The sequence below is a fragment of the Aristolochia californica genome, unplaced genomic scaffold, assembly GCF_029961685.1.
Source record: "Aristolochia californica isolate CCGP_79_NKW_82.1479 unplaced genomic scaffold, dmAriCali1.0.hap1 SCAF_3, whole genome shotgun sequence".
NCBI lineage: Eukaryota > Viridiplantae > Streptophyta > Magnoliopsida > Piperales > Aristolochiaceae > Aristolochia > Aristolochia californica.
Window position 1 is genome coordinate 8,463,862 of NW_027181992.1, and position 53,466 is coordinate 8,517,327.

General features: G+C 37.9%; 6 protein-coding genes across 10 annotated transcripts; 2 read left to right on the forward strand and 4 right to left on the reverse strand.

The window, feature by feature from the left end:
- Positions 1 to 797: 797 nt before the first annotated feature.
- LOC137959147 (nudix hydrolase 16, mitochondrial-like) lies at positions 798 to 5,625 on the reverse strand. 3 transcript variants are annotated; one of them, XM_068806472.1, is made up of 4 exons: positions 5,268 to 5,625; positions 3,324 to 3,432; positions 2,829 to 2,912; positions 798 to 1,619 (listed from the first exon to the last, which is right to left on the reverse strand). In XM_068806472.1, exons 1-4 carry the CDS (start codon positions 5,336 to 5,338, stop codon positions 1,341 to 1,343), a joined length of 543 nt encoding a protein of 180 aa, XP_068662573.1. In that variant the 5' UTR covers positions 5,339 to 5,625; the 3' UTR covers positions 798 to 1,340. The 3 variants fall into 3 exon arrangements, with proteins under 3 accessions (XP_068662573.1, XP_068662575.1, XP_068662574.1); XM_068806473.1 differs by having other exon boundaries at positions 1,375 to 1,619; positions 2,782 to 2,912; XM_068806474.1 differs by lacking the exon at positions 2,829 to 2,912.
- A 3,743-nt stretch (positions 5,626 to 9,368) lies between these two features.
- Positions 9,369 to 22,736, forward strand: LOC137958670 (villin-2-like). 3 transcript variants are annotated; one of them, XM_068805753.1, is made up of 24 exons: positions 9,369 to 9,537; positions 9,854 to 9,961; positions 11,482 to 11,610; positions 11,747 to 11,846; positions 11,970 to 12,038; positions 12,132 to 12,368; positions 12,453 to 12,630; positions 12,728 to 12,860; positions 13,760 to 13,922; positions 13,998 to 14,148; positions 14,234 to 14,334; positions 14,537 to 14,695; positions 15,067 to 15,135; positions 15,211 to 15,279; positions 15,357 to 15,494; positions 19,743 to 19,871; positions 20,162 to 20,309; positions 20,474 to 20,484; positions 20,595 to 20,735; positions 20,839 to 20,964; positions 21,151 to 21,216; positions 21,525 to 21,774; positions 21,898 to 22,121; positions 22,211 to 22,736. In XM_068805753.1, exons 3-24 carry the CDS (start codon positions 11,555 to 11,557, stop codon positions 22,322 to 22,324), a joined length of 2,832 nt encoding a protein of 943 aa, XP_068661854.1. In that variant the 5' UTR covers positions 9,369 to 9,537; positions 9,854 to 9,961; positions 11,482 to 11,554; the 3' UTR covers positions 22,325 to 22,736. The 3 variants fall into 3 exon arrangements, with proteins under 3 accessions (XP_068661854.1, XP_068661853.1, XP_068661855.1); XM_068805752.1 differs by lacking the exon at positions 9,854 to 9,961; XM_068805754.1 differs by lacking the exons at positions 9,369 to 9,537; positions 9,854 to 9,961 and adding an exon at positions 11,053 to 11,079.
- Positions 22,737 to 27,504: 4,768 nt separating this feature from the next.
- On the reverse strand, positions 27,505 to 28,319 carry LOC137960076 (uncharacterized). Its single transcript, XM_068807549.1, has one exon. The coding sequence runs from the start codon at positions 28,262 to 28,264 to the stop codon at positions 27,638 to 27,640; it is 627 nt and encodes a 208-aa protein (XP_068663650.1). The 5' UTR covers positions 28,265 to 28,319; the 3' UTR covers positions 27,505 to 27,637.
- Positions 28,320 to 29,356: 1,037 nt separating this feature from the next.
- On the forward strand, positions 29,357 to 32,445 carry LOC137959065 (cation/calcium exchanger 4-like). Its single transcript, XM_068806344.1, has 2 exons — positions 29,357 to 29,611; positions 29,709 to 32,445. The coding sequence occupies exon 2, from the start codon at positions 30,021 to 30,023 to the stop codon at positions 31,986 to 31,988; it is 1,968 nt and encodes a 655-aa protein (XP_068662445.1). The 5' UTR covers positions 29,357 to 29,611; positions 29,709 to 30,020; the 3' UTR covers positions 31,989 to 32,445.
- A 2,581-nt stretch (positions 32,446 to 35,026) lies between these two features.
- LOC137959931 (linoleate 13S-lipoxygenase 3-1, chloroplastic-like) lies at positions 35,027 to 39,347 on the reverse strand. The gene is made up of 7 exons (XM_068807356.1): positions 38,886 to 39,347; positions 38,125 to 38,405; positions 37,593 to 37,830; positions 37,122 to 37,445; positions 36,944 to 37,029; positions 36,741 to 36,848; positions 35,027 to 36,604 (listed from the first exon to the last, which is right to left on the reverse strand). Exons 1-7 carry the CDS (start codon positions 39,253 to 39,255, stop codon positions 35,279 to 35,281), a joined length of 2,733 nt encoding a protein of 910 aa, XP_068663457.1. The 5' UTR covers positions 39,256 to 39,347; the 3' UTR covers positions 35,027 to 35,278.
- Positions 39,348 to 48,313: 8,966 nt separating this feature from the next.
- LOC137960595 (subtilisin-like protease SBT1.8) lies at positions 48,314 to 51,502 on the reverse strand. Its single transcript, XM_068808247.1, has 2 exons — positions 49,551 to 51,502; positions 48,314 to 49,264 (listed from the first exon to the last, which is right to left on the reverse strand). Exons 1-2 carry the CDS (start codon positions 51,157 to 51,159, stop codon positions 48,600 to 48,602), a joined length of 2,274 nt encoding a protein of 757 aa, XP_068664348.1. The 5' UTR covers positions 51,160 to 51,502; the 3' UTR covers positions 48,314 to 48,599.
- Between the last annotated feature and the right edge of the window lie 1,964 nt (positions 51,503 to 53,466).

The following is a 53,466-nucleotide window of genomic DNA, read 5'->3' on the forward strand; positions in this document are numbered from 1 at the left end:
AAAACTTATCTTTGTGAACCAATAGAGGTTCAAAATCAAACCTTATTCAATACCTCAACTTTCACCTAAATAATTGATAAAACCTTGATTAACTAGTATCATAATTTCGAGATCTCAAACTTAATACTCTAATACCATGTTAGATTCAAGATCCCATGATAAGGTACTCAACTAAGAAGGTGAGAGAGGAGAGAAAAAAGAGAAGAAGAGAAGGAGATGAGGTAGAAAGAATGGAGAAAGGTGAGAGAGGGACAACTAAGCAGATGAAGAGAGACAAAATTTGAGAGAAAATAGTAAAGCCGAATTTGAGAGAGAAGAGGAGAGTCTTATGATCTATCCCTTTTGAGTCTCTATTTATAGTTAATGAAAGAAGTTTACAATGGTTACATTGTCCTTAGGGCTACAAACTCTCAAAAGGAAAAAACATATGTACACATACATCATCTTCTCTAATTACACCCTTGTGTCATCCTTGAGAAGAAGACTAATTTACATCATTTGTTTTGACATGGAAAATATATTTACCTTAATGCCCCTTTGAGATGTCTGCCAACCACCAATATAAATTAGTGAATGTTTGTGGATGACTTGTATTGTACATAAAAATACTTATTTTGAATACCGATATACAATATACCAAATCAATTATCTATAAAATAGAACTGTATAAAATATCTTGTTCCACACTATTTATATAACGTTTACAGTCCTATACATACATAATTATTTATTTCCTAACTCTTTTTTCTCTCATGAATGACACAAACACATCAGACTTGGTGATCATTTGAAAAAAAAAAAAAAAAACCATTGAGTAATATAAACAAATGGGTTACAGCCTTTTCGATCATAGCCAATGATCTAAGCAACTTCATTTGCCTCAGTTAGCAACCAACAATTTTTTCAAAAAGAAAATGTCTTAAATAGTTCCATGTAAAGTTTGGACTCGCTATACCGATTCTCCTGTGATGGAAGAGCTGAAAAATACGAATTTGCATCTTCTGGAAGTAAGATCGATTGCGGCCCTCCAGACCATTTGTAGCAGGGAGTCCGACATTCTTCATTATCCACTTCTCAGTCATGCCCATTGCCACTTTTGAGCACAAATTGCACTGTCTTTATACAAGGTTGCATCCATATCCCAGCAAATATTTTTTCTTCACGTAGACGCAAAATTGCTAATCAGTCTCAAAGTAAAAACCAAAAAAGGGCAACAAGGGGCAATTTGGACGAGACCCTAGAAGAGCATCCATGCACTGTTAACATTTGGATTTCTGAACAAAAAATTTCCTACCAAAGATGATAAACTGTGTTTGTGAGCTTAGAAGGGATCTCATGTTTCAATCTGCGGAAGAAAACTGGTCCTCCGAACTACCGACCAAGTATTCAGCATACCACTTGGCAAAGCCTTCCTCAAGTGCGTCTTTCATCCATGGATGTCGGCAACGTTCTATTGCTTCAGGAATGTTCAGCCATCTTCTTTGGCGTGTATCCTGCTCTGGCCATGAATGAAGCTCTTCCTTGACGAGCAAAGCAAACATGGCAGCTTTACATAATCCATCTGGGCTGAACTCATCTTGGTGAGTTTTACTCTTGAATTTGTAGTGCCCCAGAAAACCCTGGCCAAAACAGACAAGCTTGAATTTTAACATGACAAAAACAGTAGCTTACGAGTACAAGAATCCAACCTAAGCAATATGCCATAGTAGACAACCATTGGCCTTGGCAGAACATGACAGACGCTATATTAACTGGATTGAGCAATAATAAAGGTTGGTAAATTGTTGCAAGTTCACTTTGTAACAGAATACAACATGCTAAGCTTATTATTAGTGCAGAAAAATACTCTCCTCACATAATATCGAGGACAATCTAATATGACGTCTATCATCACGATAGTTTTCTGACTCGGTCTCGAGAGCTGACTTGCCCAAGTTAGGTATTCCCCCAAGCAGATAAGTCAAGTCCAAGTTAGGTCTCATTGCCCAAGTCCAGTGAAGGATCAGGGCAATGCAGGACTCACGGTGATTCTTGAGGGAATCACCCAACCCCCCCCCCCCCCCCCCCCTAAATTTAATTGTAATACGAGAAATGAGAGAATATGGTATGGAATATCATATCGGAATAAGAAATAGGAGAATAGAGAAGAATAATTTAAAAGAAGATAATAGAGAAGAAAAAAGAAGGGGAAGAAAGAGAAGAAGGGGGGGGGGAGAGAGGGAGCGACCATAAACAGGGAGATTTCAAAAATTCATCATCAAAACTGCATTCCACATCCTGTTACACCTATAAATAACTAAAATTAAAATTTTAAATGAAAATAGATAAGATCACTATCTGATCAAATCTAATAAAATCAGAAAGATAAACTAAAATTAAAATGGAAATTTATAATTCATAGTAGATAAGATCACTATCTGATCAAATCCAGTAAAATCAGGAAAGATAAAATAAAACTAATTTTAACCATAATTGACGGTGGGTCCACTAGGGCCCAATGGGGGCACTGGCGTTCCCACCAGATGGACTACTACTTTAGAAATAGATGTCACTCTAGGTTAATTAAGGGTTCAATTCAAAACTATGAGGCAGAATATTTAGTAGCATTTTCAACAATTTTAAGTGATATAAACATAACATAGTACCATTGTACTAAATAAGAAAGATGGAAATGCATTAACAGCTAACACTAAAAGGTGCAGAAAGCATGTTTTAGAGGCAGCATGGAATCATTAAGGTAATTTGCATCAGCTACCAGACACCATAAAATATCTTAAATACCCCATAGATTTTATGGATATAAAAGTTAAATTGTGTAAATCTTTGACCATTATATCTCCTCGAACTCCGGCTTCTTCTAAAGCTTCTCGCACAGCAGCCTCTCTATCTGTTTCATCATTTTCCCATCCACCCTGAGAAAAGATGTAATTTTTAATGAAGATCTAACAGGGTGAAGGATAGAAAGCAAGCACATTGTGTCCCATCATAACGGTAATGATAGAATGAAATAGGTAAGTGTATTATACGAAAAACTTAAATAAGAAAGACTACAGCAATTGATCTTATATGTCAAAGTAACTATGTATGCGCAAATATATTCCTTTCTACTATCCATTACAGCCACCTCCATTCAGTACTGGATGGCTCAGAATCCCATTACAGAATTCAGTAGCTATAAATCCAAAGCAAACCACATCGATGACAAAAAAAACTTCAGAAAAATCACAGCAGATCAAGTTTTTCACTTTGAACACCATGAAGTAGCAATTTTTTAACATAACGTAACCATCAATGGAGAACGAGAAAAATCTGCTATATAATACCTTTGGAAACAGAAGCCCTGGCCCACTTTGTGAGTTGATCATAAGTACTTCAACAGTCTTCTTGGACTCAGAACCCAAATTATCATCTGTATATCTAAATGGAATGCACCTATTGAAACTCAAAAGTGTCAACACATGTTCATTTAACTTGTCGAGAATAGGGAATTAAATGAGAATCCAAGTATTATCCCCTCAGTAAAATTGCAAGTAAACATGTTCATTCAGCTTTTAAGGTTACCATTGTATCTCCTTTCATTGGTCCCTTGTAAAAATGCAAACAACCATTACATTTGAAAACAAGGAACTGGCTGATGGACTAAGCTCGTAAGATGCATGATCTTGATTGCCCAAGCTTAACAGATAAATTAAAAGATTTCCTAATCATGGCATCAGGGAATATGATTTTTGTCAAATGGACCATACAAGGTAGAATGAAAGATGGAGGAACTAGACTCAATAGTATATGCACACAAGCATTGTAAGAGATACTCAATTATATCCTCCACACTGACTAGGTAAACTTCTGACAGATATACTCCAAGTTTACTTCATGCATGTGCAAGAAATAACAGGCAAGTAGTGTGAGTTGTCAAAGCTTTTGAACTACACTATATGTAATAAAAAAGTCCTCGAGTAAATGATTTTATAGATAGGGTGAAACATTTTGGAAAAGCATTCTGTTTCTAAGTTTTCTTTCCATAAATCCAAGAAAAATGCTTATCCAAATTTTTTTAAATTTTACACCCCAAAAAGTAAAGAACATTAAAAAAACATAAATGGCGACGCAGGTTTACATAAGCTATGTGGGCTGGTTCTAGGTTTCGTGAAAAGAAGAAAGAGAAAAACAGTGTTATCAGGCAACCAATATAATCCCAATCCCTTGTAATAGTTTCTCAATTCAGAGCAAGATCAATGATGTAAAATCTTATAGTTGGAAATGTAAAAAAATGAATAAATTGACTACATAAATATTGCACGATGCAGTGGAATGCTCTCCACCGTAACTAATACCTTTCATCTTGTTGCATCACTGCCTCAATTTGTAATGTGGTCAGAAGTTTTTTCCTTCAGCATATCAACATTATCGGTTCATGTGCCATCTAACCGCAGTGAAACTATGGCAAGTGGATATAATAATAAACTTACCTAATCACATTCCCATCAGCTAAATCTCAATCAAAACCCACCATTATAAAAGCACCTTCCAACTATTATAGAACTCTCATTCCACATCAACCCCCAAACACGGAAATAGAGCTATGCAAGGTATGACTGAACCATCATAAATGAAGGATCCTCAGAAATAGTTAATTTCTTTCTTTTTCTTCCATTTTGAATAGCAAATCATACAAACACTTCTGTTTCCGATAGCAGACCATAAAAACACTTCCAACACTCCAAAATTTCCCATAGACTCTTAATCGCTCCACATTCTATTAACCGAATAATTTTCTGTCACTCATTCATTTTAACATCTAGGCATCTAAAAATGCAAGCACATTCACCCCTCTCTAAGGTTTTCATTTATAGCTCACACTCAATTCTAGATTATACAAGTATAGCTAAGTCATAGGCTGCTCATCCAAGTAACAGTCCCTAGACCTATGAAACCAGCATAAGAAACGAAGAACAGGATACCAGAGTTACCATATAATCAGGACAAGCTTTTACAAGGTACCAAACTGCGTAGAATAACACATGTACAGATAAAACTAAACGCTTTCCAAATTGAACTTCCATATTTCTCTAGTCCAGATTAAAAACCAATATAAAATCTAAATGTCTCAGCATATGAGAGAAGATGACTGACATTAATCTGCCTTGAGATTTTCCTTTTCCTTTTATTTTTTTATTTTGATTGGCACACTTCGAGAATCACGTATGCCTTATTACGTAATGAGAGAGATAGAGAGAGAGAGAGAGAGGGGCTAAAGTAGTACGGACCCAGCAACAAGGCGACATCCAGCTTCGTACCGCTGCTGATGCCGACCCGTTCGGGCCACCAAATCAGTCATGCTCTTCGTTGAGGCTCCGATGTGAAGGTCATTGTATCTTGAGAATGCGGTTTGAAGGTAATGTGAAAACAAAAGTAGCTTCCTCCATAGCCATCATTCGCCGCGTCGGCAGTAGGCTCATTCTGCACTAACACAACTCCATCAGCAATCCAACCGGGCAAAGAGAAAGAAAACGACCGACCTCTTTTCTCTCCGTATTTCCTTCTTCCTCTCTCACGCTGTTATTGTTTTCTTGGTCTGGAAGAGAGACAAGGGAGAGATGGGAGCCTGGGAGTAGATTGATCGATAGAGAGAGAAAGCAGGAGGGGAGCGGAGGAGAGAGAGAGAGCGCAATAACCCTAGCGCCAGCGCGCGAGTCGTTGGATTGTTTCGGTCAAGCCCAGCCCACCAACAAACAGCAACAGATGTCGCGCGTGGAAGAAGTCAGACGGGAGGCCGTTTTGGTTTTTCTTCACCAGCTTTTTCCCCCTTTAAATAAAGGAGATTTGATTAATTAGTTAACATTAAACGGGTCTCCAATGCACACATTAATATTGCCTTTCCAATGCATTCTATTTAGGTGAATAATTATTAAATGCCATTATATTCAAATGCACATTCTATCATTTACTTTTTCTTTCTATTTAAAATTTAATGATAGTATATATTTTATGAAATATCATTTATTTTATATTTAAATTATTATTTTAATTATAATTAGATTCTACTTATTTCCTCAATCATGATGCAAACTAGATTATTCTACTTCATTTTTAATTTTTTTTAACTTGTATCATTATACATATTATTTTTCCTTTATTTTTATTTTTTTACTTTTCTAATTCTTCTTTTGTTTTTATCCTAATTTAATTCATTTTTAAAATTTAAAAATTGTATTGCTATTTTAAATTTAATTATTTAATTAATTTATAATATAGTCATTTATTTATACTATGTAAATTATAATATATTCTAATTTAAGTTTGACTTATTTTTAATTATTTAATTTTTATTAATTTTTATTTATTCTTGTTTTCCTTTAATATTATTATTTTTTATGCTTTAATTAATTTTTTACTTTTTATTTTTGTCTACTCATTTATAATAGTATTTTATTTTTAATATTCTTTAATTAATTTTATACTTTTTATTTCTATTTACTCATTTATATTAGTTATAGCTTACATTAAATTTATTTTTCTTATTTTTTTATTTTTTTATTTCTAAATTGTTAGAAGGCACAAGTAACATTGAGTGGCATTTATTTTTTATTTCTATATTCTTTGTCCTTACTTTTAACCCATTAGAGGAAAGGGCATGTATATAATTCCCTACCTTAGAGGGTTGATCCAATAAAAATCATTTGGTGCGAAACATGCAAAACACTATCTCAAGCATCCAATCATGATCAACGACTATCTCAGTCATCCGATCAACGACTATCTCGGACGGCTGAAATACCAATTTCATATGTTTTACACTAAATGACTTTTTGTATTGGATTAGCCCTCCCCTGCCTCAAATTATTATACATAGAGTAAGGGGGAGGATTAAAGATCATTAAAAACTCTCAAATCCTCGCACCCTATTTTGCTCAGGAGTCTTCTCTCCTCATCCTAGTCCTTCACCTCTCTTGCTCCTTCTCTTGTCCTTTTTTCTTCTTCTCTTTCTTTTCTCATTCTCTTTCTTTTCTCACTGAAGATACCAAATACTATACCCATGAAATTTTGAGTTAGCAACCTCAAGATTGCATGAGTTTATTTCTTTCTTTGCTCGATAGATCAAAGAATGTAGTGGCAAGTTACCAGGTGGTAACAACTTTTGCCTGAAATCAAATGTGTGTTTTGTTTACTAGTTTAGTTGATGTTTCTGGTATCTTATTGAAGCCTAAAGGGAAAGAACGAGGCCCTCTTCTCTAGTTATGCACACTTATGCACACGTTACGCTTGCAACACAAAGCCACTTTGCAAAACCAAAATTTCCAACCTTTATTTCACGGTGGACATCTTCTTTGTGATGTCCACGGATACCTCATCCCATAGATCCACTCCAAACACACAAAAGATAGTGATGATCTCTCTGACAAATGGAAGGCCATCAGCTCGAGTACTAAGTAATTATATCCAACATGCGCCTTCTCAAAATGTAGCCATAATCCAGTGGAACCCTCTTGATAATGGTCCAAAGTCAGAAGATGTCGGCGGTAGTGAGCGAGAGAATGTGTCTTTCCTAGGATTGAGGAAATGTGTCACAATCTCCATGAAGACCCGATGCTCCACACTTAAATCCTTTATTTTAACTTCACAGGGACTACCACATCCCAAGCAATACTTGGATGGTGTGTTGGATATTTTGAGGGCAGTCCTGATGAAGGTTCATGTGCCAGCTCTCCTTTATAAACCTTGTTAATCCCATAGACGTCGTCCCAAGTCAAGCACCGAGCTTACTAGAATTCTTATAGGGAGTTATTTATGTCAATTAATAAATTAGTGGTGGAACTAAAGGCAAACAAGGAGGATAAGACAAGTGACACCAAGCAGGAGGATTCAAACCGAAAAAAATTGGCCCAAAAAAATGACGACAGATATCTAGGGGCAAAAGAGTTAAAAGAAGCATCTAGAAGGTAGAGAACCAAAAGTAGTAAACATCTTCCAACAATAAAAATGAATTACTTTTTTGTGTTAGTATGCTCAATAGAAAATGCAGTGTAAAGAACTTTCTTGAGTTTGGTGTACACAATGAAAATTTATTGAAAAAATGGAGAATGAGATTATTAATAAAATATTTTTATAGATTTAAATTTATTAAGATAGTTTTATTAAAAAAATTAATTAACAAAATAAGATAAATAATTTAATTTTTAAAATTAAAATATTAATTTAATTAATTATAAAAAATAATATACCTAAATAAACATGGTTAATTTAATAATACTTAATTAAATTCTTAATTTTATAATATCTAAATTATCACTCTTAAATTAGTAATTTAATATATTATTAAAAGTCATGAATATAATAAATAAATAATTATGATATTTTATAATAAAATAAGATATATTTTTGTTTAGTCTAAATTAATACAATAATTATAAATAAAAATAAAAATATTAATTTAATTAATTATAAAAAATAGAATACTTAAACAAAAATATTTACTCTAGATACTTGATCAAATTCTTATTTTGATGATATCTTAATTATCACTCTTAAATTAGTCATTTCATATAATATTAAAAATCATAAAAATAAATAAATAAATAAGATATTTTATTAATAAAATAATCTGAGTATTTCTATTAAAATCCAATTGAATTAATTTAGTCTCAGCATGAGTAAAAGTGAATTCACTATGACTCACACATCACCCGTCTTTGCTTTCTGATAAGCCAAACGCCCGCCGAGTTTCGAAGAGTGAAGCCCGATTCGACGCGACGATACCACAAGCCTCGATCCTGGACTACAGGAGGGCCCACTTGAAAGGTTGTGGGCTACATTTTCCACTACTGGTAACATGGGCCACAAAACTGATGGATTGAGTAGTACTGGAGATTTTTTTAATCTTTTGCGGAAATAAAAGCAAGATCTGGCAAACGAGTTTTTCCTTAAAAAGGCACGGGAAGCGTAGATTTCAGACTACACTTTCAGCAGTGGGCCCATTTCCCCGTTGGCAGTCCCCGCCATCCTTATGGCCGGTGCGTCGCTGACCGGATCTTTGCCTTACATTTCTCAAGCTTCCTCCTTCGAACCAAATTATTTCTATTATTAAGAGGAGCTCAAAAGCCTTTGGGAACAATTAAGAAGCACGCGAGAAGCTTCCTCGTCGCCCGATAACCGGAGGTTTAGATGGGGGCTTTTACGCAAACGCACAGTTTTCAAATCATTAAGATAGATTTCTTGTCTCACAATCGTGGCATTCTCTATCCGTTGTTTATTAATGAGCCCTGTAGGGGTCTGATGTGATTCTCATTGTAAGTGCCTCTCCGATTATATTACAATAGGGTCTTTCATTCCTTACCTTTTGTTTTTTTTTTCCTCCTCATTCTCCAAAATAAAAAAAAAGGTTAGTCGAGAAAGTGTCCAGACTGCCAGAGGGAGAAAGAGGGCAATCATCAGTTTCTTTAAGTAATTGTATTCTATATTCCCTTTCTCTCGTTCTTCCAGACTCAATTCCTTTTACTCTGATTCATCAGATCAATTGATTCGATCGATCCACTACAGGTGCGTTCTCTACCTTCATACTTTTCATGTCTGATCTCCATGATCAGGCTTATGATCAGCAGCTTGCTATCTTTCCTTCTAGATAACTGCTCCGAGCTCGAATTCTGCAGTTATTTTCCCTTTCGATTGGTTAGATGGTTTTGCGGACATGAAATTCTGTATTGATTGATCTGAATTATGCACGAGTTTGAGTGGACTGCGGGTTTCTCATATTTGCTCTCAGTTGTTACTGTTCTAGACCTCTCTTTTGTCATTTCAGTACGTTTGTGAGAGAATGATCGCAGCATAGACGGTAATATGCTCTGATTCTTAACAGGAACATTGCTTTATCGAGTCTCTCAGCAGATCAGCCTGCAAGGCTTCCTTGAGCTAGACATAGACAAATGCGTGTGGTGGACTGTTATTTTATAGAAGAAGAGCAGAGGCAATTTTCTCTCGTTTTCATTCTATGAGGGCCTACCATGAATTAGTTCTTATAAACTGATAACAAACACGAAAAGAACTTCAACAAATAGTGACTAAGAAAAACAACCGTGGTCTTGTCAGATTCCAGTATGATATGGACGATCTTTAAACAGATTGGATTGTCCCTTTTTTGCTCGATAAAAATAATGTATTAACCTGATATATTTTTGTTGCATATATAAACCTTTAAAAAATGTGGCAATGAAGAAACTGTATCCAAAAATATTACCCATTTTTCTTTTCTTTTTTCATGTTTTATCCGGGTCATAGTTCTAAAAACCTAGAAAACATCGGTTAAAAGATTGTGCTCTATAAGCAATTGAGATTTATATTTCCTTTTTCAAATATAAATTTGAGTGTCTATTTTGCTTGTTAATTTGCTAACATGAGCTAAGCTTACAGAAGAGATGAGGTTTGAAACTTAGTTGGAGTTTGTGAGGCACAAAATAAGTACAAAATAGCGCACCACCTTTCGGAAGCTTGCAAGAAAATTTCAATCTGCTACTACTGCACCCAACTTTGAAGTTCTTTCCTTTCAAAATGGACATTTTATTATAGTTGGCCATGTTGTCACTATATGGTCTTGGTAATATCAAATGGACATAGGGCTGCTTTTGTTCTTCATTTAGGGAGTGGACAGTGGGGAAGTTCTTCTAAGTTTTGTGATATAGTTTCACTCAACTTGTTAAAACTTAGGTAATATGCATCAATTTTGTTGACATTTCTTCAAGTTAATATTAGCATTCGGTTCGTACTTCCCTCAATGCTCGAGGTGTTCAGGCATCCATGACATTGATTCTGCATGCTAAGGCCTTAGGAGGATGGGTGGCATGAAATATAGTTGGATGTAGCTGATGCATATCTATTAAAATTGGAAGGGAATGCTTTCAGATGCAAAACCTTAGCAATCATGTGACAATTGCTACTAAATTATCCAAACTTCTAAAGTGACATTTATGTCACCAACTAGCATTTTTTCTTGTGTTGCATGCAAAAATTTAGCTTTCTTTTATCTCTTCATCATGTTTGAAGCAGGCTGATTTGAAGCGTTGAATGTGCTGAAGGTGCTCCTTCCATGTATGGAACTTTTTTTGATCCTCAGTGTTTCCATTTTTTTATTGAAAGTGCAATTGTTTACCAAGAATCATGTTGTTCTGCCCTCTTTCAAATTTTTAGAGTGCGTGCAATCTCTAGTAAGGGAAAATTTGTTGGAATGTGTACAAATTTTGCATGTTGATGTTAGAATTTTGTTGTGTGAATAGGATCTCTTTAACTAGTTTATAGGAATAAAAAAAGAAGAAGACAGAAGTGGACTACTTGGCATCAGACTATGGAAACCTTGCATGAGACCACAGACCAACACTTGTGGTCAACTTTAAGTTGATTTGTTAGTCCATTGAAGTGTTTTTGGCTTTATATGCTTTTTTTTCTCTCAAGTTTATACAAGCAAGATTGAGATGTTTGCATTATGTGTACCAGAAACAGGAAATATAAGGGCCTTAGCTTCAGTGTGGATTTTAACCAAGGAGATCTATAAGGAAGGTGCTACTCAATGGCCAGTTCTGGCAAATCTGTGGATCCTGCTTTTCAAGGAGCAGGACAAAGAGTGTATCCCTCTGTATAAGTCATAGTGCTTCAAATGAATAATTATTGAATTTTAGTGATTACTTAACATGTATTTGTGTAATAAAAAAGTCCTTCTCTTGCCATACATGTCATCTTTCTTTTTCTTAACATGTCATAGAGGCCCCGAGATATGGCGTATAGAGAACTTCCAACCAGTTCCCTTGCCCAAGTCTGACTATGGTAAATTCTATTCAGGTGATTCTTACATCATTTTACAGGTGAGTGTTATCTCTTTGTTTATCTTGCTGCAGTGATTTCCATCCTTTGTGTCATTATCTCTGTTTCCATTGTGATTGAGAGTACTTCAAGTCGCTGGCTAATTATTAGTAAAATATTTGCAGACACCTTCTGGCAAAGGTGGTTCGTATCAATATGACATTCACTTCTGGCTAGGCAAGGACACAAGTCAGGTGCTTCTCTATTATTTATTAGTCTGGAAAAAAATGCTTATTGTGCAACAAGCTATGTTATCTTGTCAATTTTAACTTCCGAATTTATAATAGGACGAAGCTGGAACTGCAGCAATCAAGACAGTTGAACTTGATGCAGCCCTTGGAGGCCGTGCAGTTCAGCACAGAGAACTTCAAGGCCATGAATCTGACAAGTTCCTGTCATATTTCAAACCTTGCATAGTGCCACTGGAAGGGGGTGTTGCTTCAGGATTCAAGAAATATGAGAAGGAAAAGTTTGAAACACGACTCTATGTCTGTCGAGGGAAAAGGGTTGTTAAATTGAAGCAGGTAGAACTATCATTCTATTTCTCTCAGCTCATGAAGGGTCAGACAAAGAGTTAATTATTGGAGATTGTATTTCTGGTCATGCAGGTTCCATTTACTCGTTCTTCCCTGAATCATGATGATGTGTTTATCCTTGATACTGAGAACAAGATATATCAGTTTAATGGTGCAAACTCCAACATTCAAGAGAGAGCCAAAGCTTTGGAAGTCATTCAATATCTCAAAGAGTCATACCATGAAGGAAATTGTGATGTCGCAATTGTTGGTGAGGATAGATTTTTACAATTGTGGTGCATATTTTTCACCTTTCAAAATTTCACTGTCCAAAGATATTATGTCATGTAATGGTTCGATTGTGCCAGATGACGGAAAACTCCAGGCAGAGTCAGACTCTGGTGAATTTTGGGTTCTCTTTGGTGGATTTGCCCCGATTGGAAAAAAGAATGTCAGTGAGGATGAGGCTTCTCTAGAATCTACCCCTGGGAAACTCTATAGGTATTTTAGCCATACCATGAGGATTTGTTCTTGAAATCCACTCATCTGAGAGATTTGAGTGCTTGTTTGAGCTTTCTCTTAGTGAGGCCTTCAATTTTCTATAATTCAGAAAAATATGGTCAGCTTTCAATAATAGGGCAAGTTCTAACAGAATGTATAGTTCCATGAACCTTGCAGCCAAGAATGGGGTCACTTTGTAATTTCAGGTTCTAAAGATAGATTTTTATAATAATCAAATATCTCTACTGATTTTGAAAGATCTTCTTCCCTATCATTTTCTCCAAATATTTTAGGAGATTGACGATACTTAACTGATCTTTTCAAGGAATTAGGTGTCTCAGCAACACCTTGTTGGCCTCCCTTTAAGATATTTTGATTTTCTTGATATTTTTTTTTCTCCCTTTCTAATCTATTTCCATCTTTAATCTAATTTTTTCCATGACAAAAAATATATTAATGATATTTTAATAATTTTCAAATCAAGGGTCTACATTTAGGGTATATTGTTACTTTCTGTTTCTTCTGATGACCTTTGTAACTCTGTTAAGGTGAACTTGGAAGAAAGCTTCTGTTTGAAAAAGAAACTTGAAATCTAAGTCCTCTTTGGGAATAATCCTTGCTAATGTCCTCTTTTGGAGTTGAAACTTTTTTTTTTTTTTTTTGAAGTTGAAATTTTATGCCAGCAAAATCAGAAAATTTAAGATGGGGTCCCCTTGTTGTTCATTAAAACTTGAAGTTCTTATTTGGAAAATGGCCCTTTGCTTACATTGTGGGCAGTACCAATTTTTTCCTTGAAATTTGATGCCCATCATGGAGTTCTGTTTGATATTTTATTAAAAAAATATATAGCTACTTGTAATATTCTTAGTGATCTGAGTTGGAGATGTTCTCTACTGCAGTATTATTGATGGTCAGGTGAAGATGGTTGCTGAAGATTCACTCTCTAAAGTCATGCTGGAAAACAACAAATGCTACTTGCTGGATTGTGGAGCTGAGGTTTTTGTTTGGGTTGGTCGTGTAACTCAGGTAGAAGACAGGAAAGCTGCTAGCCAGGCTGCAGAGGTAGAATTTGAATTTCTATTTTATTGATGCTCACAATTCAATATGCTCTAGTCTTATATTTTATAAATAATGTAGGAATTTATTACCAACCAAAACAGACCGAAGTTCACCAGAATAGCACAACTAATACAAGGTTGTGAGACTCATGCATTCAAGTCCAACTTTGAGTCTTGGCCAGTGGGCTCCGGGACTTCTGGTACAGAGGAAGGAAGAGGGAAAGTAGCAGGTAGTAATCAACTACTCTGTTGTATGTAGCAAATTAGAACTTATTGAGAAGCCTTTTAATGACAAGCTGCCCGGGGTTCTATTAGCTCTGCTGAAGCAGCAAGGAGTTGATGTTAAAGGAATGGTAAAAGGTGGTCCTGTCGTTGAGGATGTTCCTCCCTTGCTGGAAATGGGTGGAAAAGTTGAGGTTTGAAGTTTCTTCTCTGATTCTTGAATTTTTTTTTTCATTTCATCTTAACTTATGTTGTGATTATAAAATATTCAAGAACATATATTTCTTTTTCATTTATGATTTTTGGTTTATATTTATATAGTTGATTTGACACTATGTGGATCAGCCTGAGAAACAAGAATAGAAAGATTGATGTGATTTTCTAATTATTTCTCAGGTCTGGTGCATCAATGGCAGTGCCAAGACTCCAATTCCCAAGGAGGAGATTGGTAAATTTTACAGTGGAGATTGTTATATTGTTCTTTACACGTACCATTCTGGTGAAAAGAAAGAAGACTATTTCTTATGCTGCTGGATGGGAAAAGAAAGTACCCAGGTTGGAATTTTTTTGTTCTTAAAGCATTATTTTTACTGGCAAGTTGCTTCCTTTTGCTTCCTGCAAGCTCCCATTGTCATTTAATTTTCACTTACTACCTGTATCCAGGATGTGCTGTCTTTCTTTGAGCACCTTAATCAATATTTTTGTTTTCATTTACTATTGTCCAGGGTGTGCACTGCCTTTCTTTGAGCATCTTAATCAATTTTTTTTTTTTTTTCGCTTACTACTTCTGTCCAGGATGTGCACTGCCTTTCTTTGAGCATCATCTGAAGGCACCTTTTTAGTCTTTTTTTTCCTTCTGGAGCATGAACTCCATATATTGTGTCCAGTCATGAGTGCTTCTAATTCATGGCCATACTACTTTTTAGGAAGACCAAATGATGGCTACTAAGTTAGCTACTACAATGCATAATTCCTTGAAAGGGAGGCCAGTTCAGGTATTTCCTTGTGCTATCTTTAAATGAATCATAATATTTCTTTCTAGTGTGTCATTTGATTCAACTTTGGTGTAGGGTCTAATCATTCAAGGAAAGGAACCACCACAATTTATTGCCATCTTTAATCCCATGGTTGTCTTGAAGGTGACTTCTGTTGACCCTTTGAGTTTGTGTTTGCTTTTGCTAAGGATGGTCCTTTTCTTACTTTTACTTTCATGCAGGGGGGACTCAGTTCCGGTTACAAAAAGTCTGTAGAAGAGAGAGCTCTAACAGATGAGACTTATACTGCTGATAGTGTTGTTCTAATCAGAATATCTGGTGCATCTGTGCACAACAGTAAAGTTGTTCAAGTTGATGCTGTACGTTTGCTGTTCTGCCCTTTTTCTATTAGATTATAATAGAAAGAAACTAAATAGAGCTTATGGGTTGATTATTTTAACACGTTTCCTTAAAAAAATTTGTTTGTTTTGGTAAGCCCTTGTTTATCTTTTGGTTTCATTCAAGGGGCCTGGCATTTTAATTAATTTACTCTATTCCTCTTTCTTTCCTTCCTTTCCTGTGGCTTCATGCAGTGGAAGTTGTTTATTATGAAAAGTAGGCTAAAACTTCTACTTGAATCTGTATGGTGTGCAAGCATATTAAAGAGAGGACTAATAGGAGCTCATCCTGGATTAATAGGGTGGATATCTTAAGTTTGAACTGTAAAACATGATTTCTACATCTTCTAATCAGCCTCAGTGTTTTAGGTTTAAGAATATAGTGTATGCCATGTAACTTTTCTCTTGTTAGAGGATGCCTCATTGTATTTTCGGGAGTTTTTAATAAATCAACACCATTGAACAGAGAGACTGTTCTCTTGGAGAAAAGGAGATGAGATTAGTTATGCTGCGTCTGCCCTACCACTAGCATTTGAAATTTGTCAAAGTTATAGTTTGTCACATAACTCTAGTTGGAGACTGATAAAATATGTCATACTTGGTAATTGTATTGAACTGAACGAGAAGCGAATTACAATGATTTATATGTACAACAAAGTGTCACTATATTAGGTAACTACCTAATCCTGGAAATAAAATCAGAATCAAATCAAAATCTAATCTAATCGCTACAAATTAGGAATTACAATCACTAGAGAAAGTCAAATATTCACAGCTGTACATGAATTGTATCTTCCCACATGCTGCACATGCTGTATTCACAGCTGTACATGGACTATATTTTCCCACACACCCCCTCAAGTTGATGAATGGATATCATCCATTCCAAGCTTCCTTGTTATTCTCTGAAAAACAGTACTAGACAATCCTTTCGTAAGCATATCGGCAAGTTGATCTCCAGTAGGAACGAAAGGAGTACTTATTTGGCCACTATCGAGCTTCTTCGTAATAAAATGTCTATCAACTTCAATGTGTTTGGTATGATCATGTTATACTGGGTTGTGTGCACTATTGATGCCTGATTTGTTGTCACAATATAGTCTCATTGGACCTTCCCACCTGACTTTCAGATCCTCCAAGATTATCTTTAGCCATAGCAGTTCACAATTCCAATAGCCATTTCTCTAAATTCAGCTTCTGCACTAGACCTTGCAACCACATCTTGTTTTTTGCTTCTCCAATATACTAGATTCCCTCCTAAGAAAGTGCAATACCTCGAGGTCGAACTTCTATCAACTATGGATCCTGCATAATCCACATTTGTATAGGCTTCAAGAGTCATCCCTTCTCCTTTCTTAAACAAGATTCCTCTGCTCGGTGTACCCTTCAAGTACTATAGGATTCTATGCACTTCTTTGAGATGTGACTCTCTGGGATTGTGCATAAATTGACTTACCACACTTACAGCGTAAGCTATATCAGTCTTGGTATGTGACAAATAAATTAGCTTCCCACAAGTCTTTGATAAGAATCTTTATCCACCATCATGTCCTCTGGAGGATCAGAAAGTCTGTGGTTTGACTCTATGGGTGTCTCTATTGGCTTACATCCCAACTTGCCTGTATCAGCCAATAAGTTAAACACATATTTTTGCTTGGATATAAAAATCCTTGCTGAGAGTGGGCTACTTCAATAACAAGAAAGTACTTCAATTTGCGTAGCTTTTTTTATCTCAAACTCCATTACCAACTGTTTCTTCAAGTTCTCCATTCCGTCCAAGTCATCTCTTGTGACTATAATATTGTCTACATAGTCCAGCAGTACCTTCACTCCCCTTGTTGCCGAGTGCTTCACAAACAGGGTATGATTGCCTTGGCTTTGTTTATAGCTCATACCCTCCATCACTTTGGTAAATCTCCCAAACCAAGCTCGTGGGGACTATTTTGATTCAGACAAAGCCTTTTTTAGCTTACATACCATTCCTTTTTCTTCATTCGATGCAAACCCAGGCGGAATCTCCATATGGATCTCCTCTTCAAAATCGCCATGTAAGAACATGTTCTTGATATCAATTTGTTGTAATCTCTACCCAAAATTTACATCCACTGATATTAAGATTCTCACTGTATTCACCTTAGTCACCGAAGCAAAAGTCTCCAGATAATCTATGCCTTGAGTTTGAGTATACCCTTTGGTGACTAACCTTGCCTTATACCTTTCCAAAGATTCATCTGAATATTTAGTTGTGAACACCCATCTACACCCGAATGGTTTCTTCCCTCTTGGCAGCCTCATCAAGTCCCAAGTCTTGTTTTTCTCAAGTGCTTCCATCTCAATCTTCATAGCATTTTTCCAATTCTCACTTCCTAATGCCTTTGATAATGTTTAGGAATAGCAACTTCATTTAGAACAGTCAGAAAGGCCTTGTGTTTAGGAGAAAGATTGTTATAGGATATGAACAAATACAGAGGGTGTTTGTTACAAGCTCTAACTCCTTTTCTAAGAGCAATAGGAACATCACAAAGAGTCCCTGTTGGATGGTCTTGACATATCTGTTTGCCCACTGCCTTTATCAAGATGCTGCTCAGAGTCATAACTCTTCATAGTAGAATTTTTGGACACCAACGCCAAACTCTCTATTCTGGGTGTTTCAATCATAACACCCCTTCTACCTTCCTTAGCAAGAAAAATTGCTATTGCCTCATTCAAAGATGGCAAATCCTCTTTTCCAAGTATTTGCACTCTTACGACATCAAACTCAATGTTTAATCCAGCAAGAAACTCATAAATTCTATCTTTTTCAACATACCTCTTAAGGATAGCTGCATCTTCACTGCATTTCATCTGGATGCATTGATAATGATCGATCTCTTGCCATAGGTTCTTAAAAAATTTTGAATATTCTGTAACTGATCGATTTACCTGTTTAGCAACTGAAATTTTTGTCTTGATCTCATAGATCTGTGCAACATCATGAACTTTAGAATAGGTCTGGTTGACTGCTTCCCATATCTCCTTGGCATTCCTCAAAAACATACATGTATCACTGATTTCTGGTAACATAGAGTTCCATAACCAAGACATCACCAAAGAATCTTGTTCATCCCAAGCATCGAATTTAGGATCACCTTGTTTCCGACTGGTGCCCAAGCACGTGACTCAGTTTTCCCCTTCTCTTCAAGAATGTGCAGACCAATTGAGACCACTTCAAATAATTTTTCCCGTTCAACCTATATGCTGCCTGAATATTCTACAATTCTCCCGTTGTGTCAGACTTGTTGTTGTCGGTCAAAGAAACTTCTGAAGTGTCGCTAGTTTCGGTGAATGAAGACATGGTTTAGAGGAAAAAAAAGGATATTGGAATTTATGATTTGATGGTGACTTCACCAGAAAACAAACTTAAAGCTCTGATACCATGACAAAATATGTCGAACTTGGTAATTGTATTGAACTGAATGAGAAATGAATTAAAATGATATGTACTGCAAAGTGTTACTATATTAGGTAACTGCCTAATCTTGAAAATACAAATCAGAATCAAATCAAAATCTAATCTAATCCCTACAAATCAGGAATTGCAATCACTAGATAAAGTCAAATATTCACAGCTGTACACGAACTATATTTTCCCACATGTGGCACATGCTGTATTCACAGCTGTACACGGACTGTATTTTCTCACATACTATACATACTGTATTCACAGCTGTACACGGACTGTATTTTCCCACAGAGACTTTGTTTGAGGTGCCTTTATACCATGTAAACTTTATAACATGTAGGTGCTTGTTATCAAAAATTAAAATAACAAATAAAGAGCTCATGATGCTTAAATGTATTTTGTCACTTTAATCCTAATTTGAATTATATTTTACATAGTACCATCTGCAGTTCTGTGTGTTACAGTGTGTTATGCTCTAACTTTGTAATTTTGACCTCTTATGAGTTTTAGTTACCTGCAGTGTAAAAGTTTTCCTAATGAAAACATGAATTCTTGCTACAGCCGGGACATATATATATATATATCCACATTCTTTGTATTTCCTGTCTTCCTTAACCAAAACCAATTTTTCAGTAGGAAATTTTGCTCTATTGATTTCTGAAATGAGGTTTTTTCTGTGAAATTAAATGTATAGAACTGCTTATATGTCTGTTTTGGATACATTTGCATCATTTAATTATGCTCCATTGAATGATATTTGTCTTATTGGGATCCAATACTTCATTCAGGTTGCAACGTCTTTAAGTTCTACTGATTGCTTCCTCTTGCAATCGGGTTCTTCTATTTTCACTTGGCATGGAAATGCCAGTACATTTGAACAGCAACAGTTGGCTGCCAAGGCTGCAGAGTTTCTCAAGGTAAGCTTTCCGTGTAGACTTTTTATTCAACTTGCTTTATCATTCGTATAAGTATACATTGTACTGTAGCAAAGCATACTACAAGCCAACCACATTGTTCTGGATCACTGTTGTTTTTACTGTCTCAAGAAGTCCATATTTAGATTGTCTTTGCCTCTTTGATGATTTATATTTCTGTTGCTTGAAATTGATGCTTCTCTCCTTGTGTTTACAAGAAATTTTTTTTGACTGATGCTGCTCTCTGTGTTTACAAGGAATTTTTTTTTGACTTATAATGCTTATGTATCCAGCCTGGAGCTGCATTGAAACATGCGAAGGAAGGAACTGAGAGTTCTGCTTTCTGGTTTGCCCTTGGCGGAAAACAAAGTTACACAAGTAAAAAACCCCCACAAGAGCCTGTAAGAGATCCCCACTTGTATACCTTTTCACTCCATAATGGTTAGTCCTATCTCCTTATACTTCTTAAATCACTTACTGAATATATTGGGAATAATTTCCTTGTTTTTTCCATAAAGATGCTTATGTATTTAAGGTATCCTTAATGGTTGATGAAACTGATCTTTCTTATCGTTTTTTGTGTTTGAATTTTCAATGGTTCCCAGGGAAGTTTAAGGTGAGCCTCATTCTTAATCTTTGTCTTCATGTACTTTCTCGTTCTTTGCTATGTAGTTTCAGGGTTTTCCTCTGTTCAAAAGTGAACAATGACAGGACCATGTGTGACAGGTCAATGAGGTTTTCAATTTCTCTCAAGATGATCTATTGACTGAGGATATACTGATACTTGATACACATGCTGAAGTTTTTGTGTGGGTTGGTCAGTCTGTGGACTCCAAAGAAAGACAAAATGCTTTTGAGATTGGCAAGGTGTTATCATGGAGTACAGTTTATTTTTCTTTGATATGGTTCCTATGTCCTTCTATTTTTCCATTTTTGGTGTCTAGTTATTTACTATATGTGTTTTCTCTAGATATATGTAGCACTGGCTGCGTCTCTGGAAGGTCTATCTCCTGATGTGCCTCTGTACAAGATCACAGAAGGACATGAACCATGTTTCTTCACTACATACTTCTCATGGGACTCTTCTAGAGCAGCTGTATGTTCTCTAACTCTTTTCCTCTTTCTCTCTGTTTTTTTTTTTTCTCTTTCTTGTTGTTGATATTCTGTGTATGGTAAGTTTTATTCTATTTCAGATAGCTCTGTGCATTCTTCTTTTGAAATAGCTCTGTCCTTTTCTTCTTTTGCTCACTATTAGTTGCATATTTGGTACTTGAATATACAGGCCCAAGGAAATTCATTTCAAAAGAAGCTTTCATGGCTCTTTGGAGTATCTATTCATGGATCAGAGGTAGATGTTTCATTTAGTTGCTGTTAAGATCTCATAGATGCATCGTATCACTTAAGAGGAAAGGAAGAAATTCTTGCTTTGACTATGTAAAATGGTCTTGTACATTGAGAAGATCTCTGTTGATGGTAGATAATGACTTGGAGTTAACTATGAATTTAAATGACAATTAATTTTTATGAATAGTTTGTTGTCTTACGCAGTTCATCAAATTAATTCCCTTTCCACCTCTTGTGTTTTGCTTGGATTGCATACAAGGTTAGGATGTAAAATGAATGACTTCTTACATTTGGTATTAACTTATCCTGCAGAACAACGACAAATCTAATGGTTCAGGTCAAAGTGGACCCACGCAAAGGGCATCCGCTCTGGCTGCTTTGAACAATGCATTTAATCCATCTTCTGGAACTAAAACATCAGTGCCAAAGGCAGTTAGTACAGCTCGCGGATCACAAAGAGCAGCTGCAGTAGCTGCCCTGTCTGGCGTTCTTACTGCTGAGCAAAAGAAGGCAGCTGAGGGCTCTCATGTACAGTTCACTAGGAGCAGTCCAACCTCTGCTGGTAGGGAAAATATGAACTTTTCTTTTAAAACATGTTTATTTGTTTGGAAAAACAGTGTGGTTGTTGTAGTTTTCCCTGGCATCTCTGGCTTATCTAATTTTACAAATCTTTTTGAATGATTAGTTGCTGAGATTAAGAAAAATGGAAGTCCACATTCTGAGCCCCAGTCTCCCCTAGAAAAGGAAGATGAAGAAGGAGGTGAACCCACATCAGAAAACAATGGAGATGGTTCTCCAGTGAAGCTAGATCTTCTGGATGAAAATGGAGAGCCAACTACATTCAGTTATGAACAGTTGAAAGCTAAGTCACCCAATCCAGCTAGTGGAATTGATTTCAAGCGGAGAGAGGTTTGTTCTACACGCATTTTATTTTCTTGTTGTGTATTAACTTGATTTGGTAGCAGGGATATTGATTTATCTACCTGTTTTCATCTTAGGCATATCTGTCTGCAAGTGAATTCGAGTCTGTACTGGGAATTACAAAAGAAGCATTTTACCGGCAGCCGAAATGGAAGCAGGATTTGCAGAAAAGGAAAGTTGATCTCTTCTGAGCAAGAGTTGTTAAATGTGGAAGTATACTAGGTATTTTCTGATATCCCTTCCAAAAGGTGATTTTTTTTGGGAGAAATGAGGTGACTCTTGCTTGCAGTTGTTCAGTTTGCTCTTTTGCCTGCCTTGCCCTGTCCGATCTGGAGTGTTCTTGTGAAGGCGCCGTAGGTCATTCATTTATTTGTATTTAGAACTCTGTTTCATTGGTTTTGACTAGAGTCGTGCTTGTGTGATTGGAGAAAATGGCGAGGGACTGGTCTTTGTCCACTTGGATTCGAGGGAGATAGTGATGTTTCTAAGTAAATTTCAGGATTTTTTCCTTGTATTTTATTTCACCAAAAGGGAACTAAAATGACTGAGGATGCAGTTAATTATTTTGTATTGACTTTAAAGATGACTAGCAATATTCCTCGAGTAACTGTGTTGGGGTTGGGAATGTATCCTGATTACTTTTTCCGTTAGATTGCTTTTAACAGTTCAGTTTTCACGCTCCTACAATTTATTACTACTAGTTTTGTTGAAGGTTATATTTTAGTTTAGCTATTAGTGGTAATTGAATAATTTGTCATTTACTCCATCTCTCACACTCCCTAAGTTGGTATGTTATTTTTAGACTTTAATTGGATGTAATAAAGAAGAGAGTGACCAATTTGTAATTTTATTGACTTTGTTCAATTGAGTATAATGGTCTTCTATTGACCTCCTAGATGAGACTCCTTCCTATGAGATTCCAATATTTCACTTGTGAGTTTTCTTTATATGAGAATTATGTAAGATTTTTCTATATCTGCTCTTCCCCCTTAAAGGTAGAGCGACTAACATTATTTTGTAAAAAACAATTATTGGTTTTCATATTTTATAAAAATGTAAGATCTTAATATTCAATTCTTCCCCTTGGATATTTTAGCCACATAAAAAAGTTATACCATAACATGTGAAATTCTTTATTATAGGTTATACTAAATACCATCAAATACCTTTTTCTTATACTTTTTCTACTTTTCTCTCTCAAGCTAGGAATCAAAAGAACACAAAAGAGAAGAAAAATTAATCATAATCAAACTACAAAACTCCATATACTAGTAAAAAAAGTCAAAGTAAAAGAAAAAACTGTTTATTTTAAAGGCAAAAAATGACCTAATTTCAGAGAATTGAAAAATAGACTATTCTCTTTTTAAGGGTAGCTTAGAAAAAATAACCACTTGAATGAACAAAAAGACTTGATTCACGTTAGATATTGTGCCTATTCCTAGTGTATGCAAGTAGTGGGACTTAAACGTACTGATTTTTGCAAGCGGGCAAATAATAGCTAGTTTGAGTCTATCATTCAAAAAACAAGTGTTAGACTAATCGGTTTACACAGGCAAGTTGGAATGTAAGCCAATAGAGATACCCATAGACTTTGTGGTGGATAAAGGTTCTAACCAAAGACTTGTGAGGAAGCTAATTTCTTTGTCACATACCAAGCCTGATATAACTTACGATGTAAGTGTGATAAGTCAATTTATGCACAATCCCAAAGAGTCGCATCTCAAAGTAGTGCATAGAATCCTGCGGTACATGAAGGGTACACTGAACAGAGTAATCATGTTTAAGAACGGAGAAGGGATGACTTTTGAAGCTATATAGATGTGGGTTATGCAAGATCCATAGTTGATAGAAGATTGACCTCGGGGTATTGCACTTTCTTTAGAGATAATATGGTAATTTGGAGAAACAAAAAACAAAATATGGTTGCAAGGTCTAGTGTAGAAGTTAACTTTAGATCAATGGTTCTTGGGATTTGTGAACTGCTATGGCTTAAGATAATCTTGGAGGATCTCAAAATTAGGTGGGAAGTCCAATGGGGTTATATTGTGACAACAAATCAGCCATTAATATTGGACACAACCCAGTACAACATGACTGTACCAAACACATTAAAGTTGATAGATATTTTATTAAAGAGAAGTTGGATAGTGGCCTAATATGTGCTCTTTCCGTTCCTACTAGTGATCAACTTGTTGATGTGCTTACCAAAGGATTGTTTGGTATTATTATTTTTTTAAAAAATAACTAGCAAGCTTGGAATGGATGATAACCATTTATCAGCTTGAGGGGGAGTGTGAGAAAATGCAGTCCGTATATAGCTATGAATATAACATATATTGTATGTGAGAAAATATAGTCCGTATACAACTATGAATACAATATGTGCAAGATGTGGAAAAATATAATTCGTGTAAAACTATGAATATTTGATTTTCTCTAGTGATTGTAATTCCTAATTTTTAGGAATTATATTAGATTTTGATTTGATTTTGATTTGTATTTCCAGGATGAGGTAGTTACCTAATACAGTGACACTATGCTATACATATAAATCATTGTAATTTGTTTCTCTCTCAATTCAATACAATTACCAAATTCAGCATATTTTGTAAGTATGCAACTAGAGTTGTGTGACAAATTGTAACTTTGACTAATTTCAAATGCTAGTGGTAGGGCAGAAACAACATAACAAATCGTATCTCCTTTTCTCCAAGAGAACAGTCTCTCTCTTAAGTGGTTTTGATTTATTAAAAACTCTCGAAAATACAATGTGGTATCCTCTAACAATAGAAAAGCTATATGTCATACACTATATTTCTCAAACCTTAATTCACCCTACACTCAAACTGATTAGAAGATGTAGAAATCATGTTTATCGCTTGAAGGATAAAATCTCACTTTTTGAACACATTGCACATGAACTAAGTTGAAGAATTGAATTAGTCTTTAATGGAAAGTTATATAAAAAGATAATATGTGTTGTACTCAACAACTGCCATGAGATCAAACAATACATCTTGTAAGTACTTGTTGATTTCACCTTGTAGGTTTAGTTATTGAACATGTAATCATTTATTATTTATGTTATACAATGAACTTAAAGAAGTTTTTCAAAAGGAGGGTACAACCAACCTAGACCAATGACATGAAGAAGAGTTTGTCATTTGGTTTAATCAAGAGGTTAGTTGTACCAATCAAGTGTTTATTGGCTCACGGTTGTGGGCTTTATTGGATTATTATATGTCTTGTGGGGTTTATTGAACTAATCTATTACAGCTTAAAATTTTAGTTGGTTGTGGCCAACTTGAAATGAACAATGATATTTACTGTCTTGGGATAGGTCTTATATTAAGTAACGACTTCTCGAGTGTATTATCAATGACATGGGTACCCAAAACGAGCAACTTAAGGCAAATTGTAGAACTCAAAACAACGGCGTAGTTGTAAAGGGTACTACAAAAATAATTACCTTGACTATTATGGGGTCGCAACTAACATACTCAAACTACGACGGTACTTGGGTAATGATTCTATTTATGTACTCAAGTGCAAGTGGTTTGATATAAGTAATAATAGACAATGTATCAAGACAGATGAATGGTTTACCATTATTAATATCTTGCAGACATGGTGCAATCGTGACCATTTTGCATTGGCATTTCAAATGGAACATGTTTATTATATGGAAGTATGTTTGATGTCTTAAAGTAACAATTATCCACACTTAGTAAAATGACTACATACCAATAGGAGTTGTCAAATGTTATTCTCCATGTTGACCAAGTGGATGTTGATATCGGCCCATTGACAAAGTCATATGTTCCTCCAAATCATATTAGTGTACAAGTGGTTGAAGATGAAGACAACAAAGAGGATGTAATAAAGAAGATGAGGTTGAGATAGAAGACAAGTACAATGAAGAACAAGAGGAATAAGAAGAAGAAAAGGATGGGAAAGAAGAGGGAGAAGGAAATGATGAAGATATATAATGTTGTTAGATAATAATGAATCTGAATAAGTTTTCATGGGTCTACAACATTAGTTTCTATAAAATATTTTAATTCAAACATCATTAGTGTTATTATTGTTTTAGAAATAACTTTATTGGTGTTAAAATATTGTTCAAGTTTATTTGATATCTTGCCTCCTTGGCCACCTAAGCTAGCATCGGTCTCACACCATGCATCATCTGAGGACGTGCATCTCGTGAAGCTTCCATCAGAGATGTATGATAATGAGTTACTTTAGGGGACGACCATATCCCAGAGACACATGGTATGAAAGTCAACTTTTTTATTCTTCGTTTATATTAAATTATATTTTATCTACAATAATTTATTTACTATGTATATAGATTCATCTACACCATCTCCTTCCACGTCATCTCTATCCATGTCCTCTCCATCTTTATCCTCACCGACGAGGCAAACACGTGGCCCAAGCAAGGGATCCAGAGTAGATGATATTATGAGAGAGCTGGTTAGGAGGATCCCGATGGATTTTGGGGATTCACATAGGAGGGCATTGGGACCCTATAATCCACTTTTCCCTCATTGGGTGGGTCATATCCTTGGGACTTACACAAAGGTGAAGGTAGACAAGTTCAAGGCCTACATTCGAGGATCAATTGGCTTGTGGGTTTAGGTAAATACTACAAATTACACAATCAAAATTTTATTTTAGTTTTCCTAACTTATGATGTTAAGTTCGATAATGTTTGTGTTATTCCTTTTTTCAAGGAGAAGTTTGATATTGATATGCATTTTGATGTGGTGGCACAAGATGTTATGTATTTTATAGGGGTGTAGCATTTCAACAACACCCAACTATTGAGAGCATGAAGGTTAACCCATCTTACTATCAACTCCTTATAGAGGGATTTCCATCAAGGTCTGGCAGTGGCTATGTCTTAACATATTTAAGGGGGAGAAGTTCCAGGTGATTAGATTTTTGTGACAAACTACGATTTCAAAGACTTTTATGTATATCAGGGAGGAGATGGTACATATTCAATTTGGATTGCATTTTCTTTCAATTGTATTACTCATGTAATACATTTACATGCATGTGTCCTTTAAATGTGCAAGGTACAAATTGCTATGATATCGAGTTATTTCAGATTGCTCATCAGTCCCATGTATGACTCAATGGGGTATAGTTTTTTTTTTTATTTTTTTGTATAATTTTTTAAAAAAAAATATAATTTGTAAAACTTGTTGGGATTTTATTATATATTTTTCCTTGTTATATACTTTTCATTTTATATTCAATTGATTATTTTTATTTTTAATAAAATTTTAATTTTATATTGATCAGGGAAAATATAAATTTTAACAAAATTTGGATCGATAAGAGAAGCAGTCAGTAGATGTTTGGCAACAGAAATGTAAAGATATCTCAAACACAGGACGAGAACAACGGGCATGACAGAGAGGAGATTAAATCTGAAAAAACAAATGCCTGCTGCTTGATCGATGGCCACCGAACAGTGACCAATAAAGCCTTCATCCTTCAAATTCAGTTTTCACCCATTGCCCGTATTTGCTTTTCATCTTCTCATCCAGCTCTTTTGCTCTCACCTCTGAAATTTTCGTCGCATTTGCTATGGACTCCTCTTGAACTCTGGCCATCTTCCGGTTCCTCTTTCTGGCAGTCTCTGCTTTCTCCCATTCTAACTCTTCGTACTCCTTCATCCAACAGCTTTGTACCACGCACACTAACACGAACACCACCAATTGGAGCAGAAACATTGACAACAGGGCCCCGCATTCGATTTTGATCAGGAGTCTGGCTTGTTCTGAGCTCCTAGTTGAGTCCATGGCTCGTAGACTCTCACCTTCTCGCCAAAAGAGCACAAGGAACCCAAGGCCTTGCCCAATCAGAGAACCCACGACGAGAATTATGTGGGTGACGAAACAACAGTGCGTGAGTTGGGAGTAGAACCCCACGAAGGAAGAGAATAGAGAAAAGGCGGAGGTTGTGAAGAGAGCCCATCCGAAAGTAGTTGGTGGGATTCGAAGAAGAAAAATGGGAACGAAAGAGGCTGTAGAAAGGAGGAAGAGGAACAAGTTTAAACAAGCGAGAAGAAGATTAGGGAAGGAGGAAGAGCTTCTGAGTTTGGAGGAAGCCATGGAAATGTCTGAAACCGCACCGCGGGGACGATGAAGTGTGTTCTGAGGGGCCTCAAGAAGCATCCTTTATTCTTATAGAGGCTCCAATTTGGCCGTTGTAACATATGTTATGCCTTTCTTTTTGAGTTTTTAACGGCTAAGTGGTTTTATGCGTTGGGACCCGTGTGACGTTGGGTTTTCGGCTATCCGTTTCTGGCCGCTTTCTCTGTGATCTCTAGTTTCGAAATTTTGAAACCTCTCCCTCCAACCATGGACATCTAATTCATATATATTATTTCCTTTCATCTTTAGACCTTCAGTTTTGGGGAAAAAGCCTTCCCAATTAGTTTGGAATCTGAATTTTTAAAATTCTGGTTTGAATTGATTCTTAATTCGGAAGCTGATGAACTTGTTAGATTGACGAACCATCACCACATGTGACCCGTCGTCATTTGGTGTTTCCCCTTCCTAAGAAGTCCACTCACAACCTCTCACCCTCCCGTCGGTTGGTGACTCCTTTGATGGACGAGGACTATAAGAATGGGTTTGGTCTAGCTGAAGTAAGCCTAAAAGTTATCATCGACGACCTCTGCGATAGACAAGACGGTCTGTTCGTCAAAAATTAATATCATGTCTAGAGGTACGTTTTCAGTTTATGAATTTCACATATGTTTTTAGAAGTTCATGTATACGGTTAAATTTCATCATTTGGTATCAGCATAACCCTCTCTGATATGGCTTCATTTCCTTGGGGAGCGACACTCTATGCATACGTTGTAAGTGTCGGCATCTCGCCTCGCGCTGTGCGCTTGGCCAAACTCGGACCACTACTTTTCTTTCCCTTTCTTTAAATCTCGAGACTTTTCCCCACTCAACACTCCCCTTCGTGTCCAAACTTACACTTGGATCTTAGACATAGGCACAAACCCTCTAATAGGACACATAGACTCATGGAGGCCACAACACAGACTCTTACCTAAGGAGTCCGCTAGTTGCGACGGATCTGAAACTGTGCCATGAGCGGACAGTTCCCATTTTGCTGGTTAATCGAGACCGTCCTATGTATGTAACTTCGTGACCGCAGAACTAATTTAGATCCTTATTGCCCACGTTTTGTTGGAGATTTGGAACCGACACGGACTCGCGCGAGGAAGTGTGCAGATGACCTGCGTCGCTATAGCGACGGTTCCAATACGATATACAGGCGTTTTCCGGGAAGCTTCGCTGTCCCTCGGGATTCAGCTGCTTCTCAGGTACTTGCTTTAAATAATTCCAAATCCGTCGCTTCAGAAATCTCTCATCGAACCTCAACTTTGGCGATTTTCGTAGATTAAGAGTCTATTGCGGGGTTTTGTTCTCCGTGTTCAGGTTAAGAATAATATCTCCAGCCTAAACTAGAGTTTCCCTCTTTTTTCTCCAATCTGTATTAATTTCTGTGACGTATGGTGGCGACTGTGATTTCCAGGTTCAGGATTTCTTTCTGAGGTTTGCCTTCCTAATTGATGAGCAAGGAATTTATTTTTGGCTATTGCTTTGAAATTTTCTTGGAAAACCCTATTGGGCCGAATACAGTATTGTTCAATTCCTTCTGCTTTATTGTCTTGTCAATCACCCTTCATCTTACTGCAAAAGCTATTTGCTCGGCAAGATTATTGAATTCGCAATGAATATGAAACCCAAAACCTCATTGACTCCTGCTATCGGATAACTGGAAGGCGTTGGCGTCTTGAATTCTGCCCTTTCATGTTTATTGGAGGATTTTTTTTAAGGTTCGAGAATGGAAGTTAAGGGTTGTTTCAATTCAAAGCGCTCTAAATATCGTCCAGTTCTTAATACTTTGTCTGTTCTTGTTGTTTGTTTCTTCTTCTATAAGCGGAATGATGTTCTCCAAAGTTCCTTCCTCAATCAAAACCCCTCTACTTTTCCCTCCCATTGGAATCCATTGAACAAGGTTCATGGTCAGGATAATCATAATCCAGTGATTCATCGGCGAATAGCTGAAGTTGGTGTTAATACATCAAAAGTTATTGTAACTGATTCCATTGTTGGGAGTAATTTGACAATTGAGAACCCTTCAATGTGCATTGGTATTGCAGAGCACGCAGGGTATGCCAGTAAGTGCGAGTTTGTGAAGGCTCATCAACAGTGCGGTTCTGGTGTCTTTCTTCAATACACAGTATTTTTCTATTGCAGCTGTGAAAAATTTCCTCTTCTGGGATATGCAGTCTTGGCTACCTGGTTGGCAGCTTTGTTCTATCTGCTGGGTAATACTGCAGCAGATTACTTCTGTTGTTCCTTAGAAAAGCTTTCAAGTCTCCTCAAGCTACCTCCTACTGTTGCGGGGGTTACACTTCTCCCACTTGGAAATGGAGCTCCTGATGTGTTTTCTAGCATTGCAGCCTTTGTGGGCAAGGATGCTGGTGAGGTTGGACTCAACAGTGTCCTGGGTGGAGCTGTCTTTGTGACTTGTATCGTTGTGGGTACTGTTTCCCTGTGTGTGGCAGATAAGATGGTTCAGATTGATCGGAAATGCTTTATCAGAGATGTTAGTTTCTTTCTCTTGACCCTTCTTTCACTCTCTCTGATTTTGATTGTTGGAAAAGTGGGAGTTTGGGGTGCAATTGCATTTGTTTCAATATATATTGTATATGCATTTTTTGTGGCTGCCAATGAACTTTTGAGGAAACATGTCCGGAGGTTGAGATTGGATGCTGTGACTCCTCTGCTTCCAGTTCGAGGAAGTATCTTTTCTCAAGGAATTGAAGACGATGATTCTGTTTATAGCTCATTGCTTGATTCAGATTATCACTTAGAAACACCACGTTTGACAACTTTGCCTCAATGGATGTGGGCCTCTCATGTGGCTATTTACTCTAATCACTCATTAAAGAACGTATCAACAGAGAGTGTGAGACCATTGTGGGGCTGGCATGATGACGGGGAGTTTGGTGATTCGTCATTCTCTTGCTCCAAGTTGTTTTCTCTTATGGAGATTCCTTTTACTGTTCCAAGGAGACTTACTATTCCAATAGTGGAGGAGGAAAGGTGGTCTAAATTCTATGCAGTTGCCAGCGCTTCTTTAGCACCCATTCTGTTGGCATTTCTGTGGAACACAGGTTACCCAAGTTCTCATTTTAAGACTACTGTATATATTGTGGGTGGACTGGCAGGTGCAACCCTTGGTATCCTTTCATTTATATTCACAACATCTGATCACCCACCTCGGAGGTTTTTATTTCCATGGGTTTTTGGAGGGTTTTTGATGAGTATAATATGGTTTTACATTATTGCTAATGAGCTTGTTGCTCTTTTAGTGGCATTAGGTGTAGTCCTAGGGATCAGCCCTTCAATTCTTGCATTAACCGTACTGGCATGGGGTAATTCCATGGGTGATTTGATGTCAAACGTGGCACTGGCGATGAATGGTGGTGATGGTGTCCAAATTGCATTGTCAGGATGCTATGCAGGGCCTATGTTCAATACACTTGCAGGGTTAGGGATTTCAATCTTGGTTGGAGCCTGGTCAAAAAGACCTGCTGCTTTTGTTGTTCCAAAAGATACTAGCCTTTACTATACTATATCTTTTCTTATTTGCGGACTTACATGGGCTCTCCTGGTGTTACCTCGGAACGACATGCGACCTAATAGAACGTTGGGAGTTGGCCTTATCACCATCTACGTAATATTTCTGTTCATTAGGGTGATGTCTGCAAGTGGGATTTTATCCCTGGCTGGCATGGATTGATGTCTAGACTTGGATAAAATGTGAAGAACACAACGAAGGCTGGATCCCCAATCTCAGGTAAATTTCACATGTCGTTAACTTGGAACTCGTTTGAATTGTACCTTTCATGATTCATACTTGTATTGGATAAGAAATGTTTGTATTTAGAATTTTTCTGACAGTTGCTATTAGAATGTACAGAATTATTCTGATCCATTTTAGCACTCTGAAATCCTCACGTAGTCCTCTATTTTTAACTCAAAACTCTTTGTAGCTATATATTGATGTCATATTCAGGTTTGCTCTCTTATAGAATATATAGTTTTTGGCCTCCTTAAGGATTGAGAACTCCACTCCACACTGCTGGATTTCTTTGCACAATTTGTTTAGGTTCAGAGCTGCAGGCTATTACAACTAATGGTTATGACAACTGAAGGAAACCTCAAATATGAAAGCCCACCGTGCCTGCTGGACAAACGCCATGGTTTTCTGTACCTAGTGTATGATGGCACAGTATTTTACCTCGTCAATTCTTCACAAATATAAGGTTGAGTGTTAGTCCGCATCATTAGGTAGCAAAGCCACTATGATAGTAAAGAACCACGTTGCTGATTCCTAACGCAGATTTGCTTGAAACAATTTTGAATTGTGCCACAATCGGCTCTTCAATACTAGAAAGAACCAAAGAATAACAAAATTTGAGCAATGACATGTGAATACCTGTTGAAAAACATGAATTCTTAGACCCCATTAGTGCCCTTGGTTGGAAATTTATATCTTAGTAAAATCTAGAAATATTTTTCTTATGACACATATTTCCTAGATACCTTTGGATAAAAACCTATTAGTTCTTTACTAGGAAATTAAATGAAAAATTTTAAACAATTTCAAGGAAAATTAAATAGATCTGACTTTTCCGGAAAATAAATAAAAGTTAATAAATAATCTCATACATTACCATACTATCAAATAAAATATTAAATACAAAATTTTAAAATTTCTTTTTTATCTAAAAACAAATTGGTCATGTTAAATCAATTATTGTACTCTACATAAGTGTCCCACATTTGAGCTGTTATATTGTTACCAAAATGGGTAGTTAATTCAGTTTATTATTTTCTCCTTCTTTTCCCTGATATGGAGACCATAAGTTGGTTAATTAGCTCCTCGAAATCATCTTCATTTTCTTCTTGATTTTGTCCCAATGTTATATCATCCCCATCAACTTCTACTTATTCCTCTTTTTCTATCCCTTTATCATTGCAATCTGATAATTCTATTAAATTGAGAATAAGTCAAAACAATTTTCACTTGAGCAGACATGGAGTGCTTGATCCAAAATTGCAAATCATTGCTTCCACATACCAAAAGTCTCTCAATTATACTTATCGATGGTTAACTAACTCTACTACAGTTTGAGGGAGACAATTTTCATCATATTCATTTAAATCATATCTATTTGAACAATAAGGTGCCAAAAAACAGATAAGTTAAGATACCTAGTATCTACCAAGTAGTACTTCCTAATATGAAATAACAATAATAATTAATATGAATAAAGGTAACGTGTACAAAAATATTACCTCTAGGGATGACAAGTCTTTTCTGTGCATCAAAGTGCGAGCATAAGTTGGTGATCCTTCCCACCCAGCTACTACAAAAGTGAACTCCATATTAAAATTACAAGTTGCCATCACATTTTGTAATAAGTATAGTTTCTGATTCCAAAACCTAGAAGTGACATTGCCAATAATATGGGCCTTTAAGTACCATCAATTGCTCTAATGCAATTATGAAATTTTGCATATTGAAAGTTAACATAAGTGTTCTTTTAAATGAATAAATAAAACAATAGTTCTTGTGGTTGTTTACCTTGAAATAGATATTACTTATCATTACCCGCTATTTTTGGATAAACATTTTTAGTTGAAGGAGGACGTATGTAATAATTTTTCAATTTGAGTGTCACCTTTAGTACTCTATTCAAATATGTACTAATAGTCCAAATTGAGCATTTGAAACGTTCCATTGAAACTGGATACATTTAGCCCTGACCTATGGTAGCCATGAATATAACTTGTTCTTCAATTTTAATGCTCTTGGTGTCCACAAGAAGTCTCCTACTTCTTAATAAGTTATAGAGGTTGGTAAATACATACAGTCTTATCCTACACACACGTCTAAACAAATATTCTTTATGCTCCAACATGAAGCGTATATCTCCACCCAATATTTTTTTTTGAGGCGCAGATAGATATTCAAAATAAATTGATATTATAACTAGAGAAATTGCTATTGCTCCTAAAACAACAGCAACAATCTCTTTGGTAATGACCATAGTAATCTTGACACCAGTGTAACGATAAAGTATCAATACCAAACTATATAACAAACACATAAAAATTAAGAACTCATTGATGTCAACATGAAAATACATATACATAACTAAAAAATCATATATAACATTAAACTGGTCATTTTCATTGACAACAAGAGAAATCAAAACATAAAAATCAACTACAAAAGTCCATATTAAATTATTATAACACAAACGAATTAACATGATTTCTTCCTATTACATTCTCCAGTTATCTTCTTATTACATCCTCCTATTTTTTATTTCTTCAAAGAGAAACTTCAAAAACTCCTTCCTTTTTCCAATATCATATTGAACAAATAACACTTTCTTTTCATTTGTATCCAACAAAGGAGCATGGTGGCAAAAATTTGTGTCCTAAATCAAGAATTTCTTTAATTGTAACAATCCATTTATTTGCTTCAAAAATATTACAACTTCTGCTAATTTTTGAATTGTAACAAAAAGTTGTTCAATACAAGCCACTGTTGTTTTATCCCTAAACCCTAATGTTTACGCTTACTCAACATATTACAATTTTAGGCTTGAACTCGAGTTTGAGTTTGAAATACTTAAATCTAAACCTTAAACCCTAAAGCAAGTTCGAGGTGACTCGATGCCACCCCTGCTTCGAAGAGGTTCTAGCCAATGACAGCCCCATTTCTAAACCATGAAATTTCAATTGCATTAGGAAGAGCTTCAGGCAAAGCAACATTTGTTTTATACAATTAGATTCATATACATACTACAGTTCCCTTTTTTACATTCGCAGCTATTTTACTATGGTATTATGGTAGCATCTCGGTTGTCCTCAATTGATAACGTGTTTAGTGAGGGAACAGAAGACTCCCCAGGGCATAATCCCAGAAAAAACCGTGATGGTATCCCCCGTCTGAATTGATTCTGATGCTTTGCCTTCCATCGAAGAAGACGAAGCATCGTCCTTTCACTCAGATCAGATGGATACACTGTTTGGAACTCCTCTGCAAGTGACCCCGGGCTCGGAACTGGGCACCAGTAGCTCGTAGGGCAGTACTCCGGCGCCACATCTGTTTTTCAGCGTTGCGTCCTCGTTCCTCCTCTGGATTGCCTCTTCAATTCTCCTGACCTCCGCAGCGAATTCGTGGAAGGCCTCCACCACCCGGCCGTCTCCGGACCAAACAGAAGGCTGGTTTCTCTCCCCAAGGTACTCCTCGTCCGGCGAATGTGTCGAGAGTGTGTCCACCACCGCCATGAACTTGGTTGCCTGCAACAAGCTTGGCAACGCAGATAAGAAATACCTCTGCGGATCGCGGAGGAAGTTGAGGTACTCCGGGTCGCTCTCCTCCGGGATCAGCCGCCGCATCAGGGGAGGCCGGTTGGGCACGTATCCTCCGTAGGGGTATTGTCCGAAATTCAGCGCAGCGTGTTGGGCGGAGGCGAGCCAGATGAGCGTGGTGAGGACGGAGACGAGGTGGCCGGGTTCAGACAGCTGGGGCCACCAAGGGGCGTTGCTCTTGTCAGCGTGGCCTACCTCGACCGACTCCCGGTACCATGACTGGAGCTCGCCATCGAGCAGAACAGATTCCGGCGTTGGGTAGTACATACTGACATAGGTCTGGACCCAGTTCTCGAGGGCGGACCAGATGAGGAGACCGTCGGCGGCATAGGGATAGTCCTCGAGGAGAAGCTTTAAACCATGGGGTTGGGAAGGGTCTGCGATAGCCATGCCCCGGCGGATGAGATCAGCGGGGAGGCCCTCCATGTCGAATCGCCATTGGTTGCGGTAGGCCTCGGCGCTGATCTCCATGCAGTACTGGCCGGGGGTGAAACACGACTCGATGACTCCACCGGCGTTGATGAGACCCTGGCGGGCGAGAGCGTTGATCTCAAGAGTGTAGCGCATGTGGGGGTCGAGTAGCTTGAAGATGGGATGCATGGCACTCAGGTGACGGTGCGCGGAGATGATGAATGGCTCTATGCAGGCGTGGGTGCGGAGCCAGTGGTTGACCAGCTGGTGAACGCCGGCATCGTTGGAGCAGACGTGGGCCTTGGCCATCTGCCACATCCAGAAAGTGGTGGCGTCGGTCGGCGGGGTCAACACCCGCTTCGACGGGGATCCCGGCGACATATGAGGAAGGCTGAGCTCGATGGCAATGGGCTTCAGAGTACCCTGAGGGGTCAGGAAGAAAAAAGCGCGAGTCGCATACGCCTTTCGTCCATCCTGAGCGTTAATTCGATCTATGAAGGGTAAGTACACGTCGTGGTGATCCACAATGTACAGCTTGTTCTCCTCCAATGCCTGGCAAAGTTTTTAACCAGCAATCATCATAAGCTCAGAAAAGCACAAGCATCCGTCCCTCCCGCAGAAGATCGGCAGGCTGCAGGAAATATCAAAATTCTCTCGTTTATTCTGAAGGATGAGGGGCGATACCGACCTGTTCTACTGTCATCCCGTCGAGTTGAGCGGAGATGTGTTCTTCTCTGATTGCCGATGCCGGCGGCCCATAGATGGTTGAATCGAGACTGCTTACGGGTGGGAAAGACTGAGATAACAAAAAAGAAAATAGAGATTTTCATTTGGATCGATCAGACAAACGAGAATGAAAGGAAAAACTAATTAAATCGGCCATTGGCTTACTTCAAGCCTCTGGATGTTGACGGGATTTATTCCTGCCAAGGTTTGCCGAGCAAATTCGTCGTCACGAAGCCATGCGAATTTGTCCCCTGCGCATTATCGTCAAATTATAAATTAGCCAGACACCCCCAATCGTCATTTCAAATGAACATGCCCCGGAAGTCTGCAAGTGATTACTTACTGGAGACGATCTTCGGAGTGTCATATCTGAGGAGGCCCTCGCTGGATTCTTGGAACTTGGTAACCACCTTGGGCAAAGGGAGCTTCTTCTCGTGCAGCCCCAGCTTCAGTAAAAGGCCTTCTTTGTATAGACGGTCAATATCAGAGAAGCACTTAAAATTGTGATTCTCGGCAGAGATGGAAGCCATGAGAGACGGTATTAGATTGTGAAGCACTGCCTTCAGCCTCCCCGTCGAGAATGCCGTTTGTTTCGATTCCTCGAAGGCTTCATCTCGTGGCACATAAATTGGATGCGGCTTCTCCAATCTGCTCTCTGCTAGCTTGTCTGCAACACGGTGACAGAGGTAGGGTGGTTTGGTTATTTCAGTTTCCCTTCCAAATTCCCACTTCCAAGTTCTAGCTGGCCAACTCTATAACAGGTACACGATTTGGATAGCTTTTAGGATTTAGATCTATGGAAAAGAAAACTCACCAGTCCCTGCAGGAAGACGCCCGGTTCTGCATCGTCTCGGGTAAGGGATCTCTTTCCCTCCAACAGTAGGCCTTCTAAGTTCAATTCCTTTGTCGGGATTGCCCAAATCATTGTAGATATCGTAGTCATAAATTCTATCAGACAGCTTCCTCGTGCCAGCGCCGTCCCCTCTTAGATCTTTCAACTCTTTCTGCCGCAGCTCTTTCAGTCCTGCCGGAGTCTCCGACGGCAGATAGGGCTGCAAGACGAATAAAACAGCAGACTCGTTAAACTCCCCCCCCCCGTAACTTTAGACTTCGAATAAACGCGTCGATCAGATTAAAAGGCAACGAAAAGAAGGGTTTTTTGCCTAACGGCTGTGCGATCTGTCTACATCAGTGAAAGCAGAGTCTGAAAGCTATAGCAATTTAGGAGAAAATTTGTCCGAATTGGTTTGATCTTCAATGGAGACATAAAATCAGCTAACTTTTGTTGTATTAGCTGTGCTATGGCTCAGAGAAAGGGATACAGAGGCCGGAGGTGTCTAAATTACCTTATTGGTGAAGAAAATTCTGTTTCCCGGATGATCTTTGCTGGATTGAACCCAAGAATTGCATGTGAAATGAACTGGGCCGCAAGCAAATCCTTCAATAACTACACTCTCCAGGAAAAATTCTTTCTGGTGCTTATTGGTCACTGTGATCGCTCCTGGGATTCCGAAGCTTGAATCAACCACAAATTCTGCCGTATACATAACTCGTTCAGCTCGGATGTTTGTATTCTCCAACCAGCCCTTGAGTGCTGCACTTTTGCTCTTCTTTGGTTTATTTGTTCCTTGAAAACCAAAAGTGAATTTAATAAACTCACAAAAGAATAAGACTCTGTTTGGAACACAGAAACTGGAAAGAAAAGAAAAATGTTGGGATGCCATCGAAAATGAGAGAAAAAATGGAAGGAAATTGAAATCCAGCGTGGTCTAGACTTGAGCAGCGGAAGACCAATTCTTAATTTCTCATGAAGCAGAAGCACCCAGAGAGAAGAAATCACAGAACATGAACAGGTAGGACCGAAATGGCTTGTCCCACATAAAGTCGAAAGAACAAATGTCAAAGATGAAACGAAAGAGGATTTTGTGACTTGAAAAAGTGGATGGCGGAAGACAGACGGAACAAGTTATAAACCCAGAGGGTTATGGCAGTTTAGACGAAAGCACCACGCCGTCGAGAAGAATTACTGTACAAATCTGCACAATTTTTTTAAAATTCATGCAAACAAAAAGCAGAGAAGATAATCCTGAAGGGAGAATAAACTTACTGGAGTCAATTTCAGTACTAACAAGCTGCAACAGGACATTTCTCCCGATTTTGTCCGTCAAAGCATCCAAATGCTTCGCAAGAGTTTCTTTAATATCTTCCTTGATCTTCTTCCTGACGGTCACCACGGCTCCAACCTTGAATTTCACAGGCTTCTCAACGATGGGTTCCACAAGCTTTTCGCTAAGTGCCACCATAGGAATGGTAGATGCTTTCCTCAAATAGACCTTCGTTCGATTGTTTCCTAAAGCCGGGAAAACACACAGCTTCCGCCGTTGGTGATGGGGATAAAGCATAAAACTCGAAGATGGAATAAAACTAGATTTCTCAAGCAGAGAACAACCCATAATTTCTTTGGCTCTGGCCGTCATGATCGTCTCCCTATATCTGGGAAATTAAATCTTCGACGGGAAGCGGAGACAAACGGGAGAAGAAAGACAGATATTCTCTGTTTCAGGCTTATTTTTTCTTCGCTGTCTTAGGTGGAGCTGCTAGAACCGCTGTCTAAGCGTATTTATAGAAGGGTGAGCAGAGTTGAAAAAGACGACCTGGTGCTGCTTTTCCAGTTTCCAGTTTCCAGTTGCCACCGGCCTCACGTTTTTATTTTTGTTGTCGTTTCCTCCTGTGTATTATGTTTTTGGGTTTTGCACCTTTTATCAATGTGAAGGTCGTGCGTCCAATGAGGCAAAAGCCGCAGCTTTCCTTGCAGGCACACCACCACCGGTGGAGCTGAGCTTCTTAACCCTATCGGAAGCCGCACCAAATAGAAGATAGCCGACAGCAACTTTGAGTCAGTCGAGGCAGTGATCAATATAGCCGAGTCAATAGCCTGATTTAATCTGAGTCAAAAAAATGAGTCACACCAAGTCAAGAGACCCAGAGTCAAGACTGCAGTTTCCAATTCAAATTGTTCACCGTCGGTGATATCTCAGTTTGTGCTAATGATATGAATGCGATCAAGCGACGACTATTTTCAAGTTTGCCACTGTTGCCGGTGGTCTCCCCCTCATGAAAGGGCGCCCTATTTGTCAGATGGTTTGGTTTAGTCGGATCCAGATGGATCGAAGAGGACGTTCCCATTTTTAGAGTTTTACACCAAAAGTCCTCTGGACCCGACTACTGAATCCGGAAACCGAAACAAACAAGAAAATATCCGACCAGGTGAATGAACCAGGATCGCCTCGCGTGCTACATATGTGTTTTCCTCCTGGGTCCCACTCCACGGCTGCGGTCACAACGAGATCAACGTTTCGTATAGGGGACCAGCCCCACGCCCCTAGAGTTGAATATGGTGGTGCGCCCGCCACTGCCATCAGATTTAGGTGGTCCTCCAGCTTTTTTTCAATCCTAGTGGAATCTTATTTAATAAAATATTTTTTATTAAATAATTATTCGATAATATGTTTAATTTTATATAATATATAATAAATATATTTACTCAAAAAAAATATGTGCTTATAAATTAAATAAATTATCAAATATTATAGTTATTATTTTTTAAAAAATTTATGTTATTTAATTAAATATTTCTAGTATCTCATTCTATTTTATCCAAGGAAAATCAAGCTAATTGCCAACACGTGGAAGAAAATTGGAATTGTATAATTCCATAAAAAAAAAAGGAAAAAAACGTTTGTAGTCGACTTTTGAAAAAAACCAGAGTCTTGCACCAAACTTTTAAAGCAAGAGAGGTGAAGTTTCTCATGACAAATTCCTCCACATATGCCAGAAATAATGACCAATCTAGTTGGTGCTACAAAACAATGCAATTAAGGCCTTCTCAAAAGTTCTTCATTCTCTTTTCCTGTAGAAACAAGGATTGTACAATGATAAGATGGTTGCAATCTTTTGTTTTCTTAACTAGAGATCATGGTTTCTATGTTGACATAAGATGACTTATTCTTGGATTTTGGTCATAACAAAACTCAAGCTAAGTTTAGAAATTTACAATTCATAGCATGTCAGATATATTTCTTTTTAACTGACTTAATTACAAGGTCTATGAGAAAGAACTGGCAAATTTGAGACAAGACCTTGAGCTAGAATGAAGACTTAAGTTACAAATTAGAGAAACACCTTGGAGAATAATGAAGAATTGAAGACCTCGAGTTTAGGCAAATTAGAAAATCACAAAAACTCTAGCTATGTAAAGAAGATAGCTATTAATATTTTAAATAGGTATGAATTTGTTTTGGAACATAAGATATGCATACTCTTCTCAAAATCAGGTTTTCAAACTCATTCAAATGTTTTGGAACCTTTAATTCAAGTACTTTTGGCCTTAATCATACTTAGTGCTTAAATGTATACAAAGGATCTTGGACTTCTAAATTTTTTTCTGGGTATTGAGATCAAGTCATTGGGATAGTATTATCTTAGACAAAGTATGTTTTATATCTACTAGAGGACACCGGAAGGATGGAGTGTTGACTAGCAGACACTCCTATGGATGCCAATACAAAGATGGAAAAATATAAAGAGATTATGGCTCTCTTTGGCCACATGTAGTTCAATACACGATTTTTACATTAGTCAATCTCCCTAAGAGATCGTTGTTAGATTCTAGATCTAGCCATGATTTTCTATTAACAATTTCTAGATGAAACTTTCACAAATATATAAAAAATAGAAAAATTAAACCCTTATTTGGAGAGATGTTTCTCCTTCAAAGATTCAAGGTGCCTTCTCCTTTGTAGCACGTTGTGAAATGATCAAGGAGCTTGTACTATGATGCATACAAGGATGATTGAATGACATAGAAGGTTTTTCAAAGATAAGGCATTCTCCCTTTCTTTTTAAAGCACTTTTGAAGAGAATTTGTATGATAAAGATTTATGACTTGAAGATATACCAATAAATGCTCATTTTCTTTTACCCATGTTTTGGTGGGATATTTATAGCTTCCCTAACTCAAACTACACATTATTTGCCCGTTGGCAAAAATCAAACCATTGATTGATCAATTATTGGTAAGTGACTGATCGATCAATCGATCATAATAGTTACTTTTCTGTCAAACAATAACTTATTGATCGATGCACTGGTTGATCAATATGTTACCGTTGGTTCGAAAAAATTAAGTTGATCGATCATTACCAGTAGTTGATCAATCCATCGAGATTCCCTCTAGTTGTGGAATACAAGTATGATCGATCAATGTATTTTCATTAAATCGATCATGTTTGAAGTCCCTTAATGGCAAGTATCTGACTGATCGATCAATCAATGAGGGATGATCTGTCATGCTTTATAACATGAAATGGTCGTGTCATGGATGATCGATCAATCGACTATGGTTGATCGACCATGCTATATATTTCTAGCCTACACAGTTTTGGATGATCGATCACAGTCAGTGACTGATCGATCATTCCAATGCCAAATAACAATGTATCTATATATAAAGCATGAGAATTTCTTTCTAAGTGATTTAACATGTTTCTAAGTGATGTATATGATGATTCTAAACATGTCTGTACACAAATTATATCTTAAAGCTGTAATCTCATAAATACTTGAGGATTAGGAGTTAGAATAATCTATTACAAATATTGACTGAGTTTAAACTTATACCTTTGATGCTTGAACTCGAGTCTTCTCGTTGTCTTCTTCCTTGTGGGTGTTTCTTGTTGAATTTATGAAAAAGTGAAATATTTTATTGACATCAATAACTTGTTGTAATCAGAGTACATGAACCTCTATTTTATAGTAGAAGAGGATTTAGAGTCCTTATACAACTTATCATTCAATCCTAATTACATTACAACTTTAACTCTTCAATTTAAGTAAGTCTATCTAAACAACTAGAAGACTAAATTGAGTAGAACTAGGAGTCCTTCTTGATCTTCCAACTGATGTGATAAGGATGTCAGCTCATGGTAATCATTGTGGGTCCTACTTCTTATGGGTTTGGGCCCATCTTATGGGTCTTCCTTAGTCATGTGGCCCATCTTGTAATACTCTTGTATATGTGGGCCTTCTTTGGTCTTATGGGCTTGGGCTCATCTTCTAATACACTTCAATATGTGACTCTTCCTTGGTCATGTGGGCTTGGGCCCTGTCTTCCAACACTCTCCCTCAAGCTGGGGGTGAGAGAACAACATGAACTCCCAGCTTGCTGCAAATGATATATAGAATATATTTTTTTTTTATAAAATGTCTCATCTTCGAATATGCCTTCATCTTCCAACATTCCTCCTCATATTGTTGCGTCCTTCATTGAGGCCCTACGACATTATATAAGTGAGAGTAAAAATCACTCCTAGCCTGTAAGCCATTACTTCATAATCCAGTCATAATGCTGGATGTAGGGCACACTCCACTGCTATCGGTAGTGTGTCTATCGGCATTGCTCTGAAGTGTCCACCACCGTGTCCCTCCACAAGGCAACGACTCTCAAGTGGTAGGAGTCATAAAAGCCATTATAGGGGGGGATAACATAGATGTAATAATAATTTCCTCTGTCATGGTTTCCCAACCATGATATTTTTTGACAGGGCCTATCATTGTTTCCCAATCGTGAAATTTTTTGACAGGGTATCCTCTGTCATGGTTTCCCAACCGTGATATTTTTTGACGAGGTAAAATAAATGATGATATGAGGCCAAAGAGACATAATAGCAGCAATTGTATATAACACGACCATCGTCCAACACATATAACACGAAGCAAATAATAAACTTTGTAGAAGGACCCATGAAATAATCATAATCCAATATAAATATTTTTTCTTAGATGCACAAGCTTCATCTTTTGTACCCCCCTTTTCTTGAATATTTTGGTCACATAAACTTATTCACAACATATGAAATAAAATACCTCTTTCTTGTACTTCTTCTACTTCTCCCCCTCAAACTGGGAGGTAATGGCAGTGATCCAAGCTTGAACCAAATATCGTAGATGTAGAAATAAGCCCAAATAATAGAGATGTATAAATAAGCCCTCAAACCAGGGAGAAATGAAATATTTTTTTGATATATCAACTCAAACAGTGACGCAAAACAATCGGCTTAAATTCGAATTTTCAATGTAACAGAATACCTGCATGACCTTTGACTCTTCCAATGCGAATATATCTTTAAATATAGATCAGATTGACATTAAATTTTTTTCGTCTGAAACTAGACTTAAATACCTTTCATCCAAGTATAACATCTCTTCATAAAATATAATTACCAGAAGATAAATAATCTGATAGGTTTCGGTCTCAGTCATCTGGCCGAACTAAGTTTTGTTTATCCTATTTTTCTAGAACAACCATTGACTCTTCCAAGATCAATATCTCCTTATAAAAAATTCATACCGAGAATTGGTTGAATGGGTCTGAAAATAGACTTACATACCTTTCTCTTTATATATAATTATCCTTATAAAGTCTCTTTCTTGATAGTTTAAAATACCTCTGAAGTTGAGGCTTTCTGCTGCAGTTCGAACCTCTTTTTCAATCTGACCTTTGCTTTTTCAAATATCGATTTCTATTTGTACATAACTCAGATAAAAAATTGGTTGAATAAGTTAAATAATAGACTTACATATATTTCGTTTAATATATTTTTCTGCATATAAAGTCTAGTTCTTGATAGCAAAAAATACCTCGGAATCTGAAGATTGCTGCTGCTGCTCGAACTTCTTTCAATTTGACCTTCACTCATTCAAATATCGATAACTCTTTGTATATAACTCCGATTGGAACAAATCATTCTTTTTTGGAAAGTAGACTCAAATATCTTTCCGTCAATAGTAATATTAAAAACTCCGTATGGAGGTAAAAAAGGCAAAGGAATCTACGGGTGTAGGGACTGAAAAAAATAACTACGAACCTAGACCTAGGGTTTAGGGTTTAAAGAAAATGATCAAATTACCCCCGTGAGTTGACCAAGTCAACTCACAGAACCTGCTCTGATACCATGTTGAATTTATAAAAAAGTGAAATACTTCATTGACATCAATAACTTGTTGTAATCAAAGTATATGAACCTCTATTTTATAGTAGAGGAGGATGTAGAGTCCTCATACAACTTATCATTCAATCCTAATTACATTACAACTTTAACTCTTCAATTTAAGTAAGTCTATCTAAACAACTAGAAGACTAACTTGAGTAGAGATAGGAGTCTTTCTTGACCTTCCAACTGATGTGATAAGGATGTCAGCTCATGGTAATCATTGTGGGTCCTACTTCTTATGGGCTTGGGCCCATCTTGTGGGCCTTCTTTGGTCATGTGGTTCATCTTATAATACTCTTATATATGTGGGTCTTCCTTGGTCTTATGGGTTTGGGCCCATCTTCTAATACACTTCAATATGTGAGTCTTCCTTGGTCGTGTGGGCTTGGGCCCTGTCTTCCAACAATGTGGGGCCCTCCATGGTGCTTGAGCTGGTGGAACCCACCATGAGGACGTAGATCATCAAGAAGAATCCTAGAGGACTTGGGACACCAAGAAGAGTCCTCTCCCAAAGTAAGCTCGAGTATAGGAATCAAGAAGCACAAGCTAAGTTGATTTAGAAGACTTGAAGATCAAGTGGGGCCCACATGATCTCACGAGCTAGCACAACTATCAAGGTGCACTGGAGAATCATGGAGCCCCCACTAGGATAAGGCCACGAGCTGGCTTATCCCTTATATTCACGTGGATAATAAAGAACTCCTAGTTCTACACCAATTAGTCTTCTAGGAGTTCTAGTTTGAATAGACTTACTTATATTGAGACTTACTTATATTGAAGAGTTAGAGTTAGAATGTAATTAGGATTGAATGCCAACTTTTATGAGGACTCTACCTCCTCCTCTCCTATAAATAAAGAAGTTGTAATTCGGAATTAAACAAGTAACACATTCAATCCTGAGTTCGGTTCTCTATCTCCCTCTCCTTGCTTGGAGCAACTCATCCTTTCCCCTTTAATTTGTTTTGCTCTACCTGAGAGTTCTTCTCCCATTTTCTCTCTTTTTCTTTCTTCTTTATTTTGCTCGTGATTATGAAAAAGGGGGTCCTAAATTCAACATGGTATCAGAGCAACATATTTAGGATCCCTCGACAAAAGATAGCTCTAAAAAATTATGATCAACACCACTCAAAGAAGGCTCTTGTGAAGGAAGACTCACGGAGTTTTTCATATTGAAAATTATATATTGGAGGAAATATATTTGAGTTTACTTTCCAAAGAATAATTATATGTTCCAATCAGAATTATCTACAGAGAGATATCGATATTTGAATGAGCGAAGGTCAGATTGCAAAAAGGTTCGAGCAGCAGCAGCAATATTTAGATTCTGAGGTATTTTTTGCTATCAAGAACTAGACTTTATATAAAGAAATATATATAAAAATAAAGATATTTAAGTCTATTTTCTGACCTATTCAACCAATTCTCGGTATGATTTTTTTATAAGGTGATATTGATCTTGGAAGAGTCTATGGTCGTTCTGGAAAAATAGGAGAAATAGAACTTAGTTCAGCCAGATGATAGAGACCGAAACCTATCAGATTATTTATCTTCTCATAATTATATTTTATGAAGAGATGTTATACTTGGATGAAATTTATTTAAGTCTACTTTAAGAGGGAAAAAATTTCATGTCAATCTGATCTATATTGAAAGATATATTCGAATTGGAAGAATCAAAGGTCATGCTGGTATTCTATTGTATTGAAAAATCCGAATTTATGCCAATTGTTTTGCGACACCACAGAAATTTTTTCGTGGGATAAGATTTCCTTGATATTGAAGATTGTTATTGAGCCTCTTATGAGTGGTTTTCTGGAAAAAAAATATAATTAGCATTGATGCTATATTTACTTATACCGAGTTGATTGAGGAAGTGTTAGTTGGTGAAATTATTTGAATTTTTTTTTTAAAAAAAAGAAGAGTCTATCATGGCTGATGAGAATATGAGAAAAAGAAGAGGTTATAGTACTGGCCGAACGGATGATATTAAATATACTCATTGTAAATTTCAGGGCCACACTATAGACCAGTGTTGTTATAAGCCATGCACTTACTGCGATAGATATGGCCACAATAAAGAAATATGTTACAAAGCGAATGACAAGTCAGAATCGACAAGGGCTAATCAAGCCCTCATAAGTAATGCACAAGAAAACAATCCCCCAGCTGCACAAAAAAATATTACTGATGAAGAGTATGAATTATTTCAGAAGATAAAGGCCATGTTAGGGTTTACTCCTGGCCCCTCTGCCACTACTGCTTCACAGTTGAAACTGTATACCTTGAGTTGTTTTTCACTTCGTATATATGTGGAATTCTAAGCAAGCAACCTTTTTTATGCAAGACCAAAAGCTCAATATACTCTAATTGTAAGGCCACTAAGGTTGTATTGAGTGAGTTCTAAAATTCCAAGTTTGGGTCTAAGTTCTAGTTTGTTGTTGCAAAAATACCAAATGTGGGTGTAGACTTTCAAATCTATTTGGCTACTAATGAGTCCCTTGTGGGTCTAAGTTGGATAGCGTAGTTAGCTACTGAAAAATCCTTCAATGAATTAGTTCAAAGTAATCAAATAAATTATCATGCTATAAAAGCCCAAAGCAAAAGCACAAATTCGATTTCAGCTCATCTATCTTCTGCCCAAACTTTTTAGATAAACGACTATTCCTATACAGAGTTCTAAAAAGGGGGAGGGGTGGAAGCTAGCTTTCATGTCAAGAAAATATTCAAAAATCTATTCTTCTAGTTTCTATCAATGGAAGGCAAGAGAAGAAAAACAATGAAAGAAGCTTTCAAAGAGAAGCCATATTGAGATCGTTATGAGAAGGGTCATGCACAAGGTTCCCAAACCTGATTCTTGGCCAAAACCCTGTCTCAGCAACACCTACTATAAGGGTTCATCCCCTTCCTTGAGTGAAGATGAAAAAACCAAAGTAGCGTAACAAAACCCAATGTAAAATTTAAAAAAAAAAACCATTTAAATGAAGAGAATGGTCCTCTTCTTTCTTTTTATCTTTAGTGACTGAGAGGTCTGAATCCAATAGGAAAGATTATTTGGTGCGAAAACGGTTATCCAAACCGAAGAAAATGGTCTTCTTCTCTCTGTTTATCTTTAGTGATTGAGAGGACTGAATCCTATTTAGTGTGAGTCCCATAATGATCAACGTTTATCTCAATCGTGATCGGACCGCTGAATAGTTACCGTTGGGCATGTTTCTACCAAATTGACTTTGGTATTGGATGAGCACTCGGAATGAGAGGACTGAATCCGATACGAAAGACTATTTGGTGCGAGTCCTATCATGATCAACGGTTATCTCGGTCATGATCGGACAGCTGAATAGTTACCGTTGGGCATGTTTCTACCAAATTGACTTTTGTATTAGATAGAACACTCTGGAATGAGAAAACGAAAGAATCTTTTGGTGCGAATTCTATCATGATCAACAGCTATCTTAGTCATGATCGGACAGTACCGTTGGCCATGTTTCTACCAAATTGGCTTTTGGTAGTGGATCAGATTTCGAAACTTTTATTAGCAGATACTTTAAGAAATGGGTCCCATTCCTTTCTTTTGTTTTTGCGGATAGAGGTCGGCTACAACAGGAAAGGCTCTTTTGATGCCCCTACATGTTACTCCAGCGAGAAAGAAACACAAACCGCTGGTTGGAAAGAAGAAATTGATCAACCCCCAGAGATAGAATCCGGAAGACGCTTGGTTTTGAACATGATATTTGGTTGACGGGAATGCCAATGGCTCTCGCTCTCAAGATCTATTTCCATGTGTAAGCAACGGGGCTTCTCACCTGGTGTTGGTGGTCACTCCACATAATCCAACCGAAATCCGTCGTCAGCGGTCTCACCCCCTTGTCGGAAACAAAAGTAACACTGTACCTCAGCTTCTGCCCGGTTTCCCTGAAGACGAGCCTCCGGGGTTTGATTTTCAGTCCGATGTAGGGAGATCCACCGAAGGAGACATCGTAAACGGATCCGGCACGGCCCACATTCCTGAGCTCCCTTACATATGTGACCACCCGCTTGGACTCCTGGAAATGCACAGAGAAAGAGGGGTAATTAAGATTTCCCGGCTTGAACATGGAGATCCGGCGGGAGCAGGTGACATTGGAGTTTTTCACTACGGCTTGAACATGATCCAGCGTGTAATTGAGAGAGCAAAGGAATTTGATGTAGTCTTCAGTGGAAAGGTCGTAGACAAGGCCAGGAGAGAGGGCCTTCAGGGGGTCCACATGCCCTGCGCCGTGCCCGAATGGGTTGGACAATGCTCCATTTCCGGCGTCTCGGAGGGGAGATTTGGTGTTGTCCAGGTTATAAGAGGTGGTCATCAACGCGGACTTTATAGCACTCGGACTCCAATCGGGGTGGGCCGCTTTCAGCAGTGCCGCCACTCCGCTGATATGCGGGCAAGACATCGACGTTCCTGCAACAAGTCGGCGGCAGCCGGTTCATTAGTCGGCAGTCGTCTCGTCAAACAAACCGGCGACATGAATTCAGTAACTCCCAATAAATACATAAATGAGTAGTTGAAGACAATAAAGGCCACCCGTCAACATTGGACGGACGCTGCAAGTCTTAAGATTTCTTAATCTAACAGGAGAAAACTGAAGAAAACTGGAGAAAATTCGATATTCCGGCGAAAAATAAACAAAACCCAGTACCATAGGAAAACCCCACAAGAAGAGGAGAGGAGAGAATAACACACTCACCAGACATGATATTGAATTTCGTCCTCCTTTTGTCTTTGACCAGCCCGGTCGGACCCACCGCCTCTGACCACGCGGCCAAAATGTTAACCCCAGGCCCAATCATGTCGGGCTTCAGAATCTCCGGCGTCACCGTGTTGGGGCCTCTCGAACTGAACGCCGCCACCACCGGCGACGGGCGCACGTTCAGCACCGTCCCTCCGAAACTCAGCACCGCCTTTGGGTTTCGCACCGACCGCACGTACTTTCGGATCTCGTCTCCGACCTTCCTTCCGACCGCTACAGCCGGTAACAAATGGCTGTCGGCTACCAACTCCTCGCCGCTAGCGGCCGTGTTCGCCAGAATCATACCTACGCCCCCGGCTTCCTTAACCACCGCACCCTTCTCCACTCGAGCGTTAATGCCGCGATCGCACAACACCACTTTTCCCGTCACCAGGCTTTTATCGAGCGATCCCGGCAGGCACAGGTTGGTCGAGTTGTTTCCCGGTGGGTTCTTACTGGGATTGTAGTAGATGGGCTCTTGGACACTGCCCATTCCCTTGCCGCTGTATAGAGACACACCCAGGTACTTCTTACCGTTACCGAGGACGGCGTATGCCGGGAAGTCTCGGTCCAGTGTTCCCGCCCCAACGGTGGCGATCCAGGGAGCAGTGTTCGCGAGTGTCGCCTGCTCCGGTCCGCTGTTCCCCGCGGAGCATGCCACGAAGATCCCGCGAGCGATTGCCGAGAATGCGCCTATGGCGATGGTGTCGCGGTAGTAGGGCGCCGATCCGCCACCAAGGGAGAGTGATAGTACGTCCACCCCATCAGCGATCGCGCTGTCCATGCCGGCCAGTATGTCCGACCCGAAGCACCCACCTGACCAGCAAACCTTATACACTGCAACGCGCGCACGTGGGGCCATCCCCCGAGCGGTTCCGGCGGCGTATCCGAGGAGACTCGCGTTGGCTACGTGGGAGCCAGCGGCGGTGGAAGCAGTGTGCGTGCCGTGACCGTCAACGTCCCGGGGAGAGTAGTTCTCCTTGTGCTTGTCACCCTTGTACGCTATAGCCATCCGATAACCCTTGGAAAAACTACGCGCTCCAATTAGTTTCTTGTTGCAGGATTTGGGACTGAAGTCGGCGCCGGCCTCACATTGGCCCCTCCACCTCGAGGGTATGTCCGGCATGACGAGATCGTTGAAACTCTCGCTTTCCGGCCAAACTCCCGTGTCGAGGACACCCACAATGACATCCTCAGAGGCCTGATTGAGTGCTTGCGCCTGGCCAACTTCGGAGTCCAGGCCAAGGAAGAGCGGGGTTCGGGTAGTGTGCAACTGGTAGACTGCCTCCTCATAAATATCAAGCACAGCGTCGGATTGAGAGAGGGCATCAGCTTGTTCCGGCTCGAGGGAGACAGCGAAGCCATGGAATGCAGAGTCATAGGTGTACAAGACGGAATCTGCTGGGTCGACGGACAGGGATTGTAGGTGGCTCTCGTACCAGTTAAGGGGCGTCGCATAGGAAGCCGGTTTCTGGTTTCTCTTCATGTGGACTATATAAGTCTGTTTATCTGCCATCACAGGAAGAATGGGAAGACAGAGTAGGAGAAGAAAGATGGCAGACGCCATGATATGTGCGCGAGAGGAGAAACGATCTTCCCCTCTTTGAAGTAACTGATGCTGGAGACCTCTCCGAGGAATATAAATAGAAAAAAAAAAAAAAATGAGCTGGGAAAGCCAGAAAGGCGGTAATCGATAAGAGAAGACGACACCTGAGAGAAGGAAGAGAGAGAGACAGAGGAAGGAGCGACTGTCAGAGACGGGTAAAAGAGAGACAGACGAAGCAGGGAGGAGTGATGTAGGGTTTATATAAAACACAAGTGAACACTTGCCCCACACCGTGACTCAATAAACCGAAATGCCACAGTCAAGTAATAGCAAACCAGATTTTCCGACGCAATCACCGTAAAACGCGGTTGTTTATCGTCGGAGGGGGACCGACGGGGACATTCGTAAGAATCTAACAGAAGCGTGGGAGACAACTTTATAGTGGCAATTAACGTAAATGCGTGCTTGAGAAGGTACAAAATTCACCAACTGGTCTCGAGAACCGAAGAGATGATGTGTGAAATCTCGTCGGGTAGCGAAAGCGTGCAAGACTTTTTGGCCAGTTTTGGCCTTTTTTCTGGTAACTCCGCTCTTGATTTCTATGATATTTAGAAATAGGAAATTACCGGATGCACACAACGGTTAGATTTGGCGGGAAGGGGTCACATGGAGCGAACCGCGAATCATGGCACCTTCAAAGCGAGCCAAACCAAGTCTTATAATAATAAAGAGTCCAGCGCGCGCCCACTTTTCTTTCGTCGCTTTCGGCCTCCCTCTGAACCCATTATCTTTGGTTTGCGCGTGGACCCGGGTGATATTTACTTCCACGACTTCTTTGCCTGGATTTTAACTCGGTTTTATGAAATAATTAATTAAAAATATTTTAATTTCTATTTTTATATGGTCTTAGTTTTATTTTTAGGTAATTACATTTTTATTTAATATAATTTAATAACTGAAAATTGAATAAACAAAGTGACAATAAAAGTATATATATTATTTGTGCACATAAATTAATTTTATATTATGTAATAAAATAATATTAGAGTGTAATGGATTTATAAGGGGAATAAAATAAGGAATTTTATATACTGTTATATTTATTTATAATAAATTAGTATATTCGGTATATGGAATATTTTGCTTCATATGTCGATTGTTTATTTAGCAAATGGCTGAATATATGTTTAAGAAAATAAAAACAAAAACCTAAGAATAATAACAAAATCTTTAGAAAATGACACTCGAATCATATTTTATCTCAAACATGGATTCACTAAAATAATATTATTTTTTATATATAATCAGGTAATCGATTAATCAAGTACAAAATAATTTTTATACATCTAAGTTTTATTTAATAAATGGTAAATAGGTAATCAGAAAAATTACCTAAATACTTAATTAAATCATAAATTTTAGTTCTTTTTATTTAATAAACACTAAACAAAAACTCAGGTGCGAACACCCAATTCCAAGAAGCATTCTTGAACCAGATTAAGTTCACTTAGCCGTTTGAACGGGATCAATCCTGTTGAAGATCATATATGGAAGAGTCTTACATGACACTAGAATTATTATAGAAAAAACTCTCATAGAAGCGTTTATTTATGTCCAGTTATTTAATTATGTTAGGACTTATATTTAAATGTGAGATTTCATCTTTCTTTGAACTTTGGTCAATATTTATTGTTATTTATCTAATCTTTCTTTGACATAACTTAATTAACTTATTAGGTACAATCACATGGGGGAATCGTTCATTTCATTGTCCTGAAAAGGGCATATGGTGTTGGCTCTGCTAAAAAAGTGAAAGAAGGCTCCATGTGCAATGTGCATCTTCCATACTTGATTTCTTATCAGGCTTGATTTGGGTTTTCACTTAATGGTCATACTTGATTTGGGCTTGATTTCCATACTGGAGGGAGAATATTAAAGAAGGTAATGGTCTATCTTGTGATAAAAGGCTTCTAGAGTTTCAAACAAATTGCTTTTAAGTCAAGTTAAGCTAATTGGAATCTGCATGGTAAACCAAAATATTTCAAGGTTAATCAGGCCTTTATCTCTATTGTGGAGACCAGCAAAGAAGTCCCTTAAGACCCTTTAAAGGGAAAAGTTTTTACAAAGGAGGATATGATCTATTAAAAATTCAATAGCTACCCCATAAAGTGCTCCTAAAGTTACAATTGCTAATGCTAGTTACTACACTCTTATCTTAATTCTAATTTTTCACCTTGGATTATTGATTCTAAAGCCTCTAAATATTTTACGGATAAAATTATAAATGTATCCTCATTGTCTCCTTGTTGTTGACCATAGGTTGACTCC

Bases quoted from the DNA above. Each gene is read 5' to 3' on its own strand.
- LOC137959931 (XM_068807356.1), bottom strand. From the start codon at position 39,255: ATGACGGCCAGAGCCAAAGAAATTATGGGTTGTTCTCTGCTTGAGAAA. The intron at 37,446-37,592 runs GTGAGTTTTCTT...ACCGTGTTGCAG, and splicing joins GCGTCTTCCTGCAGGGACTG to ACAAGCTAGCAGAGAGCAGA. The intron at 36,605-36,740 runs GTCGGTATCGCC...AAACTTTGCCAG, and splicing joins ACGGGATGACAGTAGAACAG to GCATTGGAGGAGAACAAGCT.
- LOC137959065 (XM_068806344.1), top strand. From the start codon at position 30,021: ATGGAAGTTAAGGGTTGTTTCAATTCAAAGCGCTCTAAATATCGTCCA.
- LOC137960595 (XM_068808247.1), bottom strand. From the start codon at position 51,159: ATGGCGTCTGCCATCTTTCTTCTCCTACTCTGTCTTCCCATTCTTCCT. The intron at 49,265-49,550 runs GTGAGTGTGTTA...GACTTGTTGCAG, and splicing joins GAAATTCAATATCATGTCTG to GAACGTCGATGTCTTGCCCG.
- LOC137959147 (XM_068806472.1), bottom strand. From the start codon at position 5,338: ATGACTGATTTGGTGGCCCGAACGGGTCGGCATCAGCAGCGGTACGAA. The intron at 3,433-5,267 runs GTCCGTACTACT...GAGTTTCAATAG, and splicing joins GGATGTCGCCTTGTTGCTGG to GTGCATTCCATTTAGATATA. The intron at 2,913-3,323 runs GTATTATATAGC...ATCTTTTCTCAG, and splicing joins CAGGGCTTCTGTTTCCAAAG to GGTGGATGGGAAAATGATGA.
- LOC137958670 (XM_068805753.1), top strand. From the start codon at position 11,555: ATGGCCAGTTCTGGCAAATCTGTGGATCCTGCTTTTCAAGGAGCAGGA. The intron at 12,861-13,759 runs GTATTTTAGCCA...TCTCTACTGCAG, and splicing joins ACCCCTGGGAAACTCTATAG to TATTATTGATGGTCAGGTGA. The intron at 20,736-20,838 runs GTGTTATCATGG...TGTTTTCTCTAG, and splicing joins ATGCTTTTGAGATTGGCAAG to ATATATGTAGCACTGGCTGC.
- LOC137960076 (XM_068807549.1), bottom strand. From the start codon at position 28,264: ATGGCTTCCTCCAAACTCAGAAGCTCTTCCTCCTTCCCTAATCTTCTT.